This window comes from Centropristis striata, chromosome 10, assembly GCF_030273125.1.
Source record: "Centropristis striata isolate RG_2023a ecotype Rhode Island chromosome 10, C.striata_1.0, whole genome shotgun sequence".
Lineage (NCBI taxonomy): Eukaryota > Metazoa > Chordata > Actinopteri > Perciformes > Serranidae > Centropristis > Centropristis striata.
This window is the reverse complement of record NC_081526.1, coordinates 25,160,990-25,233,078: the sequence shown is the minus strand read 5'-3', so window position 1 is coordinate 25,233,078 and position 72,089 is coordinate 25,160,990. Positions and strand designations below refer to the sequence as shown.

Sequence of the window (72,089 nt, the reverse complement as noted above, 5' to 3'; positions counted from 1 at the left end):
CAAGCAGTGAAACTGGGTGAGATTTTTTCTTTTTCGAGTGAGAAAGGTCTGCTCTGCAAAACATGCAACAAAGCCATTGTAACAAGCGAGTTTTTGGAGGGAAAAATGTGGACTTGAATGGAAGTTGGATGCTCTCAACCATCACATTCAGCAGAAAAGTCATTTGAATGCTGTTGGAATTGTATGAAGACTCAAGATGGGAAAGGGGATTGGTACATTTTTGCGGGAGAGCGTAAAAGAGAGAAAAGGAACGAGCTGTCACACATACAAAAAAATCTGACCCTGAGGCAAGTTAAAGTTCTCATTGACAATATTTGACTTGCCATCAAAATGAATGCATCAATGCTGTCAGTTCAACAAACCCACGATCACATGGCAAGTTTGTGAGTAAACCAGAAAGCCGGTGAAGCAAAAACTGTGTACATAGTCTCATTTGATTAAGTTCACAAATTCGAAGGCAATGTTAAAAATGCACCTTGGTATATGCTGATAGTAGATGAGAGCACCGACATAACAGTACACAAATGCTCGCCATATATATTAAATACAGGGATGAATATGATGTCAACTATCAAACTGTGTTTGGTGGCATCATCCAGCTGACAGCATGCACTGCTTAGGACATTGTACAGGCCATAACTCCAGACATGGACTGGACATGCAGTAATGCTAGGAAAACCCAACGGAGTTGCAGCTTTGTTAAAGCTCCAAATACCACACCTAACTGAACAACATAGTTTGGCCCATAGAGAGGACCTGGGCATTGATGATGCCTGGAAAGATGTGCCTTTGATGCGAGATGTGGAAACTCTTCTTAGAACGGTATATTGTACTTTCTCTTGGCCCATTGTGAAGAGGGGCAAAATGGAGGACCTAGCAAAGATTCTTGATGATGACACACTGTCATTCAGGCCTCTGAAGGAAGTGCGATGGCTGTCGCGGCACCAAGCTGTGAATGCTGTTCTGAGAAACTACACTGTGCTTGAAGAATACTGCAAAAGAGAATTCACTTAAACAGAGATCCAGTGGCAAAGTACTGCTACAAAAAGCTGAGTGATTCAAAGTTCAAGGTTACTGTCACTACTCTGGGAGATATTTTGGGTGAGCTAGCACAACTCTGCCTCTCTTTACCAAGACTCAATGTGACTGTGATGGAAGGGCACTGCTTTGCTAGAGCAAAGATTGAGAAGTTGTGTTCCCAATACTTGAAAGGTGAAGGATGTACAGTGGAGTGACCGTGTCAAAGAGGCGATGGGGACCTCATCAGCTGGCAGAAATACTGGTAAGATTACTCTTTTTATCAGTAAGCTCTGTGATCAAATGGATGCTTGTTTTCCAGAGGATGAATTAAAGCAGTGGTCTGCATTTGACAATGAAGCATTGAGCTCAGACATCAGTTTTGACTATGGATCAGCAGATGTTGCTACACTGGCAAAGAGGTATGAGGCCATTCTCCACCACCCACAGTCTATGGAGGCCCTTAACTGTCAATATGCTGAATTCAAGTACATAATGAAGCAAAAACTTAATCAGGGGTCAATCAGCACAATCAAATATGGTGGCTGCAGCACTTAGATGTGAGGAGCTAAAGGAGATCTCACAGCTTGTGGATATTTCTGACACATTTCAAGCTTCCAGTGCAGCTTGTGAAAGAGGATTTAGTTTAATGAATCATATCAAAACAGCATCCAGAAGTCGTCTTGAAGTGGCACATTTGGACCAGCTGATGTGCACAAAGCCAAAGCAAGAAGCAGACGGAGCCATCAACCTGGACAAAGTGTACAAGCATTGGAGAAGTGAGAAGGGCAGACGTTAAAAATAGGGTAAAATTTAAGTCAGATTTGTGCATATTCTAGCGACATTTATTAAAATTATTTATTGATATTAATCATTATATGGTCTTACTAGATCATTTATGGGTAGTAGAAATGCTAATACAAATCTGTAATTAGTGTATTTAGTGTATAATGTAGTTACAGGAATTTACACTGTATCACCAAATGTGCAAAATGTGAATGTTTTAATGTGAACAAAATGTCTGATGTCTGAAAGGTGTACATGGCTCATTTCTTCTGGAGCAGGACCCTCACCTAGGCCACAACTGGACCTTACCCAGGCCAAAGCAGGACTCTCACATATAACATACTACACATCTCACGAACAACAAGATTTTGGTCTTTTTCATTTAAGTGGGCCAAATCACTTATATTAAAAGCAAACTAATGGAAATTGCTGCTGTGATTGGATTTCTACTACCCATAAATTATCTAGTAGTAAGAGCATTTAATGATTAATATCCATAAATAAAAAATCATAATAAATGTCACTAGAAAATCCAATGAAGACAACGAGAGGACGGTGCAGACATTGCAGTAAAGGGTATACTAATACCCAATGCAGCAAGTGTGATGTCCGCCTCTGTTTTTCAGAGGACAAGAACTGCTTCTGGGACTATCACTGCAAATAAATGTAGATGTGCACACAGACTTCATGTAAATAATGTAAATAAATGTCAAAGTTCATAACTCTTCATAACAACATGACTGAGATTATTATTTATGTTATATACTGGTTTGGCAAAAGCAAAACCCTGCAAATGAATCCTTAGTTCTGTATTGTTGTTCAGACAATGAGTGGAAATACAGGAGATTCTGCTCCCCATTAAGCCCAATGTTGCAATATTCCAACATTTCCGTAAAAACTTACTAAAACATACAATTTTTGAAAACACTCCATTTTCACCCCCAAAGGCCTCCTACAACAACATCTGAATGGTTGAATTTTTTTTTTTTTTTTTTTGCGTTTTCTCTATATTTGGGTTTTTCAGGGTTAATAAACCATGTAACTTGCTATAATCCCAGGTTTTGAACAGGTGTGATACTGGTGTGTGGCCACAGTGTGCACATCTGATGTTGCTCACAGTGGTCCTCAGTGTACTCAGGGAGCTTGTGTGTATGTACAGACCATAGACTGTATAAAATAGGTCCAGACACATTACACAAAATTAGAGGGAACATTGCCCGCCTCTCACCCAAATTCAGCCCCGTTACCCGAGTTGAGATAAGCGGTTAATAAAATGGATGGATTATTATCAGAAGTTTATTCAGACTTAGATTTCTGTTCAAAGCATTGACATGCATGTTCCTTAATGTTTCTTAACAATCTTTATTTGTTAGGCACTTCAGAGGGAACCAGGATGCAAGATAGGTGAGCTTTCTGTGCTCACCTTTAGGTGAGAATGTTTGCAGGGCCTAGTTAAGGTGGTTAGGAAACTGCAGGAGAAATGCCCCTTGTGTTTTAAGATTTTTTTTAGAGTGACCATTCAAAAAAGACGATTGGATTCAGAGTATAGAAGTTAAGTTGAATTTAATTAGGAGCGTTTAACAGTGCAACACAGCAAGTGAGGTTACAGAGAAAAAGGCTCAATCTAAAGAGCCTGAACAGTTGATTTATATGCTTCTTACAATGGGCGGTTTCTAACGTAATTCTAGATAATTCAATTATATGTTTTATCAGATGTTAATCAGATGTTGTCTTTTACAGTTTTCTAATCTGTAGCCAGGGGAAAACCTTCTAACCCATCTCTGACCCTAAAAGTGTCATGTGTGCTTCCCCTCTCCATAAAAGTTGACCCTTATCTGAACCTGCCAGCCTGAACAGAGAAAGCCTCAGCGGAGACACTGGAGCCTTATCTCAAACATATGGCTGGCAGGAACATATCTAATATATTTATCTCGAACATATAGCTGGCAGGGAAACGTCTGAGTCTTATGATTAAACTGTCTAAAAACCCCAGGTTAATATAATTTTTTATAACACCTTGATATTCCCTATGGTAAGGCAGATTGCATGTTTGCAGGGACGTGCACATGATTATAGAGGGGCAGGGGCTCAAAGTCAGAAAAGGGCAGCATGTGTGTGTGTGCCCCAAATTTTTTCCCCGGTCCTTTAAACAATATGGAAATGAATGTCAAATTTAAAAATACAGATGGCAATATATAATTAATAATAATATAATATTTCAAACACAAATAACCTACAGTAACCTCGTATTATTATTAGCTATTATTATTATCATTATTATTTTGTTAGCCCACACAGTAGCAGCAAAGTCACAATAAACTTTATATCTAGACTAGAATAGCAGGTTTCAGAACTGTGGCATGATAAACAGCCCACACTATAGGGGTTGTAAGAACCACAAAACCAAAAACACGATTAGAGTAGGAGGAAATAGTCTCACCACCAGACCTTCCTCTACAGAAGAAAGTAGGACAACAACTCAGTGCAGACATGTTGATCTGCCTATTTTGTGATGTTAAAACCTCAGACCTGTAGTGAGGGGAATGATCCGCCGTAAACACGGTGCATTTTTTATTTTTAAAATGTATTTGAAAAAAAGAAAAAAAGAAAATGTATTTTGTACACGATTTCCTGCGCCGTGCTCCGACATCCAGTAAAAATCGAGCCGTGTTACAGCAGAGCTGCAGCCGATGGAAGCTGACACATTGACTAAATACAGGGCGTTTTTCAGAAATATGACCCATATTTAAGCGAATAACTGGACAGCGACTAGTTAGAGCATAACTCACAGGTTCAAGTTGCTCCACTGTCACGTCTCCTCAGTTATCCAGGGGGCAGCGGCTTCTCTCCCTCTCACTTAGGCTACGTTCAGACAGCAGGGCTTAATGCTCAATTCAGATTTTTTTGTGGAATCCGATTTTTTGCAAGGTCGTTCACATTTCCAATTAAATGCGACTTGTATGTGATCTCCAGTGTGAACTTTAAACGTACCAAAAGTGTCCCGCATGCGCATTGGAGGACACGACGACGTCACACACAGCAAGCGTGCTCAGTGTTTACGGAAGTAGCGGAAAACATGGCCGCGAGCAGTAAGCCTATGTATGATGAATGCGACCTGGCCGTTCAGACTGGAGTCGCATGTCAAAAGATAAGATATGTAATGGTTTTAGGACCACATATCCAAGCGGCCTGGATCGCATTTGAAAAAATCGGATCTGTTTCGTTCAGACTGTCATTAAAAGATCAGATGCAGGTTGCATAGGGGCGAAAAAATCGGATTGGGTCACTTCAGGCTGCAGTCTGACCGTAGCCTCGATGTCTCTCTCTCTCTCTGGCGGCGAATATACGATGCAACAGACAGATAAGCGGCAGGCTCAACACACACCGTATTACAAGAAAATGGGTACAGTAAAAAACCATGCAGTTTTTGTAGCGCCGTTTTTTTTACATCCCTATTTATTCATGTTATTTAAAAAACAAATAAAAAAACACTCAGGGCACTTTTTAATACAAGGCAAAAAGGGCAGGGGCCCAAGCACCCTTAGGGCCCTATGTGTGCATGTGCCTGCATGTTTGGATCCCACAAGAATGACGCATCCTGAGATCCTCAGTGGTGCATCACACAGATGAAGAGTATTGTGCAAACCTTCATCCAGGGATGGTTCTGCCAGAGTGTTCTGCTCCTGTCACATGGACAAGCCACAGTGGAGAGAGGAGGTAGAAACGTGCAACCTCCATGACGAATCTCTGGAAACACTGAGATTTATTTGTGACAAGGTCAGTGGCTGTGGTAGCATTCTCAAGGTATCTGTAACCAAGGAACTCCTGGCCTCTGCTGCTTCGACATGGTCACAGTACAGGCCATACCTGCAGCATGAACGCAGGAAGGAGGAGAGTGCCACACAAGCACTTAAGAGGAAAGCAGCAGAGGATGAGCTGGAGGACCTTCAGAACCATCGAAGGATTCTCAACAATGTTTGTGATTCTCTTCTCTTCAAAGAAGACACAAAGAGAAAGAGGTAGAACTGCTCCAAGTGGGAAAAATAATAGAAGAAAAGGCCACACAGTTGAGGTACCTGTTATTATGTCTCTATGTCTGTGAAAGCTCTGTGAAGTGGACACAGCCGTCACCTGCATTAAGTGTGTATGCAGCTGAATTAAACAATATCTTGATAAGAACACTATACTGCTATTTCAAACTAAGAGATGTTTACATGAAAAACCTTTTAAATAGAAAGAAGGTTTTACTAGTTTGTTTTCGTTAGAGTGGTTTTGGGACAGTGAATTTAAATTCCAAATTTGTTCAGAACTTCATTGTATTTTTCAAGTTGTGTTATAGAATATAGGCCCAATCTAGGCAAACATTCACCACCATAAATGATTCAAGACACAAAAAAAGTAATTTCATTAATATTCCACATTTACATTTAAGCTCCTTAATACAAAAAGTTTTTCTTTTTGTGTGTAAAAATAACTAACTGGTGTTGCTGTACTGACATTGGCGTGTAAGCTTTGTCTGAAGAGTATAGTAAGTAGCTATATGTATACATTTTATATGTGGTATACTGGGTCTGAGCTGAACAGTACATACTGTATATATTGTTCCCGTTCAGGACATATTCATGTCATTCTATCTGTTACACTTAGTGCTGTAAAACTTTGCGACTTCATGAGAGACCTGCAAAACAAGTCAATTAACAAAAAAAAGAAGAAAGCCTACTGTCCATAATTTGTCTGAAAAGTTCAACTTGACACTGAGTAAGGACTGAGAGAGAGTCCCACAGTCTCTCTGGTGACTCAGACGACAAGGCACTGTGCAGTAATAGCTGATGAATATCTTCCTAAATGACTAAGCTGCTCAGAGAGTCTACAGCAGTACTGAGGTGGTTCACAGAGGTGAGAAGGACAGCGAGGCCACCCTCATTACCCATTACCCATTCTGTCACCCACTCCTTCTCTTTTCCACCCCTCCCTCACTCCTATCATTTATTTATCCACGTCAGCACTCAATTACAGGCAGTGGTCTAGGGCCAGGGAGCAGGCCTAGGTCACAGGGGGTTGGTCTGGCTAATGAACAACAGAGTAAACCCCCTCATGTTTATTTCTAGCTATCACTGCAAGGGAATGGATGGACAGCTCTGTTGAATTATAATCAGTGCCTTAAAAAAAAAAACTCACCTGCTCCCATTTTTTAGCCATCCCTCTGCAAAAGAATAGAAAGATGGACGGAAGAAAGTTAAGTGTGAGTGACTCAGGCTGCCGTCCACTAAAGGGAAAGTAGGCAGACAGGCTATGAATCAACTCCTTCCACTCTGATGTGAAGTAAGCATTACAGTCGTGCTGTGATGATGCCTGCCAATCTATTTACAGCAGCCCTGTGCTGAATTTAAATGTCTTACTCTGCTTTTCAATTTGTAGTTGCTCATCGGTCAGCAACTGCTGATGATTAAGGCCAGCATTCATTTTTTATTGAAGGATTTCTTGTTAATTTTTGAGCTTCTATTCACTGCCTTCTAACAGAATAGATGCTTAGACAGAATTGCAACAACATTGATTGAAAGTGTCTTCAAAAAGGTTTTCACAATTTTCACAATAGACGTGATTATAACAAAGAGCTTATACATCAATCAATTACTCAATTTTGTTATTTGAATAAAGACACTGGCCCTCATTTATCAAACAAGCGTAGAAAGGAGCGTGGATCTGAGCGTATATTTCGTCTTACGAAAGGGTTCACATGTGATTTATCAAACGATCGTATCTCTAATCACATCGTAAGAATGATCGGCTGTTGATAAATGTGCCGGCTCGAAACAAGCGTAATTTAAATACCACGGCCTAATATATAATATATATATATAATATATACCCGATTTAGATGGCTCGCCTCCAGTTTACAACACTGAAGGACCCAATACAGCCAAAAAGAGGATTTTTTTTCCCCCCTAAAGTCAGCGCCGTTACAAATAATAACAGTAGCGATATAGACATTACAGAAAAACGCAGCAATAGAGGTTTGTGAAATAAAAGTATCAAACAAGTTCGGTAAATATTTTACATTTGGAGCACGGACTTAAAAGTTTTCACAGCTTTTTGATTGCAGGAGGTAAACAAGATTTTAAACTAAAAAATGTTTAATTTTACTTAGTTTTAAGTTTTAATCCCAAAAAAAAGAGGAATTTTCAGAGGTAGAAAGTGAAACGCTGACGTCCAACAGCTGCAACACAACAGCTGTTGGAGCTGTTTTGTTTGGCAGCATAAAAAGTGAAAAGGAAGGAAATCAGTGGTGCTGTCATCAGAGTAGCAGTGGTGAGGTTTGAGTAATTAAATACATTGTGATATATAAAGCCTAATAATCTATATAATATCCAATTATGATGGCAAGATATTATTCACTTCTTTACATTCACTAAAAATTCTGTCCCAGTCAGAGGAGTGTGTGGCAGCGCTGATTGGAAATGTTTCTGTTCTAGAACCGATGGTCACATCCAAATTGATAAGTGCCGAGCCTTGCGTAGAAATGATCGTATGAACACTACGCTCACTTTCTGTCGTACGCTCATATGATAAATGAGGGCGACTGTGATTATATAAGCCAGATTCCAAAGAAGTTGGGACATTTTCTAAAAGACCAATAAAACAGAATAATACTTCTACTTGGTATATGTGTTTTATTAATAAGACCTGTTATGTTCAGTCTGGTAATGTGAAAACTGTTTTTGTAAATATACATTCAGACTTTTTCATGCATTCTGTTTTTATTTACACTTTACACAGCATTACATTTTTTTGGGATCGGAGATGAACCTGGTCTGGGTCTGTTTTCTGTTTGCCTGTGTGTTCCCTGTTGTTTCTTGCCCTTGACCTTCTTCCACAGGGGCGTGATCAGTGGGAGTGGCCTACAGTTTTCCCACTCCTGTGACTCATCAGAGCAGTCAAGCTCACCAAAGCCCTGGCTTCTCCTCTCATTCAGTGAATGTCACCAAATAATATTAAAATAAATAACAAAACACATCTCTGTTATTTAACACCATCCTTAAGACCCAGCAGAAGACATTTGATTTCAAAGCCTGTACCTGTTTTACTGTCACTTGCTAGTTTTTGGCTACAAGGGAAGCAAGCGTGTTTGAAAACTATGGCTGCAGTCAGATAGTTCACAATTATGTGAAGCAAGGTATTTGAAACACTTGACCGCAAGCACCTTGCAGAGCTACAGAGATAAAGAAAGTTGAAAAAAGATTATATCATTCTCTTGCATTGCATTTTCCTCTTTACTAGCCCAGCGGTTTCTATAGAGCAGTTGGAGGAATGCTGCTCCACCCACCCACACTCATCTTAGCAGAAATATCATGTCTAGTCTCAAGCTAGAAAAGATTTGATGATAAGATGGGCTACAATTACACTGACAATTATTCAGCAGATCCACTTTACCCTCGCCCATTTGGCTGACAGCGTTCGGTTACGTTGTAACCTTGGTTCTCTGAGTGAAGAGACTCTCTACTCCGTTACATATTTTATATGTACGCAGTAGCTGAGAGACAATAGAGAACAATTAATTCAACCTATACCTTGACTCCTCTTCCCCCCTTTCACTGCCCCTCTTCCTTTCATGTTTTATCTTTTTTGTCTGTGTGCGCACACTGTCCCTTAATTTTGCTTTTTACTTTATTTAATTATAATTTATTATTTCATTCATTTCAATTTTTTATTTCTTTATATACTGAATCATTGCATATATTGTATCAAATGCATGTGCTTTGACACTCAATATAGACATGTATCCAAGGAAAAAGAAGGAAAGTAATCTTCTGTTTCAGTATCGCATATTTAATAAAGACAAATAAGACTTGATGGTTGGTTGGCTCATGTGACAGTCTCCTGGCTGGCTGGTTATTTATCTGTGTGTTTGTTTATTGCAGCAGCTACCTAGGGGGTGGAGTGCCTTGACCATCCTAGTTGGAAGCACCTGGGCCTGGTGCTCTCACAGTATAAAAACTACGTGGAGCCTGGTTCTCTCTCTCCTCTTTTGCTGTTTGTTTGCAGACACACAACATCCTCTTTTCACATCACAGCTTAACTTATGCACACACTCACCCACATTACTGATTTTACTGAATCACACCCCATCATATCTAAGTTTATGTTTTGATTAATTATTATTCTCTTTGTTTTATTAATTATTTGTTATAATAATTTACCTTTTGCCTGCAACTCCCACTCTTTTGTCATGGCTTTAGAGCTAGCTCATGTGCAGTAATCAAACACATGCATAGCCGACCTCATGAAATCACAAGGTAAAAGAAAGAGTTAACAGTTGTAGGAAATATAATTTGGGCTTTGAACCAGCAGACTGGTGTTCTTGTCCCATTGGAAACTTCTCTGCTCATGCTCCATGTCACCAGAGCAACTGCATCCACTAGCTCTGCATGTAAGTAGTTCATTTAAGCCAACCCTGTTTAGTTTTCCTAATCTTAAACAAATGGTTTTGTTGCCTAACCTTTGGTATTACAAGATTATCAACTTGTTTACAAAATTATTGTCACCAGTTCATCACAGTGACATACTAAAAACAGAACCAGTTTCGTAGGATGTCATAGGAGCAGCATTACACAAGTAATCATAAGCTGTTTTTCCTTTAGGGGGAAAAGTGGCCACCAGGAAAGTCTCAGGCCACACCCTCTCAAAAGTCCTCTCACTCTGCGTGTCTCCACTACAAGTTAGCCCCCAGAGGGATTTAGAGACTCCGGAGGTGACGTATGGTTTTTGCTGTTGCTAACTGTGCACAACGTCAGCAGCTGAAAGCAGCATGGCTAATTATGCACAGAGTCACTTTCTTGAAAAATAGTTGCTAGTTGGGTTAGGTTAGGGTTGGGTCTGAAAAGTCCCTTAATTTAGCAACAAAGTCGCTAAGTTGGCAACACTGCTTTGCCGGTGTTTACAGTGTGTTGTTGTCCTGTAGTACTACCGGACTGCTGATTCAAATTAGGGGCGTTTCGGCGAGTGAGACCTGTCTCATTCCGGGTATTGTCCAGGTATTGCCTGGTAATGGAAACAGCCCTACATGAACCCATTCATGAGAAAACACTGAGGGCAAGCAGTTAAAATCACACCTTTATACACATTTGTTTTTGCATTCCAATTTCCTTCTGCTTCAGGATGTGGACTGTTTTACACCAAGGGTCCAGCATATCAGGCTGTTAACACTACATTGGCTTATTATCAGCTTATTTCATTAAGTTGTTGCGTCAAAATTGTCTGTGAATATTTGCCAATGTAAGCATCCAGTGGACACAGGGCATCATTTTCATTCATTTAGAGTTGTTTGTGAACACCTGATGAATTTAAGTTTAATATTCACCCTCTTCTAGCTCTGTGTTTGGCTGCTACCAATTCTGTCTCTGAAATATTTGTCTCTTTAGCTGCTAAATGCTCCAATATGTTCTCCAGCTAGTCTCTAACTGTTATTTGGTGCTGAGCAGGTAGTGTACACAATCACCCACCTGCTGGAAATGAGGTTCATGAGAGTCGAGACTGAACCAAAACCATAAAGGTGTGGGTTATAAAACCAAAACAATGAGCTGAAAGACACAAAAGGCTCCACAGAGCAGGTTCATCACAATGTGTATAGACATTTGATCCATTGTTAATATAAAAATATCAAATAGTGCAGTTTTTAAAACTTTAAGTGACACAGTTGACTGAGATACTGAAAATAATTAAGTTTCCGTTTTAAGAAGCATTCTGATTTATCACCAGGCATGTAGTTGACATCAGTTAAGGGATTTTGAAAGGGTTCCACCAATGATCTATTATTCAGTGATAAAGAGAGGTATGCACCCATTAAATTATTGTTGTTGAACCGCTTGCATGCATCGTTTTATTTGTCATACATTCTGCCATTCCCTCATCACACATGCTCACTCACAATTTCCCTGCTGTCATTATCAGGGATTGTCATTCATGGTATCAGCTCTTTAAGCTGATCATATAGATCCAGCAGATGTGTCAGAGATGTTGGGAAATATATTGAGGAAACCTTTTAAATTAAATTATCTGACTCCAACACAAAACCTCACCTATTTCTCAGAGTCATGCATGTCAATACGTCAAGAAATGTGCAGTTACAGAGTCTCTGGGTTCAATCTTCACGTCCCTGACATGACATTAGGCTGGTCAGTTCATGAAGGTTTAATGCAGTCTACTTTCCCTGAACCCTTCTTTTATAACCTAACAGAGGTTTAATAAAAAATGTAGGTAGATTTCTTCCAAAAGTCGCCTCCTTTCGATCTGCTGATTTGTCAGTTTATTGCATACGTGGACACGTCATGTCAAGCAGAGAAGACAGTTATCTCTCTGCTTAGTACATCATATCCGTGACCTGACCTGGAATAAACTTTCAAATCACCAACAACCTGCTGAGATATTACTGGAGACACAGATTTTGCAACAAACATCCATGTAAAATATATCTGTTTGTGATAATAGAATCTTACTCTTAATAGGGCAGAGAAAGTTTAAGCAGATGGAGTTAATGTATTTAGTCTGATCATAGTTTAACAACAATATTAGCACATGAGCATTATAGCAAAGCAGCCTACATGATTAATCTATCAATGCACAGAGAGGGAACATACACAGATTGTGAATTACGCATGCGTAGATAGTGACCCACGTCCACAGAGACAGACAACAGAGACAGAATAACAGATTATTCTAACAGAGACCATCTACGTTGTAAGCCAATCATCCTACTGCTGCCTCTTTTTGAATATGATTATCTCTGCCTGGAAATTCATGTTGCTCTTATGTGTGCCTCTCTGCCTCCCCTCATCCCCTCAGCAGGCATCATCAGCTTGCTTGATCTTCAGCCCCCACCACCATCGTCTTATATCTTCATGTGTTATAATATTTAGCTCATATCATTTGTTACATTACCACATATCTTCTGTTATAATAATCATTTTTCCCTTATTATTATTGGTCATTTTGTTTCCTTTTTTGTCATTTTGTGTCTTTTTTTAGTCATTTTGTGTCTTTTTTGGTCAATTTGTGACTTTTTATGGTCATTTTTTGTCATTTTGTGGTCAATTTGAGTCCTTTTTTTGCTTAATTTTATGTATTTTTTTTTTATCATTTTGTGTCATTTTGTGGTCAATTTTATTCTTTTTTGGGTAATTTTGTGTCTTTTCTGACAAATCCCAAAGTATCAAGTAATTACTTTCCAAGGAGTCTCTGGCTTGAAGCTGACTGTTACACACTCAGGAGGTCAGAATGGACCTTTAAACTTAGAGCAAAGGATTTAGATTAAAAGTAACATTAAATTATAAAAAATATATAAATGCACAGACAGAGAGATGTTTTAGCTGTTGTCTGCTTCATTATTTGTCCAAAATTCGTCGTATCAACTGAGTTTGTATGATCTGAACTGTGCGTGTGAGATTGTGTTCAGTGAGGGGTCGCGGACAACATGCATGTTAAATTGGGGGTCGCCACTCAAAAAGGTTGAGAACTACTGCTCTAGGGCATGATGAAAGTTGAGTGACAAACCTCAGTGGAAAAACTCAATGAGGAGAATCAACAAAGTTTGAGTATCAATTCTAAACCAGGTTATTACAGTTTGACTCCTCCAGGAGATAATGCCCCCGAGAACTTTGACTTCCTTCAAAAGCTCACAGAAGAGACATGGTGAACATCAAGAGGACAGAACAAAACTTATTGTGGAATTAAAATGTATATAAATGAAAATACTTTGTTTAGCTAATCATTTGAGGTTGTGTTTTGACATGTGAGCTTAATGTGAAACTATACAACAATGTCATATGAACATTTAATCAGGAGAAAGATGTTTTGTGTCGATCTGTTGGACTTGGGAGTGTGTGTGTATGACCTTTATAGCAGCCTTCAAATTATACAATTAAATATAGTTTTTTCATTTAAGTGTTTCAACTATGATGCCATTTGATGTGAACTTGACATGTGTATGCGTGACTGAGCCAGCTGTGCCAAAAATCATTCCTCAGCACAATTTCTATTCTGTCCTGTCAACCTTTTCATCTTTTCTGTCCTCTGCAAAGTCATCTCTGCTGATGTGTGATGGATGAAAGGTGATGAAAAGCAAGTCGCTGAAGGCAAGTGGGAGGAGGACAGTGCAGCAGTGATATAGACTAAACAAGGGGCCAACACTTTATTAATATTAATTAACTGAGAACAAAGTGGGGAAATGATGCCTGAGAATTTTGTTTCAGAAAACTTTGATCAGCATGATCTTTTGTTTATAGTATGCTGTCATTTAAGCTAGTGACTGAATGCAATTCTATATGCTGTGTTTTATGAATATGTAATGAGATCCAGCTGTGAGCATCATTAGTAGCAGAACTGTTCTCTGCCTTTGCCTGTGTGTGTGTGTGTGTGTGTGTGTGTGTGTGTGTGCGTCTACTCAATACTATTTTTGCAAATGCCCTAATTATAGAATTGGCTTCTGAGAAAAGTATCTCATTTTCATTGTTTTGTGTAAAAGTAGATCCCCATTAGTCACCAAATAATCTATGTGAAATATTCTAATTGATGTAAGTGATGTACCCTGAAATCATGTTTACTGTTTGTTTTTTTCCGGATGTCCCCATAAAGCCTGATCAAAACATCACTTCATCATTTCAGAGGTTTGAAGGCGTGTATAGGCTAACTAAGCTATGGAAAGTTTACTCAATTTTTTTCAGCTCTCTACAACCTCTAGAAATGGTCCCCACAAGTGATGATTAAAACTGGCATCCCCATGATGTATGAAAACCAGTAAGCATGTGTGTGTGTGTGTGTGTGTGTGTGTGTGTGTGTGTGTGTGTTTGTGTGTGTGATGGCTGCTGCCAGTCAATTGTCAATTGTCACTGCATGTTTGATCCGTGAAGAACAGCAGAAACACCATTTTCCTGCTGGTCTTCAGTGTGTTGCCAGTCTAGGCACAGCGCACTCCGACATCCTCGTTGTGACCACAGTTGGTAACACCATATCCACTGTGTGGGCAGCTGAAGATGTCAGATTCTGTTCCTCTACATCTCAGGTCATCCAGCCAAATCTTACCGGACCCTGTAGAGGCGACAGCAGTGTTAGAATAAGACATGCATTAATCAGGGACTTCTTATAAATTTGATACTGAATTATTTACAAGTGCAATAACAACATTTGATCTACATTTTTGCTCTGGTGACAGCAGCGGTGGAAGCAGTACTGAGATTGTTCACTTAAGCAAAATAGGAGTACCAGTGTAAAAATGCTTTGTTACAAGGTCCTGCATTCATATCTTAAGAAAAAACACAAATATATTTGCATCAAAATGAAGTATCAAAAGTATAATGACTTATTATTTTGAAATCAGCAGAACAATTTGTATTTTATCATTTCAATATAATTATCAATTCATTAGTGCGTTGGCTTCACTGATAAAAGTGGGGCTAAATTTATCTAATTTGTATACTGCAATTTTGTAACAATAACCAGAATCTGCTGTCATAAAATGAAAATACTCAAGTATCAGTCAAGCTCAAGGATAAACTGTTGTTTTACTTTCTCTAAAATCCCAAATTGTTGTTTTTACTTCTTGAGTATAAACAACAATTTGTGGTTTTAGGGTAAACTAAATAACATTTTATCCATCTGCCCAGTTGTGTCCTTGGATGGTAGCACACATATAGGTTTAGGTCTCTGTACAGGCACAATGGTACCAAACCTGGCAACCGGTGTCTGTAACACTGTACATAGTCAACTTTACCAGCACATATCTTAATTAAAAAAATATAGTGATTAAGTGTTCTATATAACTGAATGAAGCAGACTAGATACAACCTGTTAATTACTGAACTTTGTTGGTTCCATGTTTTCAACTTTGGTCAGAACCTGGATGGCTGTAAGCTGATTGACCCAAACCCATTTTTTGTTCTTGATGATTTTTTTTCCAAGCAGATAGCTGCACAGACACCAGCAGCAGATTGCCGTCCATGTTTGTTTACTTCTTCCTCTTCTTCAAGTTTTATTGGCATTTGGCAAACAACAAATTGGTGCATTACTGCCACCAACTGGTATGTTTGCTTACCCTTTAAACTGTCGCCCTCACGGGAGTTTTCACAGGAGTTTGATGTGTTCGGCTCGTTTTAGTCTGTTTGACAAACCATGTAGTCTGTGATCCCTCATCAGGCGCTGTTGTTAAGTGTGTGATCCCTGTCTTTCAGAAGGACTGAAAGACAGGGATCTTCTGAAACCAGTCGTGCAGTGTGTACTCCAAGTCTTTTCAAAATCTGCAATGACTGTAAAAGTTGTGTATTGCGCTTTACACTACAGACTGCACTCATTCCCCCGTTCACACACACATTCATACTGGTGGCAGAGGGTACCCTAAACGGTGCCACCTGCCACCATTAGGAATTCATTCACATACAGATGAACGCAGCATTGGGAGCAATTTTGGGTTCAGTATCTTGCCCAAGGGTACTTCGACATGTAGGCTGCCATGTTCAGGGATCAAACCATCAACCTTCAGATCAGTAGGCGACCGCTCTACCAACTGAGCCACAGCCGCCCGGAGTGCCATGGAGCGCTCAACAAGGCTTCCTTCTTAAGCTCACTGGTAGTTTAATTCACCACCATGTAAACAGTCAAAAGAGGGGTAGTAGTATGAGGGTCAGGAATTAAGACTTCGTGTTTTTTTGAGCATCGGAGGATATGATATGGTGCAGACGACATGACGTGATGGTGGCAACAGACTTCTTACCTGGGCTGGCAGTGAAGGTGGAAACGGCGGATTGGAAGCCCAGCATCTTACAGATCACCTTGCCATCCACAGTGGAAAAGCTGTCATCACAGACAGTGCCCCAGATCCCATTGTACTTCACCTCCACTCGCCCACTGTATCTCCCTGGCACAAGACGCACAGTCTCTGTGATGACACAAAGTTGGAGAATAAAGTTCCTGCGGGCTCAAACATGGGAATTGTTTGGATAGTCTGATGTTCCATATCATGTGAACCTACCCTCTGGTTGGTTTCCTGTGTCTCCTTTGTCTCCTTTGGGCCCTGGTGGTCCGGCAGCACCTGTGGAGGATAAAACATTAAATGCATCTTCCTATCAAATTGACATTTTACACAAGCTAAAAATAAACAAAATCTATCAACTGAGTATCAACAGAGTGTATTCTGAATAAACCATATGGATAATGTCACGATCATAGCTCACAGTTGACAAAACAAACTGGATTATTAAACTATTCAGGAAGTAGCGATGCGGATCATTGTGTTCATTTTGTATAGTTTGCAACAGGAGAGTAAGTTTGACGCTCTTCCTCATGTTAAAGTTTATTTCAATTAATAGTGCATTCTAAGTAATGACAACCGCACATTTTAACACCAATATTGTTGTTGGCCACAAATACAGAGTGAAAATATTAAACTGTGTGTGTACACAAAGAGTGTCATAATCTGTACCTGTATATGTTTTCATTCAACCAACAAATAATCTGTTTCTATATTTGTATTTGGATAAAGAGCAGAATGGACATGGTTTATATCAGAAGCCACTTTATTAATCAAAAAAACATTAGCAATGCAATTTTTGTGCCCTTAGCATCAAATTGATGTAATATAATCAATTATGAAGCATATTTCCACATCTTCATACTGCACTAATTTCAAAGAAACTTAATGGTAATAACGGCTTTTTTCCTGAATAATGATAAGAACTTTAGATCATAAAAATATCACATTATTTGTGTTTTTCCGAATCAACATGTCCATGATAAGAACAGGAAAGAAGAAGTATAATTTCACTAACTGTGCCACTTCAGCCAGTTTTGCAACAGAATGATAATAATATAATCACTTATATTACTATAAACATTCTCCCCACATATCCTTCATTTATGAACACCAGTTTATGTGAGGAAAATGCATGCACATGTTCGTTTTTTTTGGTGCTTATAGCCTATAATTGAAACATCTGACCCTGGTATCTAGATTCAAAATGAATACATGCTCACCTTCAGTTCCATTGAAACAAGGAGGTCCGCTTAAACCTGACGACAGGAAAAAAAATTGAGATCTTGCACTTGCTAGAAATCACTATGAGTTGTAAAACAATTGTAACTTCAATAAACAAACATGAGTGGATTAAATCTACAGATTAAAGTTAGAGTAATTTTGGAGGGCTGATCAGCAACCAAAAATGATTTGGAATTGTTGGATCATAATGTTTGTGTTTAAAAAGATAAAGCTGGGTGTGCATGTGCACTTGCACGAAAGGCACAAATGAACTGTGTTACTGCCTTACTTTACACATTTAGGTATTTCACATTTTGAAACTTGAAAACAGACTTTCTAAGACTCAACATTAAACTTACAAGACCTTTGATGACTGATGCCATTACATTTTTACGGAATTATTTAAAAAAAAAAAAAAATTGTAGTCATATCAGATTTGATTGAACCTCCACAGTGGTGGTAATGAACTCTTCAACCAATAGCCAGACCCCTACCTTGGGCCCCGGGGTCTCCTTTGTCTCCCTTTACACCTGCTGCTTGATTCCCTGGGGTTCCTGGGACACCGATGGGACCTTCACACACACACACACACACACACACACACACACACACACACACACACACACGCACACACACACACAAAAAAATGCAAGCTGTTCAAATTGTATAATTCATCACGTGAAACAGCGCTGTGTCAGTAATATTACAAATAAAGGAGGAAGAGAAACTGAATTTCAAAATTACAATCTGCTGATCTGATGAGTTTCAGTAAAGTCATTTGGTATTACTGTGAGTCAAGATGTGATTCATCAAGTATAATCATATTTTGAACACACATTTTCTCCCCTTCATCACTGTCCTAATAAAACTGTATTTGACTGAACTTACATTAGTTACATTTTTACAAAGTTTTGGAAAGATGACGTTTTATAATAAAATAATAAAGTTGCCATGCTTTGCCTGAAGCTGACTTTTTGTATATTTTAACAGTGAGTCCAGCTTTGTCTGGATGTCGCAATTTAATTTAATTTAATTCAATTTCTCAGCTCTAGTGTGCATTTAAGTGCCTAAGAGCATCTCAGTTATTCTTTGTCTCGATTAGGTTATTTAAGCTCATTTAACAAAAAAAAAAATCATATTTAGTACAGCTTATGATGAAACTCACCAACTGGTCCAGGAGGTCCTGTCTCTCCAGATTGTCCTTTTTCTCCCATTTCACCCTTTGGTCCTGATGGTCCAACAGCACCACCATCACCTAGAACGAAGCATACAGGTATATAATATAATGATGGATACAACCAGTGACAATGCAGCTCTATGTCAGTCAAGAGTTACTAAGTCAGGGGCGTTCCTGGCATTCCACTCTGTCTCTATCAATAAAGCCCAAAAATGGCCCAAAAATATATTTAAAAAAAAAAAGTTACTAAGTCAGTTTTTAAGAGGTTTCGACACAGCACAACTGCAGGGATATCCCTACATTGCCTGAGCATCTGGTTTAGCTAAGCTAAGCTAAGCAGTGGAGACCAAGTTAGGCCTAGGTTTATTTGAAAAAATGCAAATTAAATAGGCAGTTTTTTCTGGCGATTAATACACGAGAGGTTACGTTTGGAGTTAAATTTTTGATTTGAATACACAGTTGCAGATCAAATATCTTACTTTTTAATAATCAAACACTAGTGCTTGTGTGTTGAGCTCCTATGGATCCTACAATCAATCAATCTTTCCCACACTGGTTGTTAGGTAAAACTACACATCTGCTTGTTTCAGTGGATTTTTTTTCTTTTTCTTTTTTAGTTGAATTAAAGCATGCCATTTCCAAAATCAATTACGTTTATACTATATACTATATGTGACAATTTTATTTATTTATTTCATAACACACTTTAACCCTTTTAGTCTAAACTTAAATCTTACAATTCAAAAATGTGTTAAGATGGCCATGGAAGTAATTAATAATCCTAAAAAATAATTATTAATATTAAATGGTGTGACTGGCTGTACTCTAAGTCACTTCTGGGCACCTTTCTGTTAAAAAGAGAAAAGATAGCCATAGACCAACTCTGATCTAGAATTAACATAATAATTATAACCGAAATTTGGCATATAAATATTTTGAAAATGTTGAAGGAATTTAGAGTTCTTTGCATATAAGAGGTTGGCATCACTCATACTCATACAACATTAAATGGATCGCATGAGTATTCCAAAAGAATTTCTTGACAAGAAAACAAAACAAAACACACACTGTCTTATCTTAGCAGACTGTTTACAGGTGTGAATGTGTATATGTGAGAGTGTGTGTCTGTGTGTGTGAGTGTGTGTGTGTGTGTGTGTGTGTGTGTGTGTGTGTGTGTGTGTGTGTGTGTGTGTGTGTGTGTGTGTGTGATACATCAGGGGCCTTTTCCAGGGTTCTAAATTAACTTTTTCATCACCAGCCAATGTGGCTGGTAACTTTCTAAAGTTACCAGCCAATCGGAATTTCCACTAGCCAAAATGATTTTCCGGTGAAAATAACAGAGATTATGAGAAATTGTTCGTCACAGGTGGGATGCCAACCAGGTCTCTCTCCTGGCATTTAAGATTATTGGTCAGTCGGGTTTTATATTGTTCAGTTTTACCCTTCTCTTAGGAAAAAATACAACCCCACACAATTTATACCCGCAACACTATAACCACACAAAGGTAATACCTCTCAGGGTATTCCTTTTATAATACCCAGAACCTCAACAAACAATAAAAGCACAAAAGCATCTTTGTTAAAGTAAAATGTATTCACACAACACAAAGTCCAAAAGTCCATCACATTATTCATTCACAGTTCATGTAATTGTTTTTTTTTCAGTTCATGTATACAATAATGGGGGAAAAAAAGAGAGGAAAAAACCCCTCTGTACCTTTAAATGAAAACCTCCTCAAGAGAAAAAAACAAAAAACCACAGAAGAAGTAAAAAACTCTGACTGACATGATTGCCTCATGCATCACCGGCCAAACTGGCTAGTAAGTTTTTATTAACACCGGCCAAAATGATTTTTAACCCGCATTTGGTGGGTTGGCGGGTGTTAATTTAGAACCCTGGCCTTTTCCATGTAGCGAGTTATCTGAAGACCCGGAGCTTGATAACCCTGAAATGAGGGAAACTCTGGGTTTTGTGTTCAAAAAGGGAGGTAACTTCAGCTCTGGCTGGGTTGCCATGGTAACTGACTGAGAACCTAAGCTGCTCGCGAGTAGGTTTTCTTCAACAAGCTCTCGGTTTCTCTCAGTCTCCGCCCTCTTTCAGAGACAGACTCGCCATTTCATTTCCTGATTGATTCAGAGCACCGAAACACATTAATCAGCAGGTTACTGTATGTCACAATCAACATCCTGTTTGGAAATTAGTTTGTTCCTCACTGACTGTGTAAGGTCAACACTGTTATGCATTTGTGTCATAAAACTAACCCTAACCCTCCACTGTGACTCTAGCTCTTTTCACACTCTGCAAATTAATACGCAAGTTTTCTACAAAAATACCTCAGCATATTAGAAAAGCTTTAGTTTGCAGAGTGAAAAGGAAAGTGACCCTGACACTGAAACATCTACTGCACATTGAAATTGCCCCTGAATTGAATTTACTTAAATCAGTCAATTATGAATAAAATAAAATAAGCCTAATACACCTCAGTCCTACCTATTTGAACTATGTTCAATTTTTTTTTTTACTAAATTCATTTTCAGCTGATCCACGTCCGTCTTTCGCTGGCAGGATTAAAACTAAATAAATAAAATTTAGGTTCAATTCCATTACCTGTAATATTGTACTTGTGATTAAACTTTTTTTTTTCAACAATTTGTTTTAGCTGTTGCCATGGTGAATCATAATATCGCGGCTCCATTAATGCAGCCTTTTTATAGTAGTGGTGCACGCTGTAACTCAGAGTGAACTTACTCTGAGTTGATTGATCTAAATCAGACCAGCTTTTCAGGAACCCTAAACTCAGAGATTCCCATCTGAGGATAAATCAACTCAGAGTTCAGGGATAGACTCAGAGGTTGTTGAATCTTCTACCTGGAACGGGGCCCAGTTGCAGACTAGCTGCTGTTTTTATCACAGGGTTAACAGCACAGTGCTAACACACTCCCGTTGCCTTCAAAGTTAGCTGACAGACCTTGTGTTGTGGTTTCTTGTTACTGTAATTAACAGTGTGTTAACTAATCAAGTCTCTTAAACCTCTGAAGTCCAGGAGATTTTGGTTCAAATTTATCAACTTCCTATGCATTCATTTCTGTCTCTGTTTAGCATCTTTCAGTCTGTCCTTACATCACATGCATGGCTCCTTTTTCTCCACACAAACTTGGCTATCAGTCAGATTTTTCATTTTATTGTAATTAACAAAGTATAAAGCTGCCAGGAACCCAAAATACAAACAAAAGACACAGGTGTCTATGGAAATGTACGATTTCTGTTTACCATTTATACACACAAAAACAGCAGAAGAAAATAATAAATAATAAAAGTACAAAAAAGTCTATTTGCATGTAAATTAAAAATAGTAATAGTTTTCATTGTAGAAAGAAAATTCACATTCAAAAAATGGTCTAGAAACATAAATGGCACACTGTGAAAGCTCCTATGATTGCACTTTCAACTGGTTTTCTCAGCTTGTCTACATATCATATATAAATAAAGTTATTACTGTAAATAAAACGTGTATTTTCAATAAATAGATGGACTCCAGAGGGTTAAGGCAGGCTTATGTGTAGCTACTGTCTGAGTAGGCTCCATGCATACAAATCAAAAAGAGTAGATCAGTCCAGGTCCAGAGAGGGAGAAGAGCAAGCCTGTTTGCCACAATTCCTTAATGTCTGTTCTTTAAAAGAGTGGGCACGAGAGGGAACCTTGGGAGTCTGGGTTATGACTTGGAGACCCCCCTGTTCTGACCAGTGACAGTTGAGACTGAGGTCCTCTCACATAATTGTGAAACTGTGAGGGATCCTGAGGAACTAAGTTTGATGGCTGTCTCCTTTGTTGGAGATTTGGCTGTCATTTTAAGGCAGAACTATGCAGCATTTTCCACTTAAAACAGTTTAGAAATCATTGTGATGGTAAAATGACCTGTTTCGGTGCAAATCCCCCCCCCCCCCCCCCCCCCCCCCCCGCTGTCTTCTAGAGGAAAACCAGCCTTGCAAAATCTGTACTTGTGTTCCTGTATTGGAAGTTTCGCGAGGCTGAGCCACCAGAAAGACCTAAGAAACGGTTGTCGACGGAAGAGGTGAGAGAGAGGAAGAGAGCGAGGGACTACACAAGAGTCCGTCAGGGGTTCCCAGAACGGTGAGAGCTACGGGAAGCGGAGGGATTAAAAACAGATGCTGACCTGGAGATTTTAAGTACCTCTTCGTTTTCTTCTTATTTGTTATAGTAGTGTTTGTAATGTGTTCAATCCGTTACCTACGTCTGTCACTGGCTGGCTATCACGCTAGCTCGAAAGCAAACGTGTTGGTTTTCAGTAGGGTTAGGGTTAGGGTTAGGGTTAGGGTTAGAGAAGAAAAAAAAGAAAAATGTTGTCGCATTTTCCATGAAAATCAGTCAAATGGATGAAATCACGAGAAGCAAAAGAAATCCAAGCATGATGTCCATTTGAACAATCTAGTTCTTTTTCTAGTCATAGCGACTATCAAAATATATGGATCATCATTTATACACTGGTGGTTGAGGCTATCCTACTTGGTGCCACCTGCCAAAATCGGGAATTTTGCTGTGTCTAGTTTTAAGAGGTCAATTATATTGTAAAAGTAAACTACTCATTATGTAACTTCCATGGCTCATGGTTTGTGACTCACGTTTCCTTTTTGTTTTTACATAACTTTTGTTTATTATGTAACTTACGTAACTTATGTAGCTCATGAAGCTAACTTCTGTGGCTCAAGTCACCCTCATAACTACTTTGCTGCCATTATTTACGTACATTTATTTACTGTTTAAACTATATTTTATAACTTCCAACAAGGTTTTTTCCCTAAACCTAGGTCAGTGGTTTTGCAGCCTAAATTAACCGAAACGGCAGCCTTTTTTACAACCACGAACCGATTAGGTTGGAGATCTTGTTGTCAATTGAATATATAGCCATTATCACATTCTGTTTTATTTACTTTTGAGACAGCATCACAACATGTTTGGGATCTGTGCCACAGCAGCCAACACTATCTGTGTGAACACCACACAGCAGTTAGTAGTTAGTAGTAGTAGTTTAGCAGTTAGCGAGGTACAACTGATTCAGCTTTTGTAGGCCAAAAACCAGTGGTAAAAATTAAATATAACGAGTTTGAAAATATACATTGTAATATCCACAATGTTTAAGTATGTAAAAATATAAAGGAGACAAGCCTTATCTGGATGGGCAGACAGATGTCTTAAGTCTGCCATTTTTTACATACATATTTTTTTACAAACATATTGAAACTAATAGCAAGTACGCAAGCTAGGGTTATTATCACGAATTGTGAGTTTGATTTAGGACTTCATTTTTTACGGTGGTGGTGGGCGTTTTGGTGGTGAGACCAACGGCCTCAGACTCAGGTCATTCATTGGCTTGGGAAACAGTTCAGCCCTAATGAAGATTTCACACAGGAAATGTGAGTGCATTGACTAAGTTGCATGGGTCTGTGAAATAATGGCTGCAGCTCATCCATCAACTGGTTTTCATCAGCCGTCTGACAAGAGATGACAGGTCATCAACACCGGAATCATCGCCAGACCTGCAGCTGAAAGCTAATGGCTCCTGCTGAACACATATGCATCTTTGTTAAATCAGTTCAAAAGAAATTAACTTTTAACACTGAGAAACTTTGGTGTTGCATTTTGGTTCAGAGGTTGGAATGTAGCTTTATCAGGGTTACAGAGTCAATTGTCTTTCTGGATCACTCTGATATAAGATCATATAAATTGGCTATTGTTGAGATGCTTCTGAGAAAAATATAGATACCTCTATAGAGCTCAACAACAAGGAAGTGAAAATCCCATTCAATTTTCTGAATCAAGATTTTGATTATCAGCCACAATGGCTTAACCATCCAAAGTAGACAACCCTGAGACTTATATATGTTCCTGTAGAATCCACAAGCAGCCACGATTTCCTTTTCTGCCATGGTTCATTTTTTAGGGATGAAGACAAACATCCTCCAAAGGGCTGAAAAGCTGTATCATTCCCAAATGGTTTATGGGAAGATTAGTTATTTCACTACTGAAAAATGTGCACAATTGTATATTTGTTATACTCCAAATTGAATGTTTATGGTCACAATTTATTTTGTTATTGGTTTGCTTGGTTCAAGGCTTAAAACCGGACTCATCAATGGAAAAAAATAATGGGAAAATCACTTCAACTTATTAATGTTTGTGCAGCTGGTACAGAGGGAGTTGTCATCTGAGTTTTGAGGGGGCCAAAGACATCTTTAGCTTTGATCCTATACAGGAACCTGCATAGTTTCTGTCTGAGCCCGACTTGAGCCCTGATCCATGGCAGCATTTTTGTACATATATAAGGACTGTCAAAGTTAATAATGCGTTAACGCAAATTCCTTTTAGCGACGTTCCTCTTTTTAAGTGAGTTTGACCGTCAGCCTGCCTCGTAGTTAGCAGTAACATGTGGATGGCAGCAGAAACAACCCTCTGTGAGCAGAAATCAATATAGAGTCTTTTGAATGGCAAGTTCAGCTACAACAAACTAAAGTTATCTGTAGTTACTGTCGACTGAGTGAAATTATTTAAGTGTGAAGGATCCAGAGAATGATCTTATTTAACTGACCAGTGAACCTGTTGTACAGTATGTCTGTGGTTGTGATGATGAGGTCAATCAGTTTGTGTTGAGCGGTTTAAACAGGATGTTAGTGTTAAGTTGGACACTAGATGCTGTTAGTATTATTGAGTCATGTTACATTCATCTGGCGTTTCTTTCAGCATATTTTTTGAGCATGCAGTACCTTTGAGGTTATTATTTGTCATTCTGTTGGATTGTTACAATACTAATAAACATGCATTTGCATAAAGCAGCATATGTGTCCACTCCCGTGTGATAAGAGTATTAAAAACTTGAAAAATATCATGTTATCATGTCATGAACGCCCACTTCATCCATCAGCTCAACATGATCATGCAACAGGCCTCCTCTCACTTATCCAAAATGAAAAATGTTGGGTTTGCCAGCTTCTTCTCCAGATCATCTAAGTGAACAGCTTTGGTTGATAAAGCAGTGGCCCATAGACTGCCAACATCCAGCAACATCAGGTGAAACTTTCACACTCCGTGTTTGAGCAGAGAGGACCTCATTCACTATTTTTGAGAGCATACAGTACTCAAGTTGCTTTGACCCTTGCACCAATCAGACAAGTAGGAACCTTCTCCATGCAACTGAAAGATAAGGATTTTAAGTTTGTCCTGCAACTTTTCCACCACGTCAGAGGTTGGCCTCCTGCCTTTTTCATATCAGTGCTGTATACCATGCCTTGGAACTGGGTAACTTGCACCGTCAGCAGGCTGCACTTTTCGCCGTTGACGTGCAGCCCCAAGCTCTGGATATGTGCTAGTGTTCCTGACACATGCTGCAGTAACCTTTCCTTTGTTCCTGCACATTTCAGTCAGTCGTCAAAGTAATTCAGAACTTTGATGCCCCAACGGCGCAATGGCCCCATCACCACATCCATGCAACTTAGTGAATGTGTGGGGGCTAGTGAAATTCCTAACGGGGGGACACAGAACTCAAAGGTTCTGCCTTCAAAGGAGACCTTGAGAAACCTCCTGTGCCCCTCTCAGAGTAGTATTTGGATATAGGCATCCTTCAGGTGCCAATCGCCTGCCTGGATAGCTTGCTTGACTCTAGTCTGGCCTGAGGTGGGGCCTCAGGCTGCCTCACCTGCCCTGCTTAGGTTTACCCCATCGTGATGCCTCGAGATGGGTCCTGGGATCACCTGGGCCCAGGTGTGCTGAGACTGCCCAGGATGGCCTGGCTGGGATCGGTGTCGTGCACGGCCACACATCAGGGCACCTGACACCTCACGTGCACAGAGTTGTGCTTCCTATGCCTGTTGGAGCATTTTAGTGGCATCCGGGCTGAACATTGCCACTAGCTCCACAGGTAGCTTTAGCCGTACCTGGCTGTCGACACATTGTCCTTGTCGGAATCCAGGGTGAGGATGTCCACCTCGTCGTCTGACTCTGAGGGACAATTTCCATCTCTCTCTGGTACCCCCGGCAGTCCCCCAACTACCTGCTCTGGGGAATGTATTTCCCTCAGGCCCATGTGAAACAGACCTTTGTCCTCCCCTAGATTTCTCAACAATGAGGGAAGGCAGGAGACATGAGCCAACCCCCACAGCCCTTACTAAAGTAACCGTAGTTTTGGGGCGTTTGGCTGAGGAAAGAACGTATCCTGAGAGGGGCCAGTAAGCCAGCTCTCCTTCCTACACAAGGTAAGTGGATACCCTCTGCTGAAACTCTTTATAACTTTGTCTTTCAATCTACAATTCACTACTATGCTCTCACATCTTACACTTCCTAAGTGGAAATCAATGAATCACTGGAGCATTCGACATGGGCCTTTTATACGTTCGCATGCAGCCACGTGAGTGGTGTGTCTTTAAAAAATAAAATAGATAAATACAGTGACTCTAAATGCAATTAAGGTTAATCTAAATAATAACAACTACTAACAAACTCTTCAAATCTCATAAGCCTATTAAGACATTTTAATATCACACCCTCAGTCACTTAATGTTAGCTAATGTTAGCATGCATCAGCTTGATTTCAAACACTTTTGGTAATGATACCTTTATTTATAAAAAAATAAGATCTTTTGCTGTTCTTTACCATATATTTCTTTTTTTCTTCTTTGTAATATGCTAAAATATTGTATTTTTCTTTGTCTTGTCTGGCTTTTTGTGGAAATTGTCTTTAACCATTTTGTTTTGATTTTTTAAAGTGGGCTGTATATGCTAATAGGTTTGTAGATGTTATTTTTGAGTATGTATTGTATGAAAATGCATTTATAAACCCATTTATTAATGCCTCTAGCTTTAACTTCTAAATAATAAAGGTTGACTCACCTTTGGGGCCCCTCTCTCCTGCAAGTCCATTGCTACCTGGTGGACCAGGTGGTCCTGATGAAACAGACACAAGAATTGTTTGTGTTAATTAACTCTGCCCATTAAACTCTGTTCAGGTTGCTTCAAGTTTTTTTTTTCACATTTGCAGATAAACCCAAACAGATAACATTCAACCTAAACTATATCGTCACCATAGTAACAGCCAGAAAATAATCTTTGTGATAAATGTTCATTTTCGTGACATTGTGTCTTCAAGTATAGAAATGCAAACACACGCATACAGACGTGTAGCCCACCTGGTTTGAGGCTGATGGCTGTCAGTTTTCCATCCAGGTTGCGGGCGCTGGTGTTGAGCAGGTTCAGGTCAGACTGCAGCCTCGACAGCTGGCCCTCTGCCCCACACAGGCTGTTGACCTGTTGTCATAGCAATCAACAGAAGCATGGCTAAGATGTTAAAGCAACACCGAATCATGACCAAACAAATGAATAAAATTAGCTTAACAGTGAGACTATTTATTTTTATAAATGAAGAAATAAGTCACTAAATTTTCCTCTTAGAATAAAATGTTTGATATATAAACAATAAATCACACCCCTGAATTCACTCAGAAGTTTTTATTAAGGCCTTACTTGGTCCTGTGTGACCAGTAGAATATTATGCACATTAATTATGATTACAAACTAGGGGCGGCTGTGGCTCAGTTGGTAGAGTGTTCGCCTACTGATCGGATGGTTGGTGGTTCCATCCCAGACCGTGGCAGCCTACATGTAGAAGTATCCTTGAGCAAGATACTGAACCCCAAATGGCTCACAATGCTGCGTTCATCGGTGATGGTGGCAGGTGGCACCAGTGTGCCCTGGTAGCCTCGGCCACCAGTATGAATGTGTGTAGTGTAACTAAGTGCACTCCATTAATAGATGCCTAGAGCATTGTGCAGGATGTGCAGCTTTCCTAGGTATATTGACAATAAGAGTTTTTTGTCAGAAGTTTGAAGAACAGAAGTGCTCGTCATCCTTGCTGAAAATACAGAACATACATCTCCAAAATGACCAAAGTCTTTGAACCCAAATCACAGCATGCAACAACTTATGGGACATAGTTGAACATGCAAATGGACTTCAAAGTCCAAAATATTAATGTTCTGAACCCTCATACACCTATGATTAATTAATTAGTCAATTATTTAAGTCATGTTTCTTAGAGATTTGAACAACTTGACACACAGTGCTGAGGTTGCATCTCAAAAATCAAGAAACTTGCTCTCAAACTGAAAATCCTGCTGTTGAATAAAGATAGTAAATAAAACCTTTAATTGTCTCCTTCGTTAGAGAACAACAGAGATAAGTCTGCCATTTCAAGAGGCGGAGTAAATGAAGAAATATCATGTATTTTCCATTCAAAGTCCAAGATACACAAATGATCTAAGTCCATCTGTGGTATATATGTGGCCCCTACAACTGCAAAGAGTCTGAAAGTTATAAGTGACAAACTAATGTTAACATACAATAGAAGTACTCAGATCTCTACTTAGGTAGAATCAAACAAAAGGCTTACTACAGATTAAAAACATCAACTTAAGAAGTAAAAGTGCCCCCTTAATGGGGACATGTTATGGTTTACTTTGTTTAGGTGTGTGTGTGTGTGTGTGTGTGTGTGTCCAAACAACTGTACCTTTAGTTGTATCAGGCATTAAAATGAACAAGAAACTGAAAACAAGGTGTTCTACTAATTTTTCCCATGACTGCATATAGAAGCTGTGTTCAATAAAATGAAACATGTGGACAGTAGGAGGACCTTGTTTGTCAGGGCTCCTAGCTGTCCTCTCAGGGTCTTGGCTTCTTGACTATTGTTGTAGAGGAGAGTTTGGATGTTGTCGTCACCATGGTCTCCACCCAGAGGGATGTGATTAGATATCTGCTTCTCCAACCTGGGGTTAGACAGCGAAGACTCCAACGTGAAAACTGGGACAGAAAGGAAATATAAAGCATGTTTTGAATAACTTCATTCATGTCACATTTACACACCATGACATTAGTCTGATGTCTCCTGAAGTTTGTGAAAAAAGCCCATAATACAAGCTGGTGCAGAAATAATCATGATCATGATCAATATATCAATTTCAAAATAAATCTGATTTTTAAAAAAACATGTGTATGCAGTTTTACCTTTATAAATGAGAAAGACATTAAGGGCAGTCTGCAAGATGAGGTAAACAATGATCACATTAAAACACCACTGTCGTCTGGGCCTCACTGGCTTCAGATCTGAAACACAAACAGGAAACTGCTTTTGAAACATCAGCTGCTAATGAATATCTTGGAAAAGTCATTATAAACTAGAACGAGTAGCCTGATTCATCCAGCTAATACAAATGCTTTTAGAAATTTGCAAAGCTTTCAGTATAAAACATTTAGACAACCAGTAGAAAATATCAGCTGTTAGTCACAATGAGTGGGGATAGAGATTGGTTTCTTCTCTGGCAGAAAAATCTCTCCCTGTAGGAGTAAACACACTGCAGGGGATCAGTAGTGCTGCACTGGAGAAAAGCTTATTGATACACCCATTGACACATAAAAACATCTCACTGGCTGCCATCATTATCCATCATAGAGTACTTGCATTAATTCATCAAGTTTGCCTGATTGAAAATAGGAATCAAGATCCGCCTTTCACAATTGAGAGCACATATGACAGCACCCCCGCTTGCTCGCACATTGTTGTCTTCTTTTTTTAAATTTTCTTTCCGAACACTGTTTGTATTGAGATTTTACTCAGATACACCACCAGTACAATTCAGCACCTTTTCATAAGTACAAAAACGTTACAGCGGTGAAACATTCCAGTCCCTCTCTAAGGCATAGGAAACAGGAGTATCTGGTAGATGCATAAATAGAGAGAACATCAGATTTAATAGAACTGTGACAGGAGTAAGCAACATCGTTCAGTCTCAAGTATCTCCAGATGTCTAGTAGATCCAACTCTTTAATAAAGTGCTGAATAGTCAGTCTACTTTTACTACACTGTAAAACTTTTTACTGTAAAATTACAGTAAATTACTGGCAGTAGTTTCACCAGCAAGTTACTGTAAAATGTACAGTGGATCTATTGTATCCCAGAAATACAGTAACTTGTTGTAATTAAATGTACAGTGATTTGCTGTAAAAATCCAAAACATACAGTAATTTAATGGCAGCTGTTTTAGGCTGCCTAATTTTCCAACAACATCTAGGAAGCATCTGAATAAACTAGAAGTAACTGTTAGGAATAATAAACAAGACAACAGGACATATTAATATTATTCTTGTTTATTACAATCAAATACTAAAGTCCTTACAAAGATATAGACTTATCTGCAGCCATTAAACTATTCACTAAACAGAAAGAAAAGGTTAAACTACACATTATGCTGCCCAAATACCTTCAATATTTAAGTTTAGGTTGGGCATATTGAACAGAACAAAAAAAATATTTATAAAAATTTAAAATATAAAAATATAACTCTTCCATATAATAATAAAATTATGAATGTGTTTGAGTGAGGCGACAGTCACAACAGCTAAAGGTGACATCTTGGGATTTGTGTGTGTGTGTGTGTGTGTGTGTGTGTGTGTGTGTGCAGGCCAAGGTTGCTATGGTGATGAGTGCAGCCTCAGAGAGTGGAGAGGGGAGGGGCACACACTATCAGATGATATCTAACAGTTGAGAAATTGTATTTAATGGTCCATATACGAAGTTTATTTGTCATTTCAAATCATAGTCACATACAGAAAATATGTCAATTTGTTTTTTTCATTGAGTGAAAACAGCATACAAAAACAAAGAGCCATCCAATTGAATTCTGCTTTTTGATTATGTTTATAAGGCTATCTATTTTAACTGTCTGCAGACATTACAATTACACAGCTTACAGGCAGCTTCTATGTAGGCACATTAGAAAGGGAATTTACAAAGGTTAAGGTGCTGACGGCACACTGAATAAAAAAATTGCTGAATTGTATTTAGCTGCTTGAGGCTCAGGGTCCTGGGATTGTCATGGCTTCCAGTTTAAAGCCAAGTCATTGATGTTATTGGTAACACCTGTGCTTTTACGTGAAAAATATACCCGAAAAAACAACAACATTTTAATTAGTTAGGGAATTAACACAATATATTCACTGATTTCAACAAAACTTAAAATATCCCCAAATTCCTATCAAATGGGGGAGCAATGTGGCTTGTACTGGCACAACTGGATCATATTTTCTGAATTGTTCGAATAATTCTAATTCTTAAAATAGCATCATCCAAACTCAAACATTTTGCCATGGTTGTGGTTGGAATGAATAATACATATGTCAACTGTGAAACTAAAAGCATTCTGAGCTGAGATGATTTCAAATGAACATAAGTATTGTGTAATGTGCATATTAACATGTTTTCCTTTCACATACACCCACACAGCTTTTAAAGGGTATATTATTATTTATTATGGCTTTTGTAATATGTTTGTATGTGTGAAAACACATCATATGTGCCCTATGATTTTTTGTCATGTCACTTATACAGAGTTGGGTTCTCTCAGGAATTCAACTAGTTTTACTAGCCAATTTCAGGAGACATTTGCAGCAGAACCTTTGTTTCCTTCAGAGAGCCTGCTGTGTCTAACAGGGAAGATGGAACAGTGCTACCACCTAGTGGTCATGGTTGCAATTACATCCACCCTAATGTTAAACACTTGCTTATGTGTTGTGAAAGCAAAAGACATATGGGACAATTTTCTAGACAGTACTTTGGAATCTAAAAATATACATCTAACCCGTAACACTATAATTATCTACTTCAAAACAATGTTAATTGCTACTTTGTTCAAAACATAAATAATTTCCATAAAATAGTTGTTTCTTTGGAGTGCTGTGTAATACCACTTCCACCCTTCCACACTGCAGCTGTTTCCAAATGAGCTTGATAGACAAACTTAGTCAACCTGAAAATAACTTGAACTGGGGCTGTATTCTCCTTATTTTCACTGCATGATATTATAAAACGATTGGATATTATGAAAGTATTTGTGTCTTTAACATATGTCAGATGTGGCAGACATGTTGACCTGTCAAAGAAGTACCGGTAATAGCAGAAGCGTAACTTAAATATGTGTCCATTGCTCTGTTCCACCAGCTGCTAAATTTTGATGCTGTAGCAGTATTTTTTTCTCAGGGGTTAGTGGAGTCTTATCCTCTTTTTTGTACCTGTGTTTAAACAAACATATACTGTTCTTGTTGACTGTGGCATTGCTGTATGGTCAGTGTGTCAAAATATCGTTGCCAAAACAAAACAAAAAAATACATGACTAAAAGCTGAGAGGGCTTGGTAATTCATTACTTCTACCTCTGTATGGTAACTATGGTAACAGTGGAGTTCTGATGTAGAAAACATGGAAATCATTAGGCTATTCTGACAGTAAGTGTGTATGAAAATGTTCTTTGTCCCTTATAGTTTATACCAGCACAGTTCATTCCACAACAACTAAAAACTTCCAAAACCTAAGAATACACATGAAACACTGTGTTAAGCACGAACATTTCTGCCATTTCTACCATCCACGGAAGTTTTACACACACACACACACACACACACACACACACACACGCACACACACAGTTTTTATTTTTTCAAAATGCTGAGTTTTTATTAGATTAAGTGTTAGTTTTAGTTTTTCTGTAATGGGCTATGTGTTTGGTGCCAGATTCAAATAGATCACAATAAATTGTGTTTTGGCTGGAGTGTAGACATCCCAGTCTCAGTAAACATATTTACCATGTGTTCCTGCATGTTCACTAACAGAATGCTCTTTCTAATAGAAACACTGGATGATGTATGCAAAAAAGTTGACAAAGACAAAAACGAAGGACATTTTTACTGTAATTTTAGTTAGTTTTGTAACCACACAATTCAGTTTCAGTTAGTTATCGTTTTTTTTTTTAAAACTCTTGTCTTTATTTTTATTTCAGTTAACGAAAATGTTTTGTTCAATTCTAGTTTTCGTTATTTTGTTAGTTTTCGTTAACAATAATAACCTTGACACATATACACAGTATACAAAATGCCAGAGAGCAGTGGTAGAAACTTTGATTGGCTAGGACAGCTGTCTAATCAGTTTCTGTTGGACTTTGATTACATTTTAGGTGGTAACATCAAGAGCTAAAAAAATGTATATACTAAATAGAAACTGGAAACGTTAAAGCAACAAACAAATTAATTTGTTTCAAACTACAGAGTGCCTGAAAAATCTGTTCTCCACCCAATCTAATTTTCTACTTATACACTTTCACTTGGGACCTTTTAATTATTTGTTTTAATGTATCGTTCCACTTTTATGTGAATGAAACTAAGCTACAACTTTTAGGCATGAAATAACAGCAGTATAGCTGACCTAATGACTCCATGAGAGGCTGGATGTCCCAACATTTGGGAAAGTCAAGAACATGTCTAAGTTTTTATTGTAACTCAGACTCAGACTAAGGCTGGCAAACAATTGTTAATGCATGTTCTTTGTGAGTCTGGAAACAATGTTTTTTCTCACAATTCCAAATAGAAAATCAATTAATTTGCTTTGAAAGGTTTCATATGTTCTGCCTCAATACTCACCATCAGGCTGGAAACTGTAGAGATCAGTCCTGCTGAGTGACATGCCAAACAGCGGGTTACTCTGGGTGAATGAGACTTGATCCCTAGCGTGGTCCTCTGATGCCATACTGTCCTGAGTCCAGAATCACCTTTACTTCCTACTTCTGAAACTCTTATAGCACATATTGCTTGATTTCGGAAAACACAACTCATCACCAATTGCAACACAACCACCTTATGAAAGAACTTACATGGGCAAGATTGAAGGAGAGGAAGGAACTATATCTGATTTGTAGCTGAGGTGGCTAAAATCCAGCAACAACAGCTGGTTCTTAGAATGAGGAAGTTGTTACTCAACCAAATCTGTGACACAAATAAAGTTCAGCATTTTTCGTTGCTGATAAATTGGAGAAATTATTATGGACAATTTTTTTGCTAAACTCTTTACCATCATATCCACTGAAGCAACTTGACAGGATCAATTCAATTCAATTCAACTTTATTTTGCCATGTATACAGATACTAAGAATTTGGTCTTCTCTATGCAGGCAACACACAGTAAAACAGAAAGACAAAAACAAAGAAAAAAACACAATACAAGGACAAACAGTACCATTATGAGCAATAAATTAATAGGAACAGAGATAGTGCAGTGTTAAATGAAATTAAAGTGCAATGGAGTCCAAGTTTAAGAGTTATTTAGGAGGGCTATTGCTTGGCGGAATCAAATAGCAAATATCAATATACAATAGATGAGTAAACGTAAGTTGAATATTCAGTCTGCAGAATCCCACACAATTGTTTATCCACAAAACACATTGTGGGTTACACCTATCAGTACACTTAAGGTTTTCTTCACGTCCTCATATGTACTATTCAAAACAGATGACTTCCAAAATGCCCCATATGATCAACAACATTTTGATCTCTGATTTATGGTGTAGGAAGCAATTACTTCCTGTTAATGGTAAGGTAAATTGTGTGGTCATAGTGAAAAGAAAGCAATACAGAGACAGTACTGAGTATCAAAGTCAAACAACTTCATTTTTTAAAATTTTCTGTCCTATAATAATAATAATAATAATAATAATAATAATAATAATAATAATACATTTTATTTGTAATGAACTTTACATTACAGGAAATGTCAAGGTGCTACAGGTTAAAAACATAACAGTCTAATTATAAAAGGGATAAAACAGGAAAAAATAGCTAAAAACAGAAAACATACATACATAATCTAAAAACCATCTAGATGAGAGGAACCAAAGGTTTTGCTAAAAAGGAATGTTTTTAGTCCTTTTTTAAAAGTGTCTATGGACTGTGGGTCACTCAGGGTGTCAGGAAGGGTGTTCTACAGCCGTGGGGCAGCAGCACAGAAAGCCTGTCTGTCTCCCATGGTGCTGATATTACACAACATTGTGTTTACCTAAAGCAGAACTGCCTGATGATTACTGTGTATGTCAGACCACTGAATTACTGAACTGAACTGACATTGAACTGTATCCTTTCATTCTAACAGTTATAAAAGTGTGTTGTATAATCTCATCCACTGAACACTGCAGGGACATGAGACACCTCATTAATAAAAGAACACTGCATGCAAGCAAATTCTGTGCTTCACATTAAAATGTATATATGTATGGAATAGTATAATCAATTAAATTTGAAAAGTGTCATAAAAACAAAATAAGAAAAATAGTGATCCAAAAACATTTTAAATGAAAATCTTTCTGTCTGTGTCTCAGTGGTCATGATAAAATCAATGACTTGAAAATTCATTTTTGGTTCCCCTATGAGCGCATTTAATATATTTCTCCATTTCATACAGTCATTTCCCCTATGTACAGTTAGAAAACCTGATGACCACCTGATAGTATGTTAGTATTGTTATATTTGGATAAATATAATAAGGCCAATAGCTCCTAATGCTAATGTGTTTTGCTAATGCTGTGCACCAGAGTAGCTTTCCCCTGTACTAGTAATTTTCCATTGAACTCATAACCTCTTGCATAGGTCTGGGTCAGCTCAGTTTGTTCTCAAGGACAAAAAAAAGATGAATCTGCAAACTGTATCTTTTCCCATAAGTTGGGTTTGTAACTTTTAGATACACGCCTAGAGACAACACTCACATGCTTCATAATACATCCTGTGTATAGGGCATGGAGTAGTGGTTGGCCTACCCACGCCAATGATAACTGGCCAATAGAACTCGGTTGTGTCTAAGTCCAACCTCTGTATGGGTTAGGCCCAGCCTGAGAAGATAATGGTAACCACTCCCAGAAATCGGAGCTTTTTCTAACGGAGATCCTGCCAGAGCTCTGTCATTCTGAGACCAGCGTCCATGTAGGCCTACCAAGAATAAAAGGCTTGCATTGAGACCTGACTTCTCTCCGTTTTTTATTGTTGGGCTTCCAATCAAAGAACCATGACCTTAACATTATAATATCTTTACTATATATTTGTAGCTTGTTTGTCTTCAGCAGGAAGGGGGCTGTGGCTGAGAGGGGGAAACATTATTCAAAAGAAAATAAATAAATAAATAAAACAGAATAAAAAATATAATATATATATATATAATATATATATTATGGCATGTTTGAGAATATGGATTAAAAACCTGAGATTTCAATATATATATATATATATATATATATATATATATATATATAAACACACTGTTAAAGTGACTGACAGCTGATCCAGCTGTGATCATCATTATTGTCATTAGAAACGGACGTTGCTTCACATGACGCTTGGGAGGGACTCATTTCTCATTTCTCTTAACACGTGTCCTCTCTCGAGGAAAACGAGGATACAAATTTAGAGAACTGAGAAAAGCCCCAGGTCTCAGTGAAAGTGATGCTTATGAACCATTATAGAACATAATGTTTTCTTGTGATGGCCTTTCTAATAGAAGCTGTTGTGAAAGTGACAGATCACATGAAAACACAAGATGGCACCACTGCTTTAATGACATGAAATAAAGTATATATATTTATCCTTCAGCACCTTCACTGGCTCCCTATCCAGCACAGAATCCACTTCAAGATCCTGCTCATCACCTACAAAGCCCTCAATAACCTTGCTCCCCCATACCTCACAGATCTGCTCCAACGTCACTCCCCCACCCGCAACCTCAGATCTTCTGACGCCAACCTACTGACCCCCATCACCAGGACCAAGCACCGCACCGTTGGCGACAGAGCCTTCTCCACTGCTGCCCCAACGCTCTGGAACTCCCTCCCTACTCACATCCACAATTCAGACTCACTCCACGCCTTCAAACACCAACTCAAAACCCACCTTTTCAAAATAGCTTACAAGACCTGAACTCTTATCTCTCATCTCTGTTTAGTTCTATTTTCTTCTGCATTTTGTGTTTGTGTCCATCAAATTCCTGTTTTGTTAAGCGACTTTGAGTATTATTATTATTATTATTATTATTATTATATTCTCAGACTTCTAGTATATATTCTCAGACTTTCAATATATATTCTCAGGTTTCAATATGTATTCTCAAGTTTCAATCCATATTCTCAAGCTTTCATTCTATATCATTATTTCCTTATAAACTACAAAGGAAATTTGTGTTTGGTTCTTTAGATTATTTATTTGTTGTAACAATGCTTCTTGGCAATACATCTTATACCATTGGAAAACCTGTTTATTCCCCTTTAAATGATGCTACATTTGTAAGGAACATGCATTTGTGGGGTGAGCAGCAGATCTGAGTATGTGGGTTGCGCCCATGAAAAGTTTGCCAGCTTTTCTTTGCTTCTGACTTTTGTTTGGTGGATTGGATGATTGAAGTTGAGAAACAACCAGAGCAAGGAGTCAAACCAGGAAGTGCCTAAAGCCTGCATTCTACCAAAAATTCCAGCAGGGGGGCACTAAGTGTGGCTGCAAAAGCATTTCTTTCTATTAATTTCAATGCAAAATGAGAAAACTTATTACTTGATTTATTACCTCAGATTTTTTCTCTCTCATTCAAGACAATTTCATGTTAATAGTTCAAATAATGGCCTAATTTAGAATAAAATAGAAGATAAAGAATCATATGATTTGGGGCGTAGCTACCTTTGATTGACAGGTCACTAACAAGGCGAGCCGTCATCAGGAGAGAAGTGGAGCAATGCGTATCCGTGGCAACGTGTCAATAAAGTTATATATACAGTATATAGGACGTTTGGTGGTTTGGTCTCATAACTTTGACCCTTTAACTGTATTTTCACTTAATGACAGTTTATTTGAACGCTTTGTTCAGTAAAAATGTCTTGTTCAGCGTTTGGTTGGACTAACAGACACTCCAAGGAGTCGCTGTTCAGTTTTCTGAGGTAAGTAACATACATTTTGCTTTTGTTTTTTGCCAAAATGAACATCCCAGTTAATGCTGCACTTAATGCTAACATGAATTAGCAGCGACTTCTCTCAGTCAGGTTGAGGTGTAGAGAGGTGTGTAGTCAGTGATCAGATCCCTCTCGCTCCTCCACAGTCCAGATATGGTCTGCTCCCCGTATCGGAAACAAGATGGCAACACAAAATGGCGACGAGTTGATAGAAAAATTGCATGAGGAAACCTTTAAAATTGATAATCTGTCACCAACAGAAAAAACCTCACCATTTTTCTGCGCCGTTCGTTGACGCGGAAATGAAGAGCTGGAGACGTCCAAGTTTCTCAGTTTAACATAGTTTTATTACAATACGTCAAAAAATGTGCACTTTACAGAGATCTCCGGGTTCAAAAACTCATGTCCCTGAATACAAACAGACGTGTTTCAGTTCGTGAAGTCTGAACCACGACTCTCTCCCTGAACCCATTAAAATACTAACATTTGTTTACAAAACATGCTGGTCGATTTCCTCCGGGAAGTTCCGCCCTCTTGATCGCTGATTCGCCAGTTTTAATTAATACAACGGCACGTCATGCCACCTGGTTGCTTGCTGCCCCGGACAAGGCCATCCTGACCTGGCCTCTGCTCCAGAACATTCAACAAAAACCTCCTGCCTTGTTATGTATAACAAAGATATTATGTCTTACAGAGCCAAAGGATTTTCACTGTCTCACATAGATTCTAAAAGTCTAAAAAATATGAAACAGACAATGAAATATATGTAGTCAAAGTTTCTAAACCAAAATTAACACACAAACATAATCATTGTATCAAAATCATATTGCCTAATTTAATATAAATGGATAGAGATATTTACCAAGGCTGACCTGATAGTCACGCACAGAGACAGACACAGAGTCAGACAACAGGGACAGACACAGGGACAGACACCAGGGAGTCAAACAACAGAGAAGCAGAAATCAAGCATAAAATCATTTACCAATATAGAAAATAATCAATTATTTTAACAGAGTGTAACGCTGAACTCGATGCTTCCAACGGGCCACAACGGATGACGTCACGGTGACTACGTTCATTATTTATATACAGTCTATGGAAAAAAGACATATTGGCAATTTAACAATTTATTTATTTAATAAACAGGAGCCTCGGTAGCGTGTGGATGAACCATACACGACCACAACAGCCTGGCATCTCCTCGACCTGATGAGCGTTGTCATCTTGAAGGACAGAGTTTGGTACTGAGCTGTCTACCAATCACCACCAGGTGCTGAGTTAGGTCCAGTGGTGGGAAAAACTGCCAGAATTACCTGGTAAACCCAAACATGTAGTAAGAATGGATATATTTTCTCCAGGATCCTGGAGGAGGCTGGGTTCATGGAGATTGCAGCTAGGAATTGTGGTCGGAAGGTTACCGGTGTCTGTTGTGATGGCAACCTGAGAAGGAGGCTTTTCGGGCTTGGGAGGAATTCCATGAGACCATGGAGAAGGACATACTGCTGGCCTCATGAATGTTCTGGCAAAGTGTTCGATGGCTCAGGAAGGAGAAGTAGGGCTTGGCTCAAGCAGTGGAGGAGAACTGCTGACCCAGACTGGGGATATCATTGAGCGGTGGAAAGATCAATTTGAGTAACTCCTAAACCTGTCCATTGTGTCCTCTGAGAAGGAGGAATAGCTGGAGTACTCAGGGGAAGGCTTGCCCATTTCTTTGGCAGAGGTCACTGAGGCAGTCAGACAGCTCCTCAGTGGAAGGTGCCTGATGTGGATGAGATTTGCCCTGAGATGCTGAAAGCTCTGGACCCTGTTGGTTGACATGCCTCTTTGGTATCTAGGGGAAGTAGTATGGTGCTGTGGCAGACTGGAATGTGGTTCCCGTTTTTAAAAAAGGGGACAGGAGGGTGTGCTCTAATTATCTGGATGACACTAGTTTACTCCATGGTGCTAGAAAGGAGACTTTAGCTGATTGTTGAACCTTGGATACAGGAGGAGCAATGCATATTCTGTTCTGGTCATGGATAAGTGGACTAACTCTGGCAGGACTTCTAGAGGGCTCATGGGAGTTGTCCTTCCAGTCTACATGTGTTTTGTGGTCTTAGAAACGGCCTGGAAGGTTCTGTGGGGGAAACTGTGGGAGTATGGGGTTCCAGGGTCGCCGTATGAGCCAATCAGTCCTTGTACAACCAAAGTGGGAGCTGTGTTCGTATACTGGGCACACTGTCAAACATGTTTTCAGTGGGTGTTGGCCTCCACCAGGGTTGCCCCTTGTAACCGATTATTTTTGTGATTTTTTATAGACAGGAACTTCTGTAGTCTCTTTTGGACTTTTGTAACAAGATCTCTTGCTACAATGAACACTTGCCAAGCTTACTGTGCTAGCTTGGACTTCTGTACACTGTAGGCCCAAGGGAGTCTGCAGCCACAACTGGAGTAACACAAGCCCCTTTCATAGCGCTGTTTCATGCCGGGACATTTACGGCTCTGTAATGTCTAGCCTGCACTATGAACGCGCCTAAAGCGGGATGCCGGGATCAAGTGATCCCACCAATGTTCCGCCTCCATACAAGCTGAGTGCTGTACCTGGCCTCCCTTTCGGACAGTTTCCGGCTGATGTAGAGCACCAGGCGATCGATGCCCGCACCTGCTGCGATAGAACGGCCCCCAGCTCTCTGCCCGACGCATCAGTCTGCAGGACTAAGGGGGAAAGAGAAATTAGGTTTGTGGAGAAGAGGCTCCCCACAGAGAGTCTGCTTTACCCTCTCAAGCGACACCTGGCACTGCTCCGTTCACTGAACCGAATCTGAGGCACCCTTTTGGGTGAGGTCAGTGAAGGGGCTGGTCAGCTCCGAGAAGTTGGGAGGCCAGCACCTCTTTTTTGGTCTTGGGCCTTGGGCAGGCTGCAATAGCTGCTGTCTAATCTACCTGTGGACGCACCTGTCCGCCGCCCAAGTGGTACCCCAGATACCGTACCTCCCTCCGTCCAACTGCACACTTCTTCAGGTTGGCCATGAGCCCCGCCTGCATCAGTGTATTGAGCACCTCAGCCACCTGCTGCACATGCTACGCCCAGGTGGCGCTATGGATGATTAAATCATCCAGATAGGCGGCAGCATATGCAGCACGTGGACGCAGCACCAGGTCCATGAGGCGTTGAAATGTGGCTGGGGCCCCGAATAACCCGAACGGAAGTGTGACAAATTGGTACAAACCCCTAGGGAGTGGAGAAGGCCGTTTTCTCCCTGGACTCTGGAGATAGGGGAATCTGCCAGTAGCCCTTGGTCAAATCCAGCGTCGTAAAAAACGAGCAGTGCCCAGGCGATCCAGGAGCTATTCAACCCGGGGCATTGGATAGGCATCAAACCGTGAAACATCATTCACCCTGGGATAGTCCACACAGAACCAGATAGACCCATCCTTCTTGACTACAAGAAGGATGGGGTTACACCAGGCACTGTTGGACTCTTCTATTACACCCATCTCCAGCATAGCTTTCAATTTGGCCCGAACCACTTTTCTCTTGTGCTCAGGTAACCGATAGGGCCGTGAAAGCACCGTCACGCCCGAGTGAGTCTCAACATGGTGTTGAATAAGGCTTGTGCGTCCTGACAGGGGGGAGAACATATCATCGTAACACTGTTGCAACCTGGCAATATCTGCTCTCTGGGACGGTGAGAGATGTTTTTCACAAAGGAGCGAGGCAGGATTGGCAGATTTTGGAACCTCAAGCCCCAACTCATCTCTCAATTGCCGTCACTAGGTAAATAGACTCAAATGACGTTTCCACTGAATGCGTCGCGGCTGCAGGTCCGTCTCCGGAGCCGATACGCATTCATTTTAATCACTGTGTGAGATTCCACCAACTCCGTATCCGCTGCTTAGTGAGTCCGTCGTCACACGGCCATCCGTCAGCCCTCGCAACACTTGCGCAGAACTTCTATTTTTGACCGACGATGGAGCACGGCGCATCAATTCAGTACAGAGCAGATCGTTCCGGGCAGGAAGTCATGCACAGACACAAAATAAAACATCCGGTATATTTTCAAAATAAAATACCTCGGGTTCATGGCGGATCGTATGTCACAACTTGAAGACATGATGATGGGCGGGGACAGACCTGAAGTCAACAGGTTAGAGGTTTTCACTCGACTTTTCACCCCACTGACACCATGGATGAGGAGATGTTGATTCTGGAGGTCCAAAATCATACAATTATCTCCACAAAAGGCAGATCTACAGGACAGGACCGAGTCGCTCTTCTTGTACTCCTCTGAATGGACTCAAAAATCCTTTAAATGCTTTGTGGTTTTTTCCCGGTTATATCACTTGATAACGCGTGAATTTGTGAGATATTGTGCATCCCCGGGACTCCGCTGGATACAGTGCAGATCACAGTGTGTGTTGACGGACTACGCAGCTGTTGTGGACGGACCCCTTTCTCGCGTGGTTTCCTGCCAAACAGCAGTTCAAAGGGAGAAAATCCCGTGGAGGCCTGTGGTACCTCGTGCACTGCAAACAGCAAATGATCTAGCCACTTATCCCAATTACGACTACCATCGTGCACAAACTTACGGATCATGGACTTCAAAGTCTTATTTGGGCTATCAATGATACCGCCAGTTCAAATAGACTTGATGCCCAATAATCAATAAACATAAACTGGGTGCCTTGGTCAGTCAGGATCTCTTTCAGGATCCCAACTCGGGAGATAACTTGAAACAGCGCCTGCGACACATTCTTTGCAGAGATGGTGCACAGTGATCCTGCCTCTGGATATCGCGTTGTGTAATCCACGAGAATTAACACAAAGCAATATCCCCGTGTGGTCCGGTGAAATGGCTGAGGTGAACGTATTGGGATGAGGTCCATCCCAATACGTTCGAACGGGACCTCCATCAGCGGTAATAGGTGCAAGGGTGCTCCCGGGACGGGTTAACCAACTGGCATTGAAGGCAAAATGCGCACCAGCAGCGCACGTCTGCCCAAATGCCTGGCCAATAGAATCGGGCCATTACGCGGTTCAGTGTCTTCTAACACACTATATGCCCAGCCATCGGGTTAAAATAAGCCACCTGGAAAACTATTTCCCTAATTCACATGTCCTTTCATTAGTCCTTTTTGTTTTTAACTTTTTTAAACCTTCGTCATTTTGTGCCCCTTCACTGAGAAAGAATGATAGAGATTTTTATTTATTTGTGACCTTAAAATAGAATTAAATATTTGTAATTAATATTGGGTAAATGTGAATAATTGCACTGCAGGTTGATTTACGGTGTGCCCCTAAATTTTCTGCTTGTGCCCCTAAAAATTTCAAGTTAGGAGCACCAATGCTAAAAAAAAAACTCAAACAGAGCAGCCCCCTCTCCCATAGTGGCAACTCTGGCCACATCGCTGCTTAAACCAGCGTACAAACACAGGGTGAAACAGGACAAGCCAGTGATCAAAGACATATAACATGGCCACAGGATACTACATCAGGAGAAGACAACCAGCAGGACCATTTGTGCCCCTCTCCCCTTCCTGATGGAGATCTACCAGCACCCTTGTTTTCACAGAGCTACCTCCATCATTAAGGATCGTCACCACTGTGTTTACACTACTTAACTGTGCATCTGGCATGTTTTACGTTTTTATTTTTTATTTTAGGAATGAACCATTTTTTAAATATATATATTAGTGTCTTTAAATGCACTGATCGGAGCTGGGGAGAAACAGTATTTGGTTTCTTTTGTGTATAAAAATACATGACAATAAAGTGAATCTTGAATCTTGAAGACGTAACCTCTGATCTCATAATTGCGCTTATGCTTTTTGCAGATGATGTATTTCTGCTGGCATTGTCAAGCTGTGACCTGCAGCACTCACTGGAACAGTTATCAGCCAAGTGTGAAGCGGTCAGGATGAGAGTCAGCACCTCCAAGTCCAAGGCCACGGTGCTCTGCCAGAAAATGGTGGATTGTTTCCTGTGAGTTGGGAGAGGGTTACTGCCCCAAGCAATGGAATAAAAGTATCTCAGGGTCTTGTTCATGAGTAAGGGTAGGATGGAGTGTGGGAAGGACAGGTGATTTGGTGTGGCGTCAGCAGTGATGTTGTGGTGAAGAAGGAGCTTTACCAGTCCTTCTACGTTCCAACCCTCACCTCTGGACATGAGCTTTGGGTAGTGACCGCATACGCTGATTTCTTTCCATGTTATCAGGTTTTACAATGGGTGTACATTGGACGGGATGTTGGGAGGTAGAGTGGATGGCATCACAGTTAAAGAGAAGCTGTCAAATTTTCTGAAAATTTTCAGAAAAACCAGTGCTTCCTCCAACAACTTTCACTCTTCATAAATCATTTTAAGGCCAAATTGTAGGGAAAGTCATTTGCTGGTTGCCTACATCCTACGCTGGAATCAATCAGAGCTACAAATGTGGCTTAATGAGCCTGAATGTGACAGCAACTCCAACCAATTGTCCGATAAAGACTAATGTTAACTGCCAGAAATGTCAAGAAGAAAACAGAAAAAAAAGTTTTCTAACTGGTGATGTTATATTATTAATATTTTGTTGATAGGACTCAACTAGATATTGTGAGGCCCTCCCCTCTCCACTCTCTCATGCTGCCCTAATCACCACAGCAACCAGGGAAGTCAGAATGAGCCAGGCCTTCAAAATACAAGCCTGCAACAGTCACAGGATGATAACAGGAATCTTGGGATGGACCTAGTTTTTTTTTTTTTTTTTTTACAAGCGAGTAGTTTATTGCACTCGTTGTGAAACAATGATCAGTTGTACTCAACACAACTAGTAATGAAGTAACAAGTACTCTTTGTAAAGTAACAAGTAGGCCTAAGTAGTTTAACAGAACAAAAGCCTGAGAGGTAACTGTGTCTTAACAGGAAACCCAGGAGTAAAAGCCTCACTTGGCAACCATGTTTTTGTAGAAGGTTAAGGATGTGACTGTATTGTAAAACTCAGCCACACCGTCAAAATTTATGTCTAAATGACTGTAGTACTGCACTTTTCCAGGTTTGGGTTATGGGATTTGTTGCCCTGATAACAGTTCCAAATAAATGGTAAACCAGCAAGAACAAAAAAAATCCTATCTCGTAAAGTATGCCTAATTTTGCATTTGTTTAGCTGTTATGTTGAACCATAATGTGTTTTCTGAATTGTGTATTTTACGATTAAAATTCCTTGTAAGTTTAAACATGCTTGGTTTAGTTGATTCTGACATACTGTAGGTGGGTGATTTATTTTACGCTCATTGACCACTAGATGGTGGTCTGATATAACTTTCCATATCTAAGTGCCTTCTCCAGTGAGGAGTAGTTACCTATTGAGTCTAATTCTTATTTCAGCAGTTGCAGCATGGCCAGCTCCTGAAGAGTACTCCAGTGTCAACCTTTCCTGCTGAAGTGAGGATACACTTGTTTTTCTTTGTCACCAGCTTATCACCCTTACGTTTTGCACCTTCTTGATAATGAATCAGTCATCTCTGGCAAGATATCCTTTTAATGTTGATTTCATGTTCTTTTTCCATTTTGTTTTTTTTCCCCCATTTGTCAGTGATATATGCCGGCAAAGTAAATAAAAAGGAGCAGATTCTCTGTAGGAACCTGGCTTTTACCACTCAGTACAGAAACGTGATTTCAGGCCAAAGTGGGCATGGTAGTCAGGCTCATGATTTACTGTTTACTGTACTCCCTTCACAAACTCTCTGAAAAAGATATCAGTATTTGAGATATTGGTGTTGTAATCTTTGTTCACACCAGAAGGCTCCTTTCTAGCTCTTCTTTGGGGGTTTGGGACTCTTCGACCTGCAGCGGCCTGTTTAACAGCCAAGCTGAGTCACTTAACAGCAGCATCTTACAGTTTTGTGATTGCTAACATGCATTGCTCAAACCTGAAGTCCCATTGTCAAAACTCTTCACACAGTCAGTGAAACAGAAGTCTTTGTGGGCCAAACTGTGAATTATTTTTCATTGTTTTATCACAAAATTAATTAAAAGACCAAATGTTCCAAAATCCAAGAACTCTTTTTGATTCATACTCCACCAACTACAAAACATATGCAGCACACTTTCCACATGCGAGCACTTTGTAGAAAATCTAGTAAATCTAAAATATAATCAGTCCAGCTCATTTCAGCTGATTGCAATTTCAGCAGAAAGCCCACCAAGGTGTCCTGTTTCCCTGTTACCAAACAGACAAAGAGGGACAGCTTCTTCTTTTATTCTTTAATCTCATGGAGTAAGATTTGGAATATTAAGAATTTGTTGTTGTACTTGCTGTTGTTCCAACTTTTCATTTATTTATTTATTATTAGGTATAAAATAAGATATTGAAGCAAATTGCTGCATTTCTGATTCATTCCTGTTACATATTATACTTTAGTCAATTAAGTTAAAGTGTTATTCTTATTCTGTAATGATTTACTGATATGTTAAAAGCATTCACATTTCAAAGATAATAGTTGATAAACACTTCACATTGTTAGTGTTTGTGTTGATGATCTGATTCTGCAGATGGTCAGGTGATTGTAGAATATTTGTTTTTCTTTTCAGAAATTCACTGTTAACAGTAAAGCCTAATTCCGCGTTTTGAAGAACAATGAATACGAATAAATTGAAATAATACAAGTGTTTCTGCGATCATCTGCGTATTATTATCAATGTTAATTAAATATAAATAGGCATATAAATATGTATATTGTGTTCAATTCAGGTGTGTTTATTTTACAATTGTAGGAGAAGAAATATTCCATAATAATGAAAAACATTTAAAATGTAGATTTCCTTTCCTTCTTATTTCTTCTAAATAATGTGCGACAATACAGCGGTCCTACCACATGTCTCTAATAGGTTCTGTTATGTACTGTATGCGAGATTGGAATCTCGCTCTGTGTTTTGTATTGATTTTAATGTTATTAATATTATTATTTGAGTGCGCGTGTCTTTGGCCGTGCCTTTCCAGTTTCCAGGTCGTCAAATCCCGACGCTGTCACTGCTCTGCATCTGATAGCGACGCACAGGAACCTTCTCACATCCAACTGCTGCAATATCTGTGCTGTGGAAACCAGGTGGGGTACAAGCAGGAAAGTAGCAGGAAACAGCAGTTACAGTTTGTGTGTGTGTGTGTGTGTGTGTGTGTGTGTGTGTGTGTGTGTGTGTGTGTTGCCTATATAGAGAATTCAACATTATTTTTATTAACAATTATTAACGTACATTTTAAGACCCTTTAAGCACCACCTAATGCTATTTAATTCGTATTTTCCGTGATAAATATGCTATATATTACATATACGGGCTCAACTGGATACAAGGACACAACCACATCTACCTCTGTTGTAAATTTCTCTGGTATTAACCAACATAATATTTATCATCATGCTTCAGGACACCGAGGACTAACCCACTAGTTAGCTCTACACCTCAGACTATGACTATCCACTACAGTATCAGTTTTAAGGTTAGTTTTAGTTTACTTTTATACATTTTTAAAACAGGAACCACGTAAAAAAATGCGTTCATCTCAAGAGAAAATATGTTTTGTACCAGATTTAGCTATAGGCCTACTTGTTACATGGACCAACAACCTATGGATGGGGCGTACACACACACACACACACACACACACACGTCCTTAATATGAATTAACACCAATTAAGTCGTTCTTTCATGCAGTCTTCTTTGTGCTCCAGCCTGCAGCGATATTTCTGTGAACATCTTCTAAACGCCTCCAGATTGTGCAGCGCGCCTGTGTGTTATTGCATCTATTATTCTATGGGTCCACTTTACTCGCACTTTGATGGAGTGTTTGGTGCGGTGATGGTGACAGAGTCTTTGAGCCGCTTTTCTCCTGCAGCCAGGTGATGAAGGTCCGGCTGATCAGGCGGAATACAGAGTAATTAAAACCTATAAATTACCCGCTGGCAGCCTCTCTCTCTCACTGTGAGATAAGAGCGCAGTTTTTCAGAGCTCGGCCTGGAAAATAATAACAGCTGACAATGGTTGCTGTACTTCTTAAAGGGGGCGGAAACCGTGGAAGTGAGGTGTGTATGTAAGGTGCGTGCACGTTCAATGGAGGCGTATGAAGATGGGAGATGCACAGTTTATTTGGAATAAAAATATACGAAAAGAGAGTCTGAGGCTGGTTCGCAGCTGTGGGCCTTTTCTCCACGACGGCACTGTGTGTGTGTGTGTGTGTGTGTGTGTGTGTGTGTGTGTGCGCGCGCTGAGAGATAAGCAGAAAAAACAAAAGCCCCGTAAGACCAAGTATGCACTGTGAGCTACATAAAACCTGTAAGATGTTGCTATACAGGACGAATTAGTTAGTGCAAATTGATTCATTCAATTAAAAGAAATCAAAGTATAAATGTCGGGGCTGCGCTCTCTCTCTCTCTCTCTCTCTCTCTCTCTCTCTCTCTCTCTGTGTGTGTGTGTGTATTTGTGTAATTCTTCTCCTGCTCTCTTTCAGCTATGTAACAGGTAACAGATATACCATAACAAGGCTGAAGGCGCGGAGCAGAGATAATCTCTTGTCTGGTTTCACTGTGAAGCCTTCTCGCTGTTCCCCTCTCGGCTTAGAGACGCCTGACATTATTGGACGTCGTCACCCCTTGTCCAAAAGTGTCCCGGTTGGTGATTGGCCCGCTGCGCTTTGGATGTTATTCATACACTTCCAGTTGATTTGTAAGAGCTGTGTGTGTGTGTGTGTGTGTGTGTGTGTGTGTGTGTGTGAAGTAATGTGAGGACTTTGTGAGGATCCGACTGTTCAACAGTGTAGAAAAGCTTTGGGTATGTGAGAGCAGTGCGCAATTGCAACCATTGCCAGTCTTATAGTAAGTCGCCGGCCATGACGCGCTGGAGCGCCTTTACGCAAGCAGGATGTCCAGAGTTTGCAAATAATTACACCAACGAGCAATATCGAAGATAAAGTAACTATGTTTTAGTGCTTCCTGTTGTCATATTTTGGATACAAACAAAGTCACACAGCGTGTAAGTGGATTGAGAGAGCAGAAGCAACGTTCTGAAGACAAGCAGCGATGGAGGAGCAGAGGGACTTGAACAGCACAGATAGCAGCGAGGGAGAAAGCGTCTCCCCGTCTCCCAGCCTGCCCTCGCCGCCCATATTGCCTCTGCAGGTTGCTCAGCAGGCACACAGAACCACCAACTTTTTCATCGACAACATTTTACGGCCGGACTTCGGCTGCAAGAAGGAGCACGCCCTGGGCCCTCGGGAGAGGGCGCAGACCTCCGGCCGGGATCGGGACCGCGTCCACCCGCTGGTCACCAGACCTAGCCTTCCCGGAACGCCGTGCCAAGACTCTAATTGTAGCAGTGACAGTACTTCGTCCTCCGCCTCTTTGACTAGTCCTAAAAAGAGTAACGGCAGCAGCGGAGGAGACGCGGCCGCCTCCACGGGGAGCAGCGGCGTCAAAGCCGAGGAGAGGACTGGCGGCGGGGCCGGGGAGAACACGTCCTCCTCGCTGGTGGTGTTGAACGGCACCGGGGCGCCCACACCGGAGAGCCAGCCGTTACTCTGGCCTGCCTGGGTCTATTGCACCCGGTACTCGGACAGGCCATCATCTGGTAAGGCAATAGTTTTATGAAGAAAATCAACTGAGATTACATTTGGTTTGTACTGAAGGAATGACAGCACTTTGTTTAGCTACTAGAAGTTTTAATCCTCCCTTTCCTGACACAAAACATCGACATAAATTCATCCTACACTTAAACAAATCAAATGTTTTGTGAAGTAAAGCGGGATCAAATGTTTTCGTTTTTAAGACAACAAACTCGTAGGTCACAGCTGACCCGATTTTATTTATAACCTCAAGTAAAAACCCAAATGTTCATCCTATCAAACACGTAGTAGCACGGTGTTTACAACTGTTAATGTTGGTAGGTCACAGTTATCCTTCCTTTTCATTTATTTACACTTACTTTCACCATTTACATTCTCAAGAATTTCGGTCGTTTTTTTTTACAATAGCCTATCAAATCCATAACATAGGCCATTCAATATCCCAATGTGAACTATTTCTGTCAACAAAAATAACTGTTTGTATTTGACAATTTTATTGTGATTTGACCCAGATGTTATTGGACGAGAGCTAACGCGCTCCAAGGACTCAATAGAACATATGTAGGCTAACATAACATGTGACTTTTACGGCATCCGTGCATTTTAAAACTTTAATTATTATTAGACGATTGTTTGCGTGTTGCAACTTCCAAATAAAGAAGAAAAACACGTCTAACAGAGCTTTGGAACATGATGAAAGTTGACTGAAATATGTGTTTTTCAGCTCTCTGATTTATTGAATAACTTGACAATGTGTCCTGTTGAATTTACATAACCAACTGGCCCGAATTCATCCAGTAGGATTGTGGTAGTTGACAGCGTTACACGGTGTGTAACACGTGTCGCGATGTACTGATCGACAGCAGATAAAAAGTATTTTCTCCTGTGGTCGCCGTGGGAAAGGTCCTCTACACAATCTGTTGATAAAACACTAGCAGCCTTCCCTCGCCACAGGAGACATTTTGAATTCAGTAACCTTCTGTATGTTTGGTTTATGTCTGAAATAATTTAGGTCACAAAAATACAATTAGCCTATCCTTACATAGCCTATGTGTAAAAAAACCCCCATTAGATCACATGTAGCTATTTTATGTGAAAACATACACGTCTCTTCATAAACTAGTTTTATTTTATTTTGTATATTTTTGACGTATTTTAATAACAAGAAGCCTTAAAATATTAAGCCTACAGCTAGAATTTGTCTAAGTCTAATAATAAACAAACACTCAAAGTTAAATTGAACGAATAAAAAACGAATAGCCTAAAAATTAATTCCCCACTCCAGACACGATCTTAGAGGGACTTGTTTCTTTTTGAGGACCGGTGTGCATTCGGTTATTTAGCTATACAACCAATCTGTGTGACAGGACGAAATCAAAAATTAATCTCCGTTTAGTCGGCAACTCTCAGTTTTTATCAAGCGCATTCTTTATTATTAGGCTATATTATTATGATATGTTAATTTGTTATAAAGAAGTCAGTGAGAAATGCAGTAAAAGTGTGTGAAAGGGTTGCTTCACTTCACTTTCTTTCCACTCTTTTTAATGCTGGCGTGACTACACACTATTTGGATTTGCGTCACTACACTATCGCTTTTTCACAAATGATGCAATGAATGTGCAGCGGCTGTTATTGTTAGCGGTGTGTGGTGTATAAGGCAGGATCGCTCTGTTCCCTTCATCCATGCAGTCAGAAAAGGTGCTAAGAACCAGTTTGTTAACGGGATGATGTTATATTAATGTGTATATTAATGTGTATGTTTATATATATATATATATATATATAATATATATATATATATATATATATATATATATATATATATATATACACATATATATATGTATATGTGTGTGTGTGTGTGTGTGTGTGTGTGTGTGTGTGTGTGAGTGTGTGTGTGTATACACACACATTGTATACACAAGAGTATAGGGAGTATAGGGCTACAGCAACACATTATTAATATTACAATATTATGACTAACCGTGATATTCTATGTTGCAGCTGGGACTGTTATTATGGTTCTGATATATTATGGTGATTTTACTACTACTACTACTACTACTACTAATAATAATGATGATGATGATAATAGTAATAATAACTACAATAATAATAATAATAATAATAATAATAATAATAATAACAATAATAATAATAATAATAATAATAATAATAATATTACAACTTCTATTTCAAAGAAGTTGGGAAGCTGTGTAAAACATAAATAAAATGTATCAGATTCAGAGTTTTTTACAAACACAAAAGTTTATCAGTTTAAGTATTAAATATATTGTTTTCATACAATTTTCAATTGAATCATATATGGGTATGTGCGGATTAAATGATCGCATAAGCATTCACGTGTTTCATTACTTTTACACGGCGTCCCAACCTTTTTGGGATAATAATAATCATAATAAAATAATACAAATAATACAAATGTCTTTTTCCATATGCTTGGAGAAGAGAGAGAGACAGAGAGAGACAGAGAGAGAGAGAGAGAGAGAGAGAGAGTGTGTGTGTGTGTGTGTGTGTGTGTGTGTGTGTGTGTGTGTGCGCGCGCGCGCGCGTGTTTGTGCAGGCGGATGTTGACTGTTGATGTTAAAATCAGTTCTATTTGATTTTAAAATTAAAATTAATTTAAAATATTTTTGTGCCTTATTAATCATTGTTGAATTTGCGCCGAATATTTATATTTCCGCTCCCGTGTCTTTCGTCCTTACTGCAGGCCCAAGGACACGGAAACTGAAAAAGTCGAAAAGCGGCAAAGAGGACAAGCGGCCGCGCACGGCCTTCACCGCCGAGCAGCTGCAGAGACTGAAGACGGAGTTTCAGGTGAACCGCTACATCACAGAGCAGCGGCGCCAGTCTCTGGCCCAGGAGCTCAACCTCAACGAGTCTCAGATCAAGATCTGGTTTCAGAACAAACGGGCCAAGATCAAAAAGGCCAGCGGCTTCAAGAACGGGCTGGCGCTGCAGCTGATGGCGCAGGGACTGTACAACCATTCCACCACCACCATCCAGGAGGACAAGGAGGACAGCGACTGACCGCCCGGCCGGCCTGCTGCACCACCACACACTCTGTACATTGTAAATACTAAATATCTAATTTAATGACGAGGACGGGGCGGAGAGCTGGATCTTGTTTTGTCAGTAGCTCTCCTCTTCTTCTTTTCTCCCCCTCCTCTTCACAAGTGACCGTCCAGCAGAACAGACTGCAGACTGCCACTGCAAAACCAAAGATTTTATTGGAAAACAGCCTGGACAGTTTCTAAGACAATAAAGACAAAATCAACGTATGTCTGTGTCCCCCTGAGCCGCACCGCCTGCTCATTGTGTCATGTTAAGTTGCTGTGGTTCTGCTGCGGTGCACCGGGCCAACAACAGCCCAAACACCGCGAGAGCAGCCGCTGGCTCCATTTCACTTGTTTTGTTGTTTTCCCGGACCAACTGATTTCTAAGAACTGTAATAATCCAACAGGACATTTTACAGAGATGCCACACAAGTGCCAACAAGAAACAATAGGCCTATAATGGTGATACAGCAGGTGATAAACAAACTGCAAAATCACTTCTGAGCACAGAAACACACGATTAATGCCTTCGGGATTTTTATAGGAATATTTTAGAAAAAGACCGACTATAATATCGAGTACTACAGTGTTAACATCAGTAGGCCTATGCTTAAAACAATAAACAAATAAAACATTTAAAAGTGTTCTAAATTTATATACAGTATATATACAGTATATATATATACTGTCGGAATCGTCCATGCTCCAGATCCAAAATAATTAAATTTCACAATTTTCAGGACAAATAAATTATATTAAATTAATATAGGATTAAGTATTCTCCCACCACATTCTTTGAAACTAGATTTCGGCCAGACAGAATATAAATGCATTTTTAACTATGCAAATAAAATGTGAAAACTCCAAAAAGCTCTTTAGAAAAAAGTATATTTGATGAATTATTAAGCATCTCAATACCTCTAAAACCCCGCGTACAACCGAAATGTATAAAACATATCTACACAAAGCAGTCGAAATCCAAAGAAGACAGTTTAAGTTATTTGCAATAATAATAATAAGAATCTATCATATTCCTATAAATTATTTTTTGTGTGGTACTAAGAGCTCGTGATTTTATAGGCATTCTTTGTTTGGCCCTTGTGGAATCCTTCTCATTATTTATTCTTGTTTGCAACCACAGTGAGTTGATAATATCCCTAAATTGTCCCGGTGGTGAAAGTGATTACTACAGTTCTTACAAAGGGGTGAAAGCTTATACAGTATAGATACCAAATCACAACCACTGTGCATCATTTCCTCTGCAGCAAACAGCACCACGCTCTCTGAGATATGAGTTAGCTACTGGCCCTGGAAGAAGAACAGCAGGGGGATATATCATGTACATTTAAACCATGTTTCCAAATAAACACTTTTATATTGGAAAAAGAAGAGAAATCCTCAGGAAACACACTGAACCTTTTTTTTAGCCGGTGACAACGAATATTCAATTAATACATTTAAGTGGTGTGTGTGTGTGTGTGTGTGTGTGTGTGTGTGTGTGTGTGTGTGTGGCGGGGGGGTTGTAGCTCATTGGTTCAAGTGAGTGGGACAACTGAATCCATATTCATAGGTCTTTGGAAAGGAGGTGAATTTACACTGCGAGACGCGCTGCTATCAGAGCTGTTCAAAGCGTTGCAGAGCATGAAATTGCCTCTCGGTTTCTGTGTTCACTCATTTCATCAGCAGCCCTCTGTAGGCCTGCAACAGAAATCTAGAAGTGCTGGAGCTATAGGAACCTTCCTTTGTGTGTTAGTGACACATTCAAACAGCGGCTCAGCGGGTCAAAGCCCGAAGAAACACAAACATTATTGCATTAAGTTTATAAAATAAACCAAGCAGCATAAACGTTGACACCTACTTTGAAAATCATTTTATAATTAAAAGTTTACATAATAAACTAATATTTCTGTTTAAACAGATCCGATCCTTTATTTTTATTATTTTTTTAACATTAATTTCTACTTTTGATTTGCTATGTCGCATGACGCAAAATTACATTTAATACATAAGGGCTACTAACCACTCCTGAAAAACAATGGTTCAATCTTTACAGCTTTCATACGAGATAGTCGTGCCATTAATCTATTCTTTTTTTATTTGGGCTAAATTTTAAATAAGAAGAAGTTTTTTTCTCGTTTTAAAATATTAGGTGTCCCACCTTACCAATATTCACTATAACTGTTTGTAGGATCTAATGTTTTGTACCCACACAAAAACGACAAAAAATATGTCGAGCTAATTGTATTTCACATATTTAACATATAACATGTTCATTTAAAGATGATAATTGACTGTCAATCTCTGTCAATGCCAGCCGTGTTATGCAAAAACTGTGTTCATAACAGTTGAAAGAAAGCAGCAGCCTCCAGCTAAAATAATCTCTCGTTTTTTCTTTTTATCGGGTGATTTTATCTAAATTGCGCTCTTCCTCTTACTCAGCTCAATTACAGGACAAAGCTTCAGTTCACGTTTTTACTTGTGGGATCATTATTTGATCATTATGTTTAGATCTTTATTTACAACCAATACGGAAAAATCTGCGAAATAGACTCAGCCCTCCGGTAACTTTGAGGAGTAAATTAATCATAAGCCCAGCTTCCTAAAACTACTTGCCCATCTAACGAAGTGATGAACTTTATTTGTATCTCTAAAGTGATGAGGAGATTTTTGGTAACTTCTTTATTTATTCTGAGCCAGAAAGTGTTGATTATTTTTTTTATTCATATTTTCTAAGATAAACAGGCCTAGATAGACAGATGCTGCAGAGAGTGTCTCAGACGGTAAACTGAGAGCCATGTTGCTGCTGCTGACAGCAGTGCAATGTGTAATTATTTTGGACCAAATTACTTATCGAGTGAGCATCTTCATGATGAAACCGACTATTTCCTCCAGCCTGGAGGTCATCTGTCATCCCGAGCTTCATACTTCCGTTATAGGAAGAGTTTGTCTCTTCTGTAGTCACCCTGGAGCCAGGCCAAAGAAAGTATAACCCGCTCTTTAAAAAAATGGGAAGAAAACAGAGGGGCTGATCTCAGTAGACTGAGATCAATTTGTCAAATTCAAAGGTAAATGTTGTGACAGGCTGACTAGATTTTTGCCTCTACCTGTTTTCTTCCACTCTGCTGCTGCTGCTGGCCTCAAACATGTAGGGAAGAAAAGTTTGCTCTCACACTCAGGGCCTCTGTACTTGGCTAATAATATTATTATTCACATGCTTCAGCATATATATATATATATATATATATATATATATATATATATATATATACACATATATATATATATATATATATATATATATATATATATATATATATATATATATATATGCTGAAGCATGTGAATAATAATATTATGTGTGTGTGTGTGTGTGTGTGTGTGTGTGTGTGAGAGAGAGAGAGGCAGAGGGACTCCAGAGTATAGACAGTGCCTGGCGGCCCTGCGGCAGCTTTAATTTACATGCAAATGAAGGTAATAAACAGAATGAGTCCTGCTGTCCTCACTGCTGATGTTGTTTGGATGTACAGTATCAAAACCCACACTCATTTTTTCACGAGACATTAAACAAAAAGCTACAATGTGACTTTGCACTGCTTGCATAGGTCAATGATTTTTAGGTTTAAAGAGCAAGAGGGCTGACTCAGGATCAGAACAGAGCGGTGAGTTTTGGGGTATTAGCCACTTTTTCTGGTTCTAACAAAACTATTAAAGTACAACTGTTAATTTAATTTATTACCAAATATTAAAAAACAAGGCCAGTGCTTCAATAAGAAGGCAATTTAATCTAAAGCTGTGATTCTTGATTTGAGGGGCCACAAATAGGATTCAAATCAACAGATATACATATATATTATTTATATTAAAGGTCGGCCATAAGGTTGGAATACATTTTTTTTTAACCTCTTTCCATGATATGATTGTGATAATGTGATTTATTCTTGCAAGTTAAAGTGGATATATTCTCAAAACTTTATTATATATATATATATATATATATATATATATATAACTTTGATAATACCAATACTCCTACTCTGATCAATTCAATTTTCAATCAATTTTCTTTATATAGCCCAGAATCACTAATCACAGATATGCCTCAGAGGGTTTTACAGACTGTACATGGTACTACACCCTCTGACCTTTGACCCTCGCATTAGCGAGGGAAATACTCCTCAAAAAACCCTTTTAACAGGGAAAATGAAGAAGAAACCTCAGGGAGAGACAGAGGTGGGATCCATTTCCCAGGACGGACAGACGTGCAATAGATCCAACAGAGTAGGATAGAGTAAAGAGGTTGAAGGGGGAATAGAGGAGAACAATTTTAATGTTGTCAGTGACTAAAATATTTACGTGTTTTTTTTGTTCATAAGAAAGTAAATTACATTTTAGTAACAAAATAAAAATCATACAATTAACTCCAATAAACAAATAACTAATTTAAAAAAATGAAGTCATTATAATCAACCCGGTACTAGTTAAAGGTCCTGAGACTGAACAGAAACAAAGAAAGACATTTCAGATAATGACCTCTTTCCCCAACAAATGGCTTTTAAAGAGAGCTAGACATACATATTGTTATAGCACACAAAGTTTACCTTTGACTCATTTTAGGATCACCATAAAGCAACCTTTGGTCAGTATGATGTGCTAAAATTCATCATTTCGATAAAATTCCCAACAGAATCTCATTCTCCCCACAGAGAGATTCTGTACACTGAGGAGATCAACATTTATGTGCATGCTTGATACAAATAAAGGAACACAAACAGTACACTATGGATCACTGCAGCATAGAACAGGACACTTCCTGACTCGTGCTGATTGACTTGGTATTTGGGTCCATTTGTGAACACTCTGGTGTGATGTCGAGGGAGCCCATGAACTCATCCGTCCTCATTGTTTGATCCTTGGCAACACACACATGCATGGACATACAGGCAACACAAACACACACACAGCGGCTGGTGGGTGGTGCGCTCCACGTGTCTCCCTCTGTCTACCCGCCTGTCAACAAGAGATCTGTGAGGCTCTGCAGAGCAGTTGTGGCACAAATGACCACCGTTGTTTTATCGTGGGTGGAGAAGTGGCATTGAGCTGTACAGGCCTCCCACACTGCTGCTGCTGTCTGAGTGTGTGTGTGTGTGTGTGTGTGTGTGTGGCAGACAGGGGTCCATTCAACATGGGTCACACTGTCATTTATTAAATATTTAATCTTTTGACCAGTTCACCTCAGATACCAGAAGTCTTTCTCAATAAATTGGCAGGAAAAAGATGATATGATCTGTTCAGTTGTTTTGTGTCAGTCATGTCAGTTTCAGTCAGCCTTTTAGGACCTAATAGTTTCCTCCAGGACTTTAATTTAAGAGGAAATCCAGAATAACAAAAAAATATGAAAGATGATTTATAATATAAAGTGCTTCAGGCTACATATATGGTTAACTACTTCAGTCTCCTTAAAATAAGCCCACGGTGGGACCCTGATGCACAGACACACTGGTGGGTAGGAAGGCTTCCCGAGACACCTCCTCTCAGCCCCCGTTTCCTTCCAGACCAACCATGCAAACAGGATTAGCTCATCCTCAGATGAGAGTGTTTCAAGAGGCCCGGCATTGGTTTGATCCCACTGCTCCTCAACAGGACCGCCAGTCACAGGGCTGAGCTGATCATCCCCCGCTGAGGCTACGCCATTTTGATTCAAGCCAGCAGGTAGCGTCACCCGAAACCCACCGTCTGTCTGACGTTTCTCTCATTTAGTTTTCTAATGAAGTCACGTGAAATATTGCCTCTGATTCTGTGGTGGTGCTGACTGCAAATTATTTAACAAAGCTGAATTTATCCTGTTGTTGAATATCACAGCAGAAATGTCGCTTAAGTTTTTTTTAGCTTTCCTCTGGAAATTACTAAAAATAACTATGTTGGTAACATAGCTACAAAACAAGCTGTAATTGTCAGTGTCAGTGAGCTTACAACTGATCGGTCGGTCTCTAGCATCACTGATGTTAGATTTTTAGTTCTAATTTCCCTATACAAATCAAATCAAAATCAAATCAAAATTACTTTATTTATCCCTGAGGGGAAATTCAGTTAGTATACACTCCCACTGCAATTCAGGAGACATATAAAATACCAAAAAGTGTTTTATTTGTTTTCTGAGCAGCAGTAAAACTGTCTCATCTGCTCTTCTGTGCGTCCAGTAAGGTTAAAGAAGCAATAAAAGTGACAGCATTGGCATTTCCCCAAATCATCTGTTTGCAATCGCCTTTCCCATACAGAATGGCAGCTTGTGCTCACTTTGTGTGTGGATGAAGGAAAACAGGTTCTTGGTTGTTTAGATGTACACAGTGCCGTGGAAACGCATTGTTTTGCTTCTTTCCGGATGACAGCTCGCTGTTAGAAACCTGTCAATCAAAGGTAGCCACGCCCCAAATAATACCCTGCTACATTGTCTATTTTCTGCTAAATGGGACCATTATTAAATCAGTTAACATCATATTGTATTGAGGAAGACTTTAAACTAGCAATTGAGACCTTAATCTTGCCACAAGAATTATAAGTTAATAAATCAAGTGAGAAGTAGTCTAATTTTTATTAAAATAGATTGGAAATTCTTATGCTACCTAAATTGGCAAGCCCTGTTGGACTTTTGACAGATTACAGGCTTAAGGCACTTCTGGGTTTGCGTCACTGCTCAGACCGGGAGGTTACATCATGTTAAAGAGATTAAAAAAAACAACGTAGTGAAATTAATGTCATTTAAAAAAAATCTGCTGCTTATCATATTGTTTTAGTTGTTTTCATTATTCTCTCTGGGGCCACACATGCAAAGAATGTCAAACCTTTAAAGGCAGTTAGGATAAATGAATAATGAAATACATTTGACGGTTTACAATATGCTCTTAAAATTAGAAAGAAAGTTTTTAAAAATTAGAAAGAAAATTATTTTTTTGCCTGAAAAAGTTTTATGATCTATTATTGTACAATCAAAAGGCAAATATACTGTTCATTGACATTTCTAAATACCACTAATTAAGGCAATAAATGAAAGTTAATCAATTCAAAGTTACATATAAATATAATTTAACTGTAATGCAGCATTTGAATGTTCTTGAATCCAGCTTGAAATTCAGGTTAACATGTAATAACAAATGTGCTTTGCTTATTATGTATATGAGCCTTAATGGTTGTATTTGTCTTCGCACAGATAATTTCTTGTTTGTGTGAAAAGCCCTGCTTGGCTGTATCATATGCCCCATAAATATGTATGAGTAAGTGGGGGCAGGTTTTCCATCGCTGCAGCAGAGCAGACATTTATAGAGGTGTCAGAGATAGATAATCGAGGCGAGGGCTTCTCCGCATGAAATGAAAATACTGTAGCAGGAGACTGTGTGCACCTCCTGTGGGCAATAATAGACTCGCACTGTGTTGTGATATTGAATCTTATCATATTGTTGCCTGATAAAAGGTTTCATAGTGTTTACAGTAGAGGAGAGATGGACAGTAGTACTACCACTGAAGTTATTACTGAGAAACAGAAGGCAGGACACAGGATCACTATCAGCAGCATGTAAATGACAATGTTCACACACACACACACACACACACACACACACACACACACACGCATTAAAATGAAATGTTAAAATGAATATGTTTTATTGAAGCCATGGAAGAGGACATATTTATACATATATACTACAGACAATAGTATACAACAATGCAACAATCAGGTAATTTTGCTAGTCTGCAGATGTGTTTGTGTTTCAGGCTGTCTCCTGTTCAAACAGTATTTTAATATCATAAACAAGCTTAACTTGTAATACTTAAAGTCACATAAGAAATACGTACTAAAATGTGTCACTACTGGTCTAAAATGCCTACTGGGAAATAAAATCTATATATGAATTTAGCTCAGTTCTACATGTTTTGGTACCAATATTCATAACAATGTATATTTATTAACCCTTTGATGCACAACATGGGTCTAAAGTGACCCGACTACGTTTTTATATATTATATGTTTGCAATAAATTAATTTCATCGTTCAGTATTCCAGGTTTTCCTCAAATAACTTGTTTTTGATCATCATACATCCTAATTTTTCAGTTCTTAGTTTTTGAATAACATTTACATTTTTGACCCATGTTGTGCATGAGAATGTGTTTATATGTTGTTGTGCAGGGTCACCAATTTACCAATCACCAATTTAAAACCAGACAAAGAAGACACAGATAATAACTATCCTATTTTTGTTAAATTGGTGTTTTTTCAAATGTTAAATTATGTGAATTTCCAATGTAATCTGGTGGTTCTAACAACTCTTTTAAAGTTAAACCTTAAAAATGAGACAAACATAGTTACACATATACTCAAATTGTTAATTTAGTGTATCACTTTTTGTATCACTACGCTTCTAATGCACAAGGTCATTATTGACCCATGTGTGTAAACTTGATGTAATAATACAAAAACTATTTTTCCTCATAAAGTATGAAAGGAAAAATGGATATACTGATCTGCTGTAATAAAAAAAAGATATTCAAATACACAGCCAGCATGAAATAACATGGGGAGTGAATGCGGGTCATTTGACCCATGTTGTGCATTAGAAGGTATTTATATGTTGTGCATCAAAGGGTTAACGACTGCTTCTGGATTATTATTCAAGCATTAAAAGTCACGAATGTGGACTTTACAGTTGCTAATTTATGCTAAATTAAAGTATTATTGTGTCAAATGTAATAACTTCAGATCTATACTACTTTATATGTTTGTGTTGAAAATATGCTAAATTAATGATAACTTTAAAAAGTGTCACTTGTGACAAAACTCTCAGAGAATTATCAATGATTCTGCAGTTCCCCTCAGTTTGATGCAGCCATGTAGCCTCCTTCAGCTCACTGCTTTGCTTCAGTTCAGTCTCACCATTCTCATCAGGGCTGTTTCCAGCAGCAGTAGGCAGCTTTTTTTCAGTGAAAAGGCTCTGATAAAGCCAATGTACACTACCTGCTCAGAACTAAACAGAGAGACACAGTTAGAGAGAAGCCTAAGAGCTTGATATAAAACCAAAACACAGTCAAATGGAAAGTGAGTTGACATTCAGCGGGTGCACATGGACACTATGCTGAACACATTAAATGCTGATATGTTCATCTGTTTGCCAACATCTTTAAAAGGTAGTCATATATCAATGTTGTGTTAACAGCTTGTTCCCCAAAACAATCCAATCCAAATGTGTCACAGACGACTATTAATATAATGTTTATGACAGTGTTCAGGCCTGTCACCTCTATGGTGGTTAGGTTTAGGCACAGAAACAACTGGCTTCAGGTCAGGAACATTTTGTAGCATTTCATCAAAGCTAAAAAAAAATTTGGGAGGACATAATTAGAAGGTTCTGCAGAACTCTTTATTATGTCCACAGCTAACATTTTTATAAATGAACTGTTCCCCCACTAGTATTGGTTGGATTGCAAACAGATTGTGGTAATAATTAAAATGATTAAAATGACTAAAAATGAAGACAACTTGTACAGTTAATCTGAGAACATCAACTCCAGTTTCTGGTGTGAAAATTGTGCATTTTACACGCTAAGAGCATACTGCTTTCTGTACTGGAAGCAAACATATGCATCAACAGGTCAGCATTGCAGAAATCTCTGATACAACGGTAAAAGGATATTGGGCTGCTTCAACCTGTCCTGGGGCCCAAGGTTACTGACATATGGTTTGGGGAAGATTTTCACAGCATTAGATGGGGCTTGAGTAATAATCAATAGACTGAGTAAGGTTGATGGAAAGGTGAGGTATTGATGTTTTACTGTAAATGAGTATGATTGTGTTCAATGTGCAGAGAGAGGTGGAGGGGCTGTGCTCATCCCATGTGTTCCTCAAAGAGTTCGAGTTACAACTGGGAGGCATTTGGGGAATGGAGTCAGCACAGACCATGCCTAACAGCTTTAACACCGCCGGGCGTCATGTGTGGTCCCTGTGGAATTCTGTTTGTGTGTGTGTGTGTGTGTGTGTGTGTATAAGAGAGAACTGGAACCCATGTGTGTCTGAACCTCTACCTGTGTATTTAATGGAGAAGTTTAAGACCAGTGCTGCCACAATAGCATCTGATATTAACATCTGTAAAAAATAAAAAAAAATAAAAAAAACAGTTTTATTTTTATATTATTTTTGTGTTGTTTAGCAGGCACAGTGTACATGATGGGTTTCATTTCTGGTCATTGGCAATATTTTTGATCCCAATACACACAGGCAGGCATGCATTGTGTGTGTGTGTGTGTGTGTGTGTGTGTGTGTGTGACATCGTCCAGATCAAGGTTTTGTTTTTTGTTTTGTTTTTTATATTAAAATTAGAAATGACAAGTAATTGTCTGGAATCTCCTTTTCCATTTTGATTAAAGGGAAACTCTTTGTTGTAAAATAGTTATTTCTTAATTTTTTTCTTCTTCAACATGTTTCTAAATTACTTCCCATATGTATAAATTGCACTAAATGTTTTTAAATGGTAAGTATCACTTTAACAGACAAGATATTGTGATTCACATTGGACTTGGCTGCATTCTTCAGACACAGATGTGATATAGTTGGCTGTGATAGAACTGAGATAGTACTTTAATTACCTTGGCAGTGTGTGTCATCATCCGAAAGCAGTGTCAAGACAAAAAAAATGGACAATTTATTATATCAATGATAGCTGCCATTTCAATGTTTGACAGAGGCTCAAATAAGCAACAAGACACAACAAGATGGAAGGATCATGACGCCATATTTATTAGAGAAGATTCTACAAAATCCAGTTTCAGGCAAGCTTAATCCAGTATGGTTCATTTTGAGCTGAGCATCAGCCAATCTGGCCTCTATGTGAACAATTCTGCTGTAGGCGGAGAGTGAGGAATACATAAAATTGTGATGCATAATTCTCTCTCATTGCTCATCCACAAGCAATTGGTTATACGCTTTTTAGTAGGGCTGAATGTCTGCCTTTGTTGGATCCCAATTTATCATTTGCCCGATTCCAGCATGAGGGAAAATGTGCTGTTTCTCCAGGAGACCCTCCAGAGTGCAGAACTGCACAGCTGGTCTGTATAAGCTGCCCGAGACACTGACTGATTAACTTACTGCAGGTGCATTTGCCAGCCAGCGCTAGCTCCAATTCAGCAGCAGTTGCTCTTCATCACCAGCGTTTGAGAGCCTTTTGAAGGTGATATCACATTCCATATGTATTTCAGACAACGTGCCCCTGCAGATGTCAACATAAACTCAGTGGTTAGGTGGGAATGTCAGAGCTGTTTTGTGCAGAGTTGTGTAATTAACATGTATTTTGCATCTTATCTTTTCTTTGTGTGTGTGTGTGTGTGTGTGTGTGTGTGTGTGTGTGTCTTCCTAATTCCAGCCACCCAGGTCTTTGTGCTTCCAAGGACCTGCAGAGAACTGGCCCACTATTGTTTCTTTTTTTCCCACAATCCCTCACTTGTTCCCAGAGATGAACTTTGGAAAACCAATGCATGTGCACCTCAAAGCTTTATAGACACTTTAGTGGTAAACTTGGAGCTGAGGAATCTCATATGGAAACTATTACACAGTTGCAAGAAACAGATTTGCTTTCAGCTCCTCTTTTAGTGTGGAGGCGAGAGAGAACGAAGCGAGAGGTCAATCACGTGTTTTCGTGTAAACAGATAAACGGCATGACAAGAGGTTTGTGGAGCACACCTACTCCTGGAGGCTTCCTGATGGTGTCTGCAGATGAGGAGGTATATGACGTTAGTCAATGGAAGCACTGTCCCTGCAGAGGTCAAGGTGAGCCTCTGTGTGGTCTCTTTCCAACACCTTACATCTGGATCATATGAGACACTTCACACACACAAATACAAACTAAAAATAACACACATGGTCATTCTAAGAACATACAATTTGGTCCGTCTTACAAAAATGATAAGAATTGATTTGATATTTAAGTAATGATCAGCAGATTTGAGATATAAATTAACACAGGAATGGAACACTATAATAACCTACTTATTGTTTCTATATCTGGCAAATAGTTACAGTTGTAGTATACCTGTGTACAAATACTGTGTACACATGCTGCATACCTGCTTAAAAATAGGTAAAGGTAAAGTGATTATAGTTGTTCCTAATGGCCAAATTGAAAGGCGGGGCTGCACCATATGAGGCGGATGATAAAACATCAACACTTTCAGTCTTCAAAGAGTGTTGCAGTTGCACTTGTTCGTACAGAAGTTCTTGTACTTCTACACACCTGACCAGATGCTGTGTGATTGTCTAACTGCTGTTTTTGGAAAGTTACAGAAATTGTCAGATGCAGCAGCCCCAAACGATTGTAATTATGTATTTGTCTTACAAACCCAGTGCATGCCTCTCACAGAACAAGAAACATCACAGTGTTTGGCTGTGGAACATGCAAATCTTTGCTAATAATATGCTTGTGTGTTCATGTTTCCCTCGAGCCACCTCCATCAACTTCTTTTCACCTCCTTCAACAACGTGGCAACTTGAGAGCCCATATATATATGGGCATATATATATACATAGTATATTTTTTATTGCTATATGGTAAACAAGGTACCAGTAGGTGCAGTAGATTCTCAGAAAACCAACAAGACCCAGCACTCGTGATATGCAGTTCTTAAGGCTGTGCAATTAGGCAATTAGTTGAAAGGATTTTGTGTTAAAAAAAATATAGCAGTGTTGCATTCAATCAGTGAGGTCATCAATTTAGTGAAAAAACGGTGTGAATCAGGTGGCCTCTATTTAAGGATGAAGCCAGCACTTGTTGAACATGCATTTCTCTTTGAAAGCCTGAGGAAAATGGGTCGTTCAAGACATTGTTCAGAAGAACAGAGTACTTTGGTTAAAAAGTTGATTGGAGAGGGGAAAACTTATAAAGAGGTGCAAACAATTATAGGCTGTTCAGCTAAAATGATCTCCAATGCTTTAAAATGGAGAGCAAAACCAGAAAACGGAAGACAACCATCAAAATGGATGGAAGAATAATCAGAATGGCAAAGGCTCAGCCAATGATCAGCTCCAGGATGATCAAAGACAGTCTGGAGTTACCTGGAAGTGCTGTGACAGTTAGAAGACGTCTGTGTGAAGCTAATCTATTCACAAGAATCCCCCACAAAGTCCCTCTGTTAAAAAAAAGGCATGTGCAGAAGAAGTTACAACTTGCCAAAGAACACATCAACTGGCCTAAAGAGAAATGGAGGAACATTTTGTGGACCGATGAGAGTAAAATTGTTCTTTTTGTGTCCAAGGGCCACAGACAGTTTGTGAGACGAGCCCCAAACTCTGAATTCAAGCCACAGTACACAGTGAAGACAGTGAAGCATCATGATATGGGCATGTTTCTCCTACTTTGGTGTTGGGCCTATTTATCTCATACCAGGGATCATGGATCAGTTTGCATATGTCAAAATACTTGAAGAGGTCATGTTGCCTTATGCTGAAGAGGACATGCCCTTGAAATGGGTGTTTCAACAAGACAATGACCCCAAACACACTAGTAAACCAGCAAAATCTTGGTTCCACACCAACAGCATTGATGTTATGGAGTGGACCTTAATCCAACTGAGAACTTGTGGGGCGACATCAAAAATGCTGTTTCTGAAGCAAAACCAAGAAATGTAAATTAATTGTGGAATGTTGTTAAAGAATCTTGGAGTGGAATAACAGCTGAAAGGTGCCACAAGTTGGTTGACTCCATGCCACACAGATGTGAAGCAGTTATAAAAAACTGTGGTCAAACAACTAAATATTAGTATAATATATTAGTTTAGTGATTCACAGGATTGATAAATCCTAGAAACAAAAAAGTTTGTACAAAATAGTTTTGAGTTTGTAAAGTCAACAGCAGACACTGCTATATTTTTGAACACACCCCTTTCAACGAATTACCCAATTGCACAGCCTTAAGAGCTGCATATCATGAATGCTGGGTCTTGTTGGTTTTCTGAGAATCTACTGCACCTACTGGTACCTTGTTTACCATGTAGCAATAAAAATATACTAAAACCTGGATTAATCTGGTTAGTCACATTGGACTGCTATTATTTTGCTATTTTGCTATTAACACTACTGTATAGGATCACTATGGGATTTATTGTTTTTATAAACCCTCCAAAAGACGCCGTTGTTCCATGTTGGATTATAAAGCCTGTGAAAAACATACAATGTCACTGAAGCCTTTGTTTGAAAGCTACAGGTGTGATTGAGCAGAGGCATTTTTAAAGTAAGTTGATACACTGTAGCGTAAGTAACAGAGATGCTGTTAAAACCTGGTGGAAACATGCAGCTGAGAGCTCTATTTCCATAAGAGCAGACATACCATGTTTCCTCTGAGTAGGGCTCTTGTGCACACTAATTCAATGGATGTTGTCCTATTCACAATATGGTTCATCTTTCCCGTTTCCACCCAAAAGCACAGTGAGTGTTGGCTTTATTGTGCACATGCAGAAGAAAAGAAAGCAAGGCTTCCCAGAACTTTACACCTCAACCTTAAAAATCAATCTTAACCTTCTGCTATGTTTTGATAGTGGCAAAGGTCACGCTGAGATGGAATGAGTTTTAGGCTTTAGAATCCAAGCACGTCAGACCATGTCTAATATCGTTCAAGCCAGGGGTAATGGCCTTTACCTGTCTGCCCGGCCGGCACTGCAGCGCACAGACACAAGATGAGAAGCCGTCCTCCTCCTCCTCCTCACCTTGAACACCAGCAGACATCCACACACACTTATCACCTTGCACCGACTAATACACAAGGACACACATACACGCTCTAGTATATTAATATGTATATTAATATGTATTAAACCTCAGAACTGCCAAACTGCTTGGACCTGTCTATTTTTTTATGCCGGTATCTCCAGATCATGAGTTAATTATGTTGTTATCTCTAGAAAACAAGCTTTGTTATCTTGTGATGACAAAATAATTATCGCAATCATGAGAAAAACAAGCTTTTTATCTCAAGATAAGAAGATAATTATTAGTTGTTTCCTTTTATTACTTAGGATATTTGGTTGTATAGCAGACCTTACATGCGTTCAGAAGGAACTGACAGTGAAGGCCTTGGTGAAGTTAGTGGGACAATACATGTGATTATGTCCAGTTTTCAAAATATAGTGTTAACAAGAGTATATACAAAACAAACACATGGATAATAGGATTAAATGGATTATATTCACAAGACTTATAAAATATGGTGACTGTGTCCTTTTTAATTTAGAAAGAGAATATCAGAAAAATGTGAGAGAGAAAGAAGAAGAATTCCTGAAAATGAATGATACATTTGAGTTTAAGTCATTTCTATACGCACAGCAACACAATCAAGCCCTTTTACTCCATCAATTTAGAAATACACAACTTAAAAACCTCAAGGGACCACAGGAATTCAACATAAAGGGCTTAAGTCATTTGTGCAAACTGGAATTTTTAACCCCATGGGGTCTACGCCATTATTTCCTATTTTTGGTCCACCTGGTCATTTTTGTGTTAAATGCATGTATTTCCTTAACCCTTTTATGCAGAATAAAGCAAAAAATAAAGACAAGCAGTGCTGTCAGAATATGGGTTCTGCAGTACTGTCACATTAATGTATAAAAAGTGATATAACCCAGAAGACAAAGGAAAAAAACAAAACAGACATTTCTGGGGGCAGCCTGCTGGAGCTCTTGGTTTCACTACAGTGTGCACAGCAATTACGTCCATATTAAGCTCTTTTGTGTTTGTCAGCCTGTGTAGTTATTGATACAGGTACATCGCCAGACTTCACACAGGAACATCAACAGAAATAAAACAAATATTAGAATATAGATATAAGGGCTGTGTTTTTGTATTTCATATCTCACACATACATAAGAACAATGGCTGAGATTGCTTGATACTGTCCCCCTTTACTTTTTCTGTTACATTTGCGTACAAAAAAGTCAAATAAAATGTGTAAAAACGAGTGAGTCCAATGGACTCAATGGATTATTATTCAAAGAAAATGATCACTATGGGATTTATTGTTTTTTAATTAAAAAATTAAAACTCTCCAAAAGACACTATTGTTCAATGTTGGATTACAAAGGTACACAATGACACTGAATTGAATGATTTGAAAGCTCCAGGTCTAACAGAGCAGATTCTTTTATAAAGTAAGCTGAACACTGAAGCGTTCCTGATAATCAAATATTAATACAATGGAGATTTTCCAGTATATTAAATGGCAGCTCTCACTCACAATTGTTCTCAAACAAAGGGCAAAATCATTGAACTCAGTTCCCCAAGATCCTCCACAGCTTCACACCTACTGTATGTGAGAGGAACCGTCATTAGTCAGTATTGGGGCGTCCCCAGGGTCTAAAAGGGGAGACATCCTGTCTCTCCTCCTAATGCAGCAGCAGAAGGCACAAGCTGTGCATGTGACCTGCTAACAGAGCACACACACACAAACCTTTTCTTAATAACTGTTACCCAAACATCTTAAGTAAAAAAAGAAAATTTTACTTACTTACTTTACTTTCCTTTTGTTTTCTTGTTATTTTTCTTGAGGACAAAACTTGTTTTCTCGCGATAATGAGTTAATTATCTTATCTTGGGATAATGGTATGAATATAAATAATTTCAAGTCTGACTGTTCTTGACTGATTCTGTACATTTGTACTATATGAGCACACACATCGACTCTTAAATAACTGTGTTACCTATGTGCAAACATAGTATACAAGTATTTTGTGCACATAAAGCACACACAAATACTAGAGGTGGGGAAAAACATTTATACAGCATGGTATCATATTTTGTGTGGCAATATAATATTGATTCATGGCCTCCATGGCCAGAATATCCTGGAGAGCCTCGTATCATATGAAACTATAAGACTCTATAGGCTCCATGTGTGTCAGGATATCTTGTTGGGAAGTTGTGGAAATAACGCTGCAGAGTTCTGTTATTTTTTATGTTTCATTCAAAAAAATTGAAAGCAGTGAAGCTTAAAGTTTTTAAAAGTTTGATAAAATGCTGCAGTTGTTGTCGTCTATACATGTTTGAGTTCAGTTGAGTTCAGTTTGACTGAATACTTTGTTGGTCAGTCTGTGGGTTTGCCTCTCATTGTGGAGAAATAAAAAGACTGAAGTGAGATGAATAGACTGAGAATTTTCTCTTATTTGACAAAACAATTCTTGATTTAATTTAATTTTGTGGACACAAAATGCAGTTCAACAGTTAAATCACAATATATTATAGCAATACTCACCATATCGCAAAAAGCTTAAAGTTGCAATAATATCGTATCGTGACTCAAGTATCACACACACACACACACACACACACACACACACACACACACACACACACTTATACATGACAATTAGACACGATCAGCTAACTATGACATGGTGAAGAGGCAAAACATTTTTAAAAAAGTAAGTAAGTAAGTAAAATACTAAACCAGCCCAAAACACCATGTTATTTTTTTCTCTGACATGTGAGGAGCTTGGGCCGATTGATTCCAGGATATGAGCAGCCTGTTAATACCATATCACATAAGCTCAACATTACTGTTGGCCTAACTCATTTCAAAAAATCAAAACATACCCAGTCCAATCACAATTTAACAACCATTAAAATAAATAGGAATAGGCACTTCCTGAGTATATCAGAGGGAGAGAAGTTTTTGATGTTTCACCAACTGGATTCGGCAAAGTTTGATCTATCACTGAGCTCCATAGGAAATTAAGAAGATGTGCCCGAAAACAAATCCAGTCTTCATTGTTGTTTCACCGCTCAATGCACTGATGGAGCAAGAAATAGATGAGGCATCACAGCTGCAGCCTGAAAGACCATCCTATCATGTGAAGATTGGGTTTCTTTCGGTAAAAACTCTTCAAGTCCATCTCCTGTTCATTTTTAATAGTTGTGAATGCATCTATCTCAGCAATTACTGGAATTATGGCTGCTTTTTCTGCATAAGCGCTGATTCCACTGATTTAAGGAAAATTAGTATTAGTATTAAATAGTAACAGAATATCTCACATGAGATATCATTCAATAATTATAAATATGATTTTGAGGTACTTGTATTTCTTTCTCTTTTTTTTACTTTGTTTATTAAGTTTTTTCACAATAGAACACAGACATACATGAACACTCAGAACAGAATCCCACCCCAAAAAGTAAAAATAAATAAATATATAGATAGAACAATAATAATAATATTAATGATAAATAGATCAGTAAATGTAAGACAATATTTAGTTAAGTATATTGTAAAAGATGACAAATATAAACATAAAAATGAGAGAACTTTTACAGAAAACAAAAAACAAACAAGAAAAAAACATTAGAGAAGTACAGTACATACTGAATAGTATTTAAGCGAGTTGTCATCTAAGCTAAATTAAATCAGTGGTTGTCCTTGAGTCATGTAGCTCTGATTTCTCTTCCACATATCTCAGAAAATGTTGCCAAATCTTATTGAATTTGCCAGCTTCTAATTCCTACATTATACTTTTACTTCACTACATTTCAGGGGTAAATATTGTACTGTTTACTGGACTACAATTCTTAGCAACAG

General features: G+C 39.0%; 2 protein-coding genes across 2 annotated transcripts; one reads left to right on the top strand and one right to left on the bottom strand.

Annotated features, from left to right (window-relative positions):
* Window positions 1-11,643: 11,643 nt before the first annotated feature.
* Window positions 11,644-34,658, bottom strand: marco (macrophage receptor with collagenous structure). Its single transcript, XM_059343615.1, has 11 exons — window positions 34,523-34,658; window positions 30,064-30,162; window positions 29,693-29,859; window positions 28,194-28,311; window positions 27,898-27,951; window positions 18,987-19,076; window positions 18,316-18,393; window positions 17,821-17,856; window positions 16,820-16,879; window positions 16,562-16,726; window positions 11,644-14,883 (listed from the first exon to the last, which is right to left on the bottom strand). The coding sequence occupies exons 1-11, from the start codon at window positions 34,626-34,628 to the stop codon at window positions 14,753-14,755; spliced, it is 1,104 nt and encodes a 367-aa protein (XP_059199598.1). The 5' UTR covers window positions 34,629-34,658; the 3' UTR covers window positions 11,644-14,752.
* Window positions 34,659-49,672: 15,014 nt separating this feature from the next.
* Window positions 49,673-54,134, top strand: LOC131979242 (homeobox protein engrailed-1-B-like). The gene is made up of 2 exons (XM_059343184.1): window positions 49,673-50,425; window positions 53,152-54,134. The coding sequence occupies exons 1-2, from the start codon at window positions 49,879-49,881 to the stop codon at window positions 53,469-53,471; spliced, it is 867 nt and encodes a 288-aa protein (XP_059199167.1). The 5' UTR covers window positions 49,673-49,878; the 3' UTR covers window positions 53,472-54,134.
* Window positions 54,135-72,089: the final 17,955 nt, after the last annotated feature.

Coding starts and splice junctions, on each gene's coding strand:
- marco (XM_059343615.1), bottom strand. CDS start 34,628: ATGGCATCAGAGGACCACGCTAGGGATCAAGTCTCATTCACCCAGAGT. Junction 16,880..17,820: donor TTGTTTCAATGGAACTGAAG/GTGAGCATGTAT, acceptor TATCCTCCACAG/GTGCTGCCGGACCACCAGGG. Junction 16,727..16,819: donor CACAGGAAACCAACCAGAGG/GTAGGTTCACAT, acceptor GTGTCATCACAG/AGACTGTGCGTCTTGTGCCA.
- LOC131979242 (XM_059343184.1), top strand. CDS start 49,879: ATGGAGGAGCAGAGGGACTTGAACAGCACAGATAGCAGCGAGGGAGAA. Junction 50,426..53,151: donor CTCGGACAGGCCATCATCTG/GTAAGGCAATAG, acceptor TCCTTACTGCAG/GCCCAAGGACACGGAAACTG.